Source organism: Saccopteryx bilineata, chromosome 2, assembly GCF_036850765.1.
Source record: "Saccopteryx bilineata isolate mSacBil1 chromosome 2, mSacBil1_pri_phased_curated, whole genome shotgun sequence".
In the NCBI taxonomy this organism is placed as follows: domain Eukaryota; kingdom Metazoa; phylum Chordata; class Mammalia; order Chiroptera; family Emballonuridae; genus Saccopteryx; species Saccopteryx bilineata.
In genome coordinates, this window is record NC_089491.1 from 243,848,951 (window position 1) to 243,911,290 (window position 62,340).

Below are 62,340 nucleotides of genomic sequence, written 5' to 3' on the forward strand. Positions count from 1 at the left end.
CCTTCCTCTTTTCTCTCTCTATCTCTTCTCTCTCCAAAGTCAATAAATAAGATCTTAAAAAAAAATTGTAGATGGACCTAGTTTTGTTTTTGTTTAGCTGGTGGGTTGATTTCCTCACTTGGAATTATTGGCATTAAACAGGAATATTTTAGTTTAGTATTTGCCCTCTACCTGAATACCAAATGAAATCCACAATAAGCACAGTACGAGTTGATAACAAGAGGGTATTGCCCAGATAGAACAGAAGGAAGAAAGTATGTCAAGAAAAGAAATGAGAAAGATGATGTTGATAAGGAAAAGAATGTGTGCGATTTAGGTAGTTACACCCACCAAACCAGCCCTGGAGATGACAGAATAAGACATAGGTGCCTGCTCACCCCTCTGGGTGAAGGGAAAGGTATAATTCAGTCATAGAAATGTCACTGCACCGCTGACTCTTGAATGTGAAATTTTGCCTAGGGCCAGCCTCTGTTAAGAGTCGGGAACTCGTTTAGACAAAATGGCATCAAACCAAAAAACATCTTCATCCCACACTTGAAGAGTTGGCATATCTTCTCCTAGTTCTTAGTGATCTCAGGCATTGTGAAGAATCTACAGTTAAAAACTTAATGTGCATCAAGCATGGAGACAAGCAAAACCCCTTCTAGATTTTGCTCAAGTGCTGTCTTCTCAGGGAGGACCACTCCGAGAACTCTACTTTAAACTGCCCACTGGCACCCTCCTTCTGTGCTTCCAGTTCCCCTGGCCCTGCTCTGTAAGTCCAAAGAACACTTAGCACCACAGTCTATTCTATGTAATTTTCTTATTGCAGTGACTGCTTATTGTCTGTTCTTCCCACTAGAACAGATGCCCTAGAAGAATAAGGACCTCATCTATGTTGTTTACCAACGAGTCCCAAGTGAATAGAACAGGGGACTAACACATAATATACCCTCAGCACACGTTTGCTCAGTGAATGAAGAGCTGCTCCTTAATCTCCACGCCCCTGATCCTTTCAGAATCCAGGTGCACTGTGACTTTAAAAGTGGTCAATTAGGGAGAAATATGCCAGATCAGACAGCATCAGGAAACACTTCCTGGGTATAAATAAAAATTAGAAATAAATGTTTTTAGCAAATGTTTATTTATATCAAAATACAAAACATTTCTGAAGCAAACTAATGTTACATGAGGAGCAATTAAATACTAAACTTCTTTTCATCAGTTTAACTTGCAACACCTCCCAAGACACCCTTCCGGGGCTGCACATCTTGTCATGTGATGTGCCTTTTCCCCCCTCTTTTTGTTTGCTTATGTACGTGTTTGCTTGATTCATTTTTAACTCACTATACGAACATGCAGTGTTACTGGCAATGTGTTGGTTAGTGGCCGGCAAGCCTGGAAATACCAGCGAGTGAAGCCTGGCACGGCGACCTGAGCCGGGTGGGCTGCGGCCTCATCCTCTCCCTCACGGAGCTGGAGGTGTCACTCGGTTTTTAACTGGCAAGAGTCAAAGGCCAAAGGCGTTACTGTCCTTGGTAGGCGGGGAAGGCATTATTGCTTAGGGCCACGGGGCAGGCGTGGCTCAAGGGTGACTTCCAGTCTGGTCTTCCTTGTTGATTGGGAAGAGGGGGAGGACCACCTGGAGAGGCAGCAGCTAGAACAGGCCCAGAATGGGAGGTCAAGGGCCACTGTAGGAGGAACCCCCTTTCCCAAGAAAGCCAACAAGAGCTGAGACAGATGCCTCCCCGTCTCGACAGTCTGTGATTTGGTGTTTGGGGTGCCTGTCTCTTGGACGGGCCCTTTATAAATGCTTAGAGTTTGTAGACTTTGAGGAAAAAGCACCTAGTGGAGAGTGTAGCTGTGTCCATACACCTCCAGTTCTTGACAGCGAAGGGAGGGAAGGAGACAAGAAACGGGGAGTGCGCATGCTCCCCGTTCATTACCATGACCGCCCACTCCCAGTCAACCTGGGTCTCCCTCCCAGGCCCCAGTGAGTACGTTCACTTTGGCATTGCGCACCTATAAGCACACCCACGCACCTATGCACGCCCACCTGCCAGCCCTCACACAGGCCCACACATGCACACGTACACACAAATGCCTGGTCTCCTTTTAGAGAAAGGAGAAGAATGGTGTCCCATCTTCACCATCATCCTCTGTTCCAAGGGGTCCCCTCAGCCGTAGGTGCCCCAGCCCCTGCCCCAGGCTTGGCACCCACTGGCATCCCCAGGCTTTAGGGAAGAAGGTGCCGCGCAGGGAGCGCACCAGATTCGGGTTATACAGCGTAAGGCTTTGGTACAGCACCGATGAAATGTTCTTAAGAGTTTTGATTTCTAAGTTGTCTTTTAGAAGAAATAAAAAGCTTACTGAAAAAATAGTGTTTTTATTTACTTTTTCAGTTACATACCTGAAGTTCAAATAGTAAGCTTCTAGTTGCCATTCAAGTTCACACTGAAAGGTGGTCTGTGTGCAGCTGTACAATGTGTCGGTTTGTCTTTAATAGTTAACCGAAGTCAGCCAACCAATGCCGTGAAGTTAGCTGCCCGTGATAACTGACTTGAACCAGTCCATACATACAGAAAAGAGAGAGAGAGAACACAAAAGCCACCCCAAAGTCTCCCACCCCGAACCCCTAGGGAAAACAAATCAAATAATAGACAAAATACAGCGAATTTTAAGGAACCGGTGGGACAAAGGAGGTTCAGTCCAGCTGGCCTCTTCAAGAACAGCACCATAAAGCACCCTAGCGCAGTTATGTTGTAATACTTGACATTCAAGAAATGGAAACGAGTGTGAACGGTCTTCAACAGACCTGGCGTGGATGGAGGGTCACCCCCAAAGAAAGTCAAAGCAGGAAATCGAGTTCGGCCTGAGAGCAAGAACTCCCGTGACAAAGCTGATAAGTCGTATCCAGACTCATTGGATAAGAAGTAATGCAAGAGGCTACTGAGCATCTAGAGGTATGGACTTTTTAAGAGGTCTTAGGGAGGCGGCAGCAGAAGCCCCTCCCCACCCATGCTGCCTAGTCCCCCACTCTCAATGTCTACAGACCCCTGGGCGAAACAGAGTCAAGCAATTCACACAAAGTTGCCTCCATGTGCGTAATGGAAGAATTCTATCCAGGATGGTTGAGTCCTCCCGGGAGAAGACGAAAAGTGGAAGGGAAAAGGAACCAGACGTCCCTGCCATGAAGCAGGACGTGGTCCCTTCAAGTCGGTGGCCATGGAAAGGAAGGAGCACCTGTTGGAAGCACATGCCATCCGTGCCCTCAATCTCTGGCCCCACAGATGGCAGTTAGGAAATTAACTCCGCCTGAGACAGTACGATTTTCGATTTTTGAAGATTGATGCAGACGACGTGGTGAATGGAGCTTTAAACTGCTTTTCTCTACTAAACCAACCATCCCCCTTGTTCACACTTCGTCTCAAGTTCCAGCAATCAAGATCATCCAGTAACGCATCCCCTCCCGGGCCCTGGGCACTGCACAACCCTGGCCAGTTTCTACGGACAGGAAGTGTAGGATCTCCTCTTTCCCCTCACCCTACTGTTATACCATCCACAGTGGCTCAACCTGAACATCTACAGCAAACAGGAGTGAAAGGGCCTAGCAAGAAGTCAAAGAGCAGGGCACAAACCCCTCTTCCCCAAGCTTCTAGGTAGTGTAAACGGGAACGGACAGGGCCCACACCGATCCTTGGGGGAGCAGCTCCCAGTGGATCCGTCTGCTCTAAACACTCGTTCACATAGCACAGAGGCAGCAAATTAAAACAATCCCACTATACAGGGACGAGGGATGATGGCGCAGGCGTATGGAACAGCTCATGTTCCTGGAAGTGGCCGTAGATTCGCAGGTTTCATCAGAGCACCCCTCCCAACAACCTGTCCATTAACTGAGAGGTTGAAAGACACAGAACTTTGCTTGCTCCATGGACAATCGGGTCCCAGCTGGTCCGTGCCTTTGTGAAGGACTGGCTCTTCAGAGAAGTGGACATCTTTGCTGCGCTGTCTACCCTGTCCTCACCAACGCCCACCCTTTCACCAGCTTTCTTAGGGCTCATGGCCAGGATTATGGAAGGGGCAGAGGTAAGAACTACGGCCCCTCCAACCTCCATAAGCTCAAGGTAGGGATTATGTCTGTTGTCTTCACTTTCCCTCATGTGACTGAGGAGCCCAACTGGAGGCTGAAGGATGGGATGGGAACATGCAGGCCAGTGACTCTTGATCCCACAATCCTTGATGCTGCTGAGGGTTCTAAGGATCGAGCCTTGGGTTTAATGTGGACAGAAGTAGAGTTTAAAATAACCCGAGTCCTACTGCAGGTACCAACCCTCAGAGCGGCCTGTATTGCTGACATAGTTTATCCTGCCGGCTACAGATGTGGGACAGGATGCTTACAGAAAGAGGAGGATCGCTCTAAGAGCCCAAAGAACAGTTGGTGTGGCGTCTTTGGTAGGTGGGAAGGGGTTACAAGCCAGGAAGGGGGACAGAATGTGCTGCTTTTTCTCTTGTTCAACCTCCCTAAAAATCTTACAGGAAACAGTGGTCTATAACCTCCTTTGATCTCCAAGAAGACTACAGAAAACATTCATCGCCTCTGAGGACAGACACACAGCCACTTCGACCCAGCACTGCATGAACAAAGCCCATGTCTCCTTCAGTGCCCTTAAAAAATAGGAAGTGTTTTGAGCAGATGATTCCAGGAACGCGAGGACAGTGCCTGAGTGACAGACAGTGACCCACAAGGTATACACTGCAGGCAGAAGGGCCAGGAGTCAAGCTCAAGCTCCACTTCACCCTACACTTTCCACAATACCCTAAAAATGTTAAAAGAGCCCTTCTCTTCATGAGGCATCTGGGCCCCTCCAATGATCAAACACCTCGAGACAAAAGCTCGTGGACAGGATGACACTGTGGTTGGGGAGGAGGGGTTAGAATGGCCCTTTTTTAGTTGACATGCAGGACGAGAGCAGACAGACTGTGCTCACGAGCTTCCCCGGGCTGCCTGCACCATCTGGCCCTACAACAGCTTCAAACACATCACTCTCAGCTCTCGGTGAGTCAGAAGAAAGAGCCGGCACCCAGGGGACCATTGCAGAAGCTGCAAGGTATGTGGCTCTGACAGCATATGTGAAGTCCTGAATTCTCAGAGAGCTATTCTTCAGGGCATACACAGTCTCCTGTTCAAATAGAAGTGAGCTCCTACTCCCCAGAATCTCCAGTTCTGGGTCAAATACTTCCGCTGTATTGTTTGGTTCTCTAAGTCCCGGGCCAGGTGCCAGAAGGAGTTTCCACCTGGCCCCACCCTCCCCGCTGGGCCCAGAGTTCTTCTCTCCAGAATTAGCCTCCATTTAGAGTCCCAGGATTAAACCACTCCATTTCCACTGCCACCTTATTCCAAATAAAATACTAACTGGAAAGAAAAAAGCATATATGCTATATTTATACTAGATATTCAATTCATACAGATTCTAAGAAACTGCAGCAAGAATGAGCAGGGTATTCCTTTCCAAGACCAAGTCCAGGTGGTCAGCCTCACGGAGCTATCTCGCGATGCTATCTGTCACCGCTCCACACCCTGGGGGCACTGGGGTCAGGACAGGTACTATAAGCCTCTAAGTAATCTGACTCTCCCTTCTAGTGCTGAGGAGCCGGACTCCTCCAGAGGCACCGCGTACCAACCCACAGCAACAAGGGGATGAACTCAACTCTCCATCCTCACTGTACTGAGCACCTACGCCAAAGCTGTCAAGCCATAGTGTCCCTTCTCCGTGACCAGAAATACTATGGAACCTGGTTAAAGGGGCTATCAGACCCATAGCTCCCCACAGCCTTCAGCTCACTTGTCCTTTCTGCAAGCTGATGGTTTTGTTGTTTTGAAGTTGTTCATATGTACATATTTCATCAGAAATACCCAAGCAACTCAGAACAGAGCGTCTCAAGCGAAGAAGCACAGAGGAGGGCGGGGAAGGAGGGGCGTCAAGGCGTGAGCGAGTGTCCCGGTCCGCCTGGGAAGGCGGTCCTGCTCCAGACATCTCTAAGCACAGGTACAAAAATAAAGCAAACTATGACTTTATATAGATATATAGATAAGCTAGCTAGCTAGACTTTATATAGGTCTTCTCTCTATGTATACAGATATGCAGAGGGTGCCAGGCTGGGCCAGGCGGCTCGGGTCTCCTGCCCCCCCTTCCCACTCCCCCGATGGCCACGTGCCTGAAGCCGCCCCCAGGACTATTGCATCTGATCCTGCACCCACCCCTTTACATAAGGTCCCCTTCTCCTTAAAATAGAACAAACTTTATATATTTATATAATTTTATATACAATCTCCATAAAAAATACACTAAAGGTGGTATATTACTAACCTCACCTTCCTACCAAAACAGAAGTTGCCTACAGAGAAAGAGTCAGCCAAAAAGAAGCCCCTGATCCTCAGGTGAATAGCGTGTCCCTACAAATCTCTTCACACACACCCCACACACACACATGCCATACTACACACACACCCCACACACCACAGTGCACACACACTCTACATGCCACCAACACACACATACACATACCAAACACATACACCACACACACAAGACACACACCCCACAAACACATCACCACACACACACATACACACACCATACACATACACATACCAAACGCATACACCACACACACACCACAGATACACACACACACATACATACACACATACTCTTACTTCCTGAGCCTGGGAAAGGAACACAGACTAGACAGCAGGCCAGATGTTGGAGACCAGGTTGAGAACCTGGTAAAAGCAGAGGTCCAGGTGAGACAACCCCACTTCTCTGACCCAGCCAGGACACTGTCCACTCATGACAGACCTCCGAGTGTTCACAGTAGGCAATATAAATATTTGTCAGTAGAGTGATTGACAACTTTCCTTCCAAGGACTGCAACATGACCATGAGGAGGTCTACTCCTCCGGGACATCCTAACCTAAAGGAAGCTAAAGGGTCCTAATCCTTCATGGCCAACTTAGGAGAGCTGGCATTTGCCCCTTCCACATACATATGTGAAAACCCCACACATGGTCCAAAAGCATGCTTGGATATTCCTAAGGCTGAAAATGCAAATCTCCCCTCCCCAGCCCAACCTTTCTCCCCTCCCAGATTCCCTTCCCCACCCAGCCATCTCCCCATCGTAAACCATGCACAAGTTCAAGATCCCGAGAGCCACAAACAAGTGGGGTGAGGAAGGAAAGGGAACCTAACTGGTGTGTACATGAGTGAAAGGGAAGAGCTCGCCCTAGTTCCTAAAATAAATCTGGGAAACCCAGTGCCAGGGAGAGGTGGGACACATTTCTTCAAGAACTGGACAGCCTTGCATGCCACCAGCTAGGCAGGGATAGGAAAGGCAGAGAGCCAAAGGACCAAGGACAAGAACCGAGAATTTGTACTGCTCAAATCCCCCAATCTAGATCTCCCAGCCAGGGGCACAAAGCTGACAGTTATGTCAGTGGTTCCCTTCAAAAACCCTTATTCCCACTACAGACCCACCACAGAAGAGAAAACCCACATGACTTCAACTGCTGGTTGCTGCTCTAGCAGAGCATTTAGCCGGCAAGGTTCTCTGACTCTTCCTTCTCCCATCGATGGCCAGCCATTCATGATATTTGCATGATGTCTTCATTGTTCCTTATCCTACGCAGAAACCCTTGGGGTATAGGGCTGTCTTTGGATCAAACTCATCTATTGGAAATTATTCTATGAGCTTAAAATAAGGTCATGAAAACACTTCTACCCTCTCAGTAACCTAACACACAAAACATCTGGTAGAGATCACTTATTTGCTCATGAAAGACTTATTTGAAAGTATAGATGGGGGCCCAGAAGTAACACAATGGACTGGCGTGGCCTCACTAACCATCAGAGGAAGGGGTGGTAATGGGTGCCCCTAACCAAACAAGTTGCCAGGAGTACTGGGCTTTGATTCTTGGTTTATTGGCATCTTCTAAAGAAAAGATTGCTAATTCTGCCTCTTGATCAGAAAGGAGGCAGAGTTGGAGACATCAAAGAGAACAGAGGCATGTCTGGTCAGATCTGACAGTCAATCTCTTTCCCCTCCTATGTCAACCAGACTGGCGGCCTTAACCTATCCAAGGAAGAGAAGCTGAGAAAAAACCAGCAGGTATAAAGCCGAGGTGTCCCTTCATGGCTGGAAGGCATCTCTGTACCTCAGGAAGAAAGGGGAGTGAACGCCAAAGCCAAGCACCAATCCCTCCTCTTCATCACCAGCAGCGGTTTCTCAGGAACAGTTTTAGATCACAGGAGAGGAGGAAACGGCCACCTGCCACATCTGCCTGTGAGAACCAACACATGACACTCATAGAATGAGCCTTCCTTCTCCACTGCCACAGCTGGTGAAAGTCTGGGGGGGGTCTCAAGACACGTGTCCTACTTGGGGGGCCGGAGGAGCCCCCAACAACAAATAGGTAAAGTTGAAAGACATCACAAAAAATATGTCCTTGTTTGTTTTGGGCACTTATGTGTTATAGGCTAATTCTAAAAGAAGCTGAGAAGCCAGACCTCTTCCAAGATCCAGGGTGGGCCTATAAGACCCCAACCCCACGGCCTTTTGGCAAGAACAGTGTCACTCTCCCACAACTGTCCCCAAGGTGATCGTCCCTGCCACCCCTTCCCAACCTGCCCTCGCCCCAGGGTAATCACTCCTCTTCTTCTTCTTAGGATGACCTCCGACCTGTATGCTGCACCCTTGGCAGCAGCTAAATTATCGTGTGCCCCGGAGAGAAAAGTAAGCCTCAGTGTCCCCTGGCTTTGGTCTTACTGTCTAACCCCGGAACCCCCACTTCCTACTCCAGGACTGACCAAACTCTCTATTCCCCTTCCAGCCTCACAGGCACCTGGCAAAGACTCTGACCCCCTCCCTGAGCTCCAGGTCTCAGGCTCCCCTTCCTGAAATCCCCACCCCACCAATGACCTTATTCTTTCTCCATCTGGACATTAGCACACCTCCTGGACCCCGTCCCCAAAGCGGCAGGTGCGGTCCCGGACGCTCCGAGCTCCAGCTGCTGCACCTGCTTCCCTTTACTCTGGAGAAGGTAGAAAGGCAGAGGGGGCCAAGGAGGTCCAGGGTGAATACACTCTCCTCAGAGTGAGCCGCGCTCTACACCTCTGGACGCCTTCCCAGTGCCCCACGGCAACCCCTGCGACACCTCGCCAAGCTCCTTTACATGCCAGCAAAGCACATCCGAGGTGAACCACGAGCTTTTCTTTTATGTTTCTCTATAATCATAAAATGTACTTTATGTACAAGCCTTCCCCAACCAGCCCAAGCCCCTGAAAGGCTTTTTTCTAACATCACCCACAACCCCACCCCGGATTCTAATCCTGGGGAGGGGCAAGGTCTCCCTGATGCTCTGGGAAGTCTGTTTCTTCCCTGAAGCTACTGTTTGGTCAACCTTGGGGAAAAAAGAAGAAAAGAAAAAAAACATAGTCAGAAGGTCCACATCTTAACCCTATCCAGTCTCCGCTGCATTGAAAGGGGCACGGGTCAACAACTGAAATCAGTTCTATCCCAAATATTTTAGATCCCAAATAAAACAGAACATTTAAAATTATTAATAATTGCTCACCTCAGTCCACCCTGGCTTGAGACTCTCTCCCTTACCCCCGCCAAGATACAGGCCCCTCAAACCCCCTATCTCTCAAGGAAAGCTAGTAAGGAGACAGGCTGGGAGATACGGTGGCAAAGCTCCCCAGCACCAGCTGAGAGGGGGCCACAAACAGCAATCCACACACACGGCCCCTCTCCTGCTCGAGACCCGCTCAATGTTGTCAAGACACAGACTCTCCTTCTCCTTATTGCTCATTTTCTTTCCTCAAAAAATTGCAGCCTCAAATCCCCCTAAGTGCTCAAGCACCTTCTCGAAACATTTTACCCTTTCCCTGGTCTACAAAGTTACCTAAGCCTGAAAAAGCCAAAGTTTCCATTTAAGATGCAGAACGGAGAAGCAGACAGAAGACTGAGACTTAGGAATAGATTTTTATCTGAGTTACTTCGCCTGCGAGGCTACCAGACCATAGAAGGGGAAGTTTGGAAGACACCTGATCTCCCACAGTGGAGCATGAAAGTCCTAGGAAGCTTACTAGTGCTCGTTGCAATTATTCAGGGGCAGAGCACAAAGGACATTTGGTCCGCAGAGCTGGCTACACCCCCACCACACATACATTCAGAACCACACCCTCACACACATACACACAACCCAGCATTTAAACATGTGCCGGTGACATCTTTGCCCTCCATCATGTGGACAGAGAGGACTGTGTTCTGCCAATTTCCATCACAGTCCTTAAAGGAAGTACTGGAATAGCTTCCAGGAGTGTAGGAAGGCTTCTGGCCTTCAAAGACACTGTCATAAGAAGGAAGACCTCTTGGGAGGAGAAATGAGTCCCAGGCCCTCAGAGAGGCTGGCCATGTGTCCTTCCCTGTCCTGGGCATGCCCAGCACAGCTGCCACCTAGTGGCCAGCAAAAAGCACTGCTCCAACCATTTGGTCTGATGTGCTTGAGGTAAGGGGCACAGCCAGAGGAAGAAGGAGTCAGTACCTTTGTTAGTACTAGTGACAGCTCACTAGAGGGTCCCCCAGGAAAGCACAGCCCTAGTCTGAGGCACCTCAGCCCAGAGTCTGGCTCTCAGCCCTGCATGACATCCTAAAAAAGCAAAGCCTTCCACCTCATTTTTTCCTTTTGTAACCCAAAGGGCCTAGAATTCCAAGCACCTCGTTCATCCCGAAGACCAGCATCCCTGACGTCTCGCATTCACATTCCAGCGTGGATCCGGCCCCGCGTGAGAAATGGCATGGTGTGAAAGCAGACAGAGACTGCCAACGACCCGGCGCAAGGCCCCCACACCCTAGGAGAGGTATCAGTGATCTCTGGTCAGGGCTCGGCAGCGGAGGGAGTGCCGCCTCAGGAAAGGAGACAGTCACCCGACCTCGGCTCTTCCCCGGTTTGGAAGCCCAGAGAAGTGCAGCAGTCAGAAGTCCCGGGTCCCCCGCCCCCAAGGGTACAGGCCCAGCCCCAGTGAGATGAGGCCGCCAACAAGAGGCCTTCCTACCTCTCTCCCGACTCATCGCACTCGGACATGAACAGCGGCTGCTGCATGGCTTGTGTGGCAGAGCCCCATCGGTGGAATTGGTCCCTGCGCACCGGGCAAGAGAAGGGCGTGCCGGGGTCCTCACGGCAGAGAAGAGCGAGAAGAGCGCAGCCTCCCACTCTCACAGCCCCCCACCGCCCGGCCCTGGTCACTGGGCCCAGCCACACTCACGGATGCCTCAGCGCTTTGACTTGGCCAGTGTCTAAGCAGGTAACTGAGGAGAGGTAGATGTCCCCACACCCACCAAGACAGCAGCACTGAGAAGGAAATACTTCAAGGAACCTGACAGCCACCTTCACCCCTGGAAGCTGGAAGCGCAGGCTCCCGCACGGGAAGGGGGGCAAGAAACCGGAGGTGCTCCCACCCCCGCAGAGCCTTCTGCCCTGTGCTGGGCCGCACCACTGTCTCACTGGGAGAGAGATTCACCTTTGGTTATTTTAAGATGACCTCCCAGAAGCTTCTGGGTGCTCTGGTTTGAACTAGGACAAGATTTTGGCCGAGAAAGGCTCAGGGCCCCAGGCTGGTACCTACCACCCGTTCCAGATGCATTCCCATGCCCTGTCAGCCAGTTCCAGAACCCGGACACCTGAGGCCTCCTAGCTTCGTCTGACCCCACGCTGCTGGAGCCGGGGTCCCCAGGGCGGGGAAGGCCCAGAGCAGATAAGAGTTTGCAGGCAGCACAGGGAGAGTGGAGACAGGAGCCGCCAGCGGGCTTCCCGCAAGTGGCAATTAATCAATCTGGGAAATTAGCTCCCACAAAAGGAAAGGAAGAACCCAGTCAGCAGCTTTGGAATGGCGCCCCAGAGGGGTGCCGAGCCAGAGGCAGGGTATAAATAGAGCACAGGTGGCCTGGTGCTCAGCGCCCCCGGCTCTGGAATGCGAGGCCCCGTGGCCCCCAAGGAGCCTGGCCCTGGCTGGACCGAAGGGACTGATGGGGGCGCTCGGGCCTGTGTGGCAGGGCCTGCTTCTCTGCCCACTGAGCCGTGGGAGGAAGGTGCCAGTCTGGCCTGTGCCCTGCCTGCCTTGCTTCACCCAGGAACCAAGAAATAAAGGCTTGTGTTTAGTTCGGTGGTAATGCATCGCTGAACCCCCAAAGCCGGCAGCTGGAAAGCACGACAAGCCCCCGTCTCTGCTCTGGATGGAAGAAGGGAGAGCATCAAATGGTGACCTCAGCTGAGAAGGCGTGAGTCCCGTCTCAGGAAGAAGAGCCCCTGAGACAGACGTCAGGGCGCCAGCCAGCTGTCCGCCAGTCCTCAGCACAACACCACACGACTGCCACCCTCTTCCTGCCTCTGCCGTTGACCACAGAAATAAACAGCACTCGGCTTCATGTACATATATATACACATAGAGAAACCCACAAACTACATACCTATGCATCTGCACCTATATCTATATATATGTAGAGTTTGGAAGGTGGGGTGGAAGGCCAGCCCTCTCCCAGGACTTAAAAATCAGCAGTGGAAGCAGGGAGCAGTGAGAGACTTCACCTTTCCCCTCACCTCCCAAGATCTTTGAGGAGGTGAGAAAAATCAACCTAGTCAAGAGAGGAACAGTAGGGTGAGGCTGATACTTCCCCACCCCCAGGTCACCACTGATCTCCACTCACAGCCGAGAGGTCCGCCCCAGTCCCACGTCCCGAAGGCGAGGCCAGCTGGCCGGGTTTGGAGGAGCCCCTGGCTCTGCCCGGAGAAGGAACAGGCAGAATAAAGGTCTGAGCAGCCCTCAGAGCTCCCGGCCAGGCCAGGCCTCCACTGCCAGGAAGACGAGCCCCAGCCCCCACGCCACGCACCCCTCGCCCTCAGCCCAGCACTCCCGCTCTGGGAGCACTCAGAGTCGTATGGTCACAGCAGGGTGGCGTGGCCGGGGTCATCGTGATCTACGCTGCTGAGAATGGCCTTCTGGTCTTCCGGGAGCTGGCGGTGGTACAGGTCTGAGAGGCGGGCAAAGGGGTCCGGCCGGGAATGTCTCTTCTTCTTCCGGAGGCAGACAGCTTCGTCGGGCCACAGAACCTGAGAGTTTGGAAGCTGCTGAGCCTGGGAGGCAGGACCGTCTAGGGAGGTGAGACACACGCACAAAACAGATGAGAAGAAAAGGAAGTGGGTGACGAGGAAGACCACGACTCTGCACTCCCCTCGGGCCCCTGCCCGGGCACCTGCGCAGGTTCTCATTAAACAAAGGGCCACCTGAGCTTATGAGAGACCTGAACCAAGTTCTTGATCATGAAGGCCCCAAGACTCCCTGTCTACTCCCCAGTTCTCACGAGAGTCAAAAAAAGCAGGGTGGATCTAATCAATCAATTTTTATATTTTAGTTTTCATTTAATAATAAATATTTATTTAACATATTTTATATCATTTTTTTCTTTTTATTAAAGAAATATTAGGCCCTGGCTGGTTGGTTCAGCAATAAAGCTTCAGCCTGGCATGTGGAAGTCCCAGGTTTGGTTCCCAGTCAGGGCATACAGGGGAAGCAATCATCTGCTTCTCCACCCTCGCCCTCCTCCTTCTCTCTCTCTTTCTCTCTCTCTCTTCTTCTCCCTCAGCCATGGCTTGAATGGGTTCAAGCAAGTTGACCCCCAAGTGTTGAGGATAGCTCCACAGCCTCGCCTCAGGCACTAAAGTAGTTCAGTTGCAGAGCAATGCAGCAGAGGCCCCAGATGGGCACAGCTTTGCCAGGTAGGGGGCTTGCCAGGTGGATCCTGGTCGGGCGCATGCGGGAAAGGGAGGGGAGGGGAGGGGAGGGGAGGGGAGGGGGGAGAAGAGGTGAGGGGAGGGGAGGGGAGGGGAGGGGAGGGGAGGGGAGGGGAGGGGAGGGGAGGGGAGGGGAGGGGAGGGGAGGGGAGGGGAGGGGAGGGGAGGGGAGGGGAGGGGAGGGGAGGGGAGGGGAGGGGAGGGGAGGGGAGGGGAGGGGAGGGGAGGGGAGGGGAGGGGAGGGGAGGGGAGGGGAGGGGAGGGGAGGGGAGAGGAGAGGAGAGGAGAGGAGAGGAGAGGAGAGGAGAGGAGAGGAGAGGAGAGGAGAGGAGAGGAGAGGAGAGGAGAGGAGAGGAGAGGAGAGGAGAGGAGAGGAGAGGAGAGGAGAGGAGAGGAGAGGAGAGGAGAGGAGAGGAGAGGAGAGGAGAGGAGAGGAGAGGAGAGGAGAGGAGAGGAGAGGAGAGGAGAGGAGAGGAGAGGAGAGAGGAAAAAATGAAATATTAGTATGTCTCCTTTAGTATCTCCTGAGTAGCAGATTCATTCCAGGTGCTGGGCTTGGGTTGAATACATTTATTTTCATCCTTCACCACGTCTCTTCCCTTCAAGCAATGCTGGATTTTATAGAGGATCCCAGTCATATGCAACAGAGTTAGGCCTGGCCCTTCCTGGACATCCAGGGTCACTCCTCGGCCTAATGGCCCTTCTGAGGATGCAGAGACAAAGTCCATGCTTTCTGGAAGATCATACTTTAAGGCAAAGGTAAGAAGGACAAGACAAACTTTAAAGACTTAAAAACTACAGAAATAAAAGTTTCAGATACTGCAAGTGCTACCAAAAAAAAAGATAAAATAGGGTCATGAGGTAGCAAATGGCTGAGACCCCGCTATCTCTGAAAGACTAACACATCATTTGAGTCTTGAATTATTAGCCTTCCACAGATCGGAAGGCAAAGCATTCCCAATGGAAAGAATGTCAAGTGCAAAAGCCCTGAGTTGAGAGCAAATGTGACACATTCCAGAGACAGAAGGAGGGCTGTTGCAGCTAAGGCAGAGTGAGCAGAGAGTATGAGGCAGGAGAGACAGATAGGCTATCACAAAAAAATTCGAAATCTGTTCGGGTTTCTGTGGGAAGTTTCTGGAAGGTTTTAGTCAGAAGCATGCGTGAACGTGTGTTTGTGTGTATGTGTACATGTGTGTTTGTGGGTGTGTATTCACCTGTCCATGACCAAAGGAAACAGTATGTTATTCCATTCTCTAAACATCATTCTAGTTGCTGTGTGTACAATACACATACACAGGATTCGGGATGGAGGCAGGAAGACCAGTTAGGAGGCTATTGTTATAGTCAAGATGAGAGATGAGCGTGAGTCAGAATTTAGTTTTAGCAGCTGAGACAGAAAAAAAGTGGTCAGGATATGTTTTAAAAGCTGAGCCATCAGACCTTACCAAACAGAATGGATGTAAAATGTAAGAGCAAGAGAAGAGTCAAGGTTGAGTACCTGAGCAACTGGGCTGGCAACAGTGCTATTTATGAAACCAGGGAAGGACTGAGAAGTAGATGTGAAGAAGGGAATCAATAACTCTATTTTGGGCATTATAAAGGCTTATAAAACATCCAAATGCATGTTTAGCGGACAACTAGAAATATGAGACTTGAGCTTATGGAAGAAATCTGGGCTAAAGACATATTTGGGAGATGTTAGCATATACAGGAACAGGGTCATTCTAAGAGAACAAAAGGGAGTATGGGCATCTGATGCACCTTTTTTGGCAAAAAAAAGAAAATATAGATGATAGGATATATGATGATAGATAGATAGATAGATAGATAGATAGATAGATAGATAGATATAGGTCTTATTTAGGTTGAAATGTTGAAATGAGCTTACATAAGTTGAAAATCAACTTTGAGCTCCAATTTCCACCCAAGCTCCAAAAACTTCATTTTCTTTTTCTCTGCCTCAGTATCCCATCTATAAACTGAGAGGATAATAGCACCACCCAAAGGCTAAGGGAGAAACCAGTGCTCACATTCTCCCCAAGAGTCAAGGGGCCCCCGTACGAGACTTTTCCACAACCCAGTCTCTAAAGAAAGTTACTCTGCAGTTAGCTACCAAAGATCTGCAAACACTGGTTGGCAGTCTTTTCTGACAGCCTGCCACATTCCCAAAACCATCAGTAAAAACAGACTGTGAGAAAAATATTAAGGAATTTTCTACATCGGAAAAAGGGCTGAATTGTTTCTACCCTATCTTAGAAGCTACCTATTACCGCTGGATAAACATCAGACGTAATTCAAAAGAGGTGTCTTTTTTAGAAAATGAGACTTCATTCTCTCATTGAGAAAAACGTGCTAGGTCCATGCCCCATAAGCACTGAGTAGAACCCCATAATTCCCATGTCCAGCTAAAAAGACTGAAATGATAGGGAGAAAACATATAAAGAGATTAGAGTATTTCCAAGGCACACTGCAGAACGGAAAAAACTAAGATACTATTTATGTTGTTTTAAAAACATATTAAAATAATACAATATTTCTTTTCTAAAAGTGTATGCACAGGAAGGTTCTTGAAACCAGACATACCGCTAAGAGGAATGGTTCTCAGGTGGGAGGAAACATAATATGAAGGACAGAGATTTTTAACCTTCTCTTTTCTTATTTTTTACATGAATGTCATATTCATGTATTCACTGAAAATTAGCACTAAAGAGAAACAAAGAATGAGATAGCTGGTGGACTGAATTCTGAAGAAAACCCAGGTTGAGATCCTGGAGCAAACAATCCCACAATAACGGCGGGCAAAGTGGAAAGAGAGGAGCAAGGAGCTTCCTGCCATTTACCGGATCGTTTCTTGGACTTCGAAGAGCCCTTAGATGACTTTTTGGGCTTCTTTATCCGTTGGTATTTCAGAGCCTCCAGCCTCTCAGGTGCAGCAGCGTTCCCGGGTGCAGGTGGATGTGTTCTGGAAAGGGACAATTAGAGAGGCACGGATCAGCTCCCGGGACAGGGAGCTTTTAAAGTGGGGCTGGAAGAAAGCCAAGTAGCTGGCCCATAGGAGAACAGAGGACAGTTCTGTGGAGTCCCAGGTGTCCACAAGGGTCCCGTGACACCTGTCTATTGCTCCTGGAAGGAAGAAAACCCAGTGGAAAGCTCCATCAGCTGGAGGTCTACCTCACATAGAAATGAACCTGTAGGCCAATCGGAAGACCTAGGAGAGGGAGAGAGAGACTTTAATAGGAAGCCCCATCACCTGGGACACAACAGGGAGGAGCAAGGTCAGAGAAGAAAGCAGCTTCGGTATCTGATGTTCTTAGAAACCATCACAATCAACACCTTTAAAGGAAAAGTCAAAGGGCAGATTAAAGTAAGACATGAGCAACCCCAGTCCCAATCAACAGTCCTCTTCCAGAGAAAACAAGGCCAGGGCCAAACAAGAAACCCGGCCCCACAGGCCTCCTTTCTCTCAATCGACAAGATTCAGGCAGAACCCAGCAGCTAATAGCAACAAAGTCTTGTCATCTACCCACATTTTCACAGGGCTGTCTCCCTGACCCTGCAGATTGGGCTCAGATTTCTTCAATCATGTAAGAGAATAAAAGAAGGGTTTAAGTAGATTACAATGGTTAGAGTCCAAATCTGGCAGCCCTACAAAGCCCATGACATCTGTAGCATGAATCTCAGTATTTTGAGATTCAGCAGAGAAAACGAGGTTGTCCGGAGAGGAGACCATGTGGATTGGTCTCTCTCCCTCAGTCAAGTGGATATTGCCATTTGCCTGATGGATCAAACGCATGGTTAGAAAAAAGTCAACAATTTAAGTCAAGTCTGTGCAGCCCAGGTGACAGAGGAGACCAAAGAGAGCTGAGAGGACGGGCTGTCTGTGACTGTCTGTGCATACTGGAGAGAACTTGTCAAGAGTTATAAAAGAAGAAAATCTAGAAGATATGTTATCAATGGCATTTCTTCTCAAAGTAAGCCAAACTTGGAGCCTGGAGAATAAAGGGGAAAGAGAGAGACAGGTCACGCCTCCCCAAGCATGCTGGTATCAGAACACATTCTACGGCCATGGAGAAGGACAATCTGCTTCAATCCCCACATCTCCCACTTCCATCTCCATTGCAATGGGTTTGGGGTAAATCCTGATTAAAAGGAGTAGGACAGAGACACCCTGTGAGGGGAAAAGAAGCCCCCACTGGCGAGCAAGCAGTCCGAGGTATTTGAAAATATTACAGAGGGATGGGAAGGTTGCAGCTGCATTGCTCCAACACTGGATATCTTGGTGGAAATGAGGAAGAAGAAACTTACAGAAGAATTGTAGGTAAGCCTCTGGTCTCTGGGGTTTCCTGCATTAACTGGCAATGAAGCAACCTTCATCTTCTTTGATGGATGTCATCATTTCATAGCCCTTCAGTAAATAAAGTATCAAGAAGCTCCTCCAAGTTCAGGTCAGAGACAACTTCTTGATTTTCCATAGCCCCCTGAGAGCACGGAGCTAAGAAGCCCCAACCTACACATGCACAAAGGCACACACAGTCCAGCAGAGACATCGTGCAACTCACCATTAGAAGTCAGGTCTTCCACCCCCAAAGACCCAATCTGTCAATTCCCCATTCCTTCCTCTTTCTCAAACTCCACAGTCTACCCACAGAGATCCTATATGGCAGCAGCAGCGGCAGCGGCAGCGGCAGCGGCGGCTGGAAGGACTTTGGAAGGCAGGCAAAGGATGAAGATGGCTAGGGCATGAGGGGACATGACCTTCCAATGCTGGCGGACTGTCCTCACCCCCTTCTCATCCTTGACTAAGGTTTCTTCATGCTGCCGAGAAGGAAAATCACAAAGATAAATCTGCTGTTCAGTTTACCTGTCTTGTCTCCGGGTCCCAGGCAGCCTCCTCAGAAGGACCACACAGGTGAGTGAGGTGTGGTCCGAGGAGGAATACAACTATCAAGTGGACCCAGGAAACAGTGCTTAAAAAACATAACCCACTAGCGTATGAGAGAAGTGGGTACAGGGTGACCCTAAAAGCTCTATGGATTCTCCAAGCCAGGTATAGTTTCCAGGGATGTATTATTACAATCAACAAATTGTTACTATTACCGTTTTTATCATATAGCATCTCTATACCACTTACCACAGCAGGAGCTGTATGTTCTCTACCTAATTTTCTTTAATCTTTACAACAACCTCAAGAGGTAAATACTACAGTGACCCCGAGTTTCAAATGGAGAAACTGAAATGAGGCCAGGTAGCTTGTCCAATTATCTAGGTATAGATAGAGCCAAGACTCTCAACACCGGGCTAACCTGTTTCCCAACGTCTTCCTACTAAAGCAGGTATAGAAGTTCCATCACAGGACACTGCCTCCACACGTCATCTGAGAAATCAATCTGCCCGAATGATCTAGAGGCAAGTCACTGCCATCCTCAGCCATGGTGACAACCCAGGTGAGACATATCAGGGATGGCTACGTTAGGCAAAAATCCCCACACAAACATCACCTACTGAGGCAGATAAGCCAGTGTTCTGTCATGAAAGAGCCAAGCTCCAGCCCTTCCAGGACACCTGCTGTTCACCTGTTCTCACTTCTGACTCAGCACTCAAACACAGAAACATGGCAGAAGAAGGCTCCTGAAATCATCAAGACACTGTCCCAGTGCAGAAGAAAACACAAACATCTGGAAGGACAGGAGAGAGGGAGAAGGGAGGAGGGCAAAATGGGGCTTTATTTTTAGCAAAGTATATGGAAAAGACACACAAAATGTGGTCCAACAGGCTTCACCCGCAGCACACTAGGCCCTTTGGACTCCGAGGAAGGGTGTCCCCTCCCTATCAAGCAGAGCTCACCTGGGGGACTTCCAGGTAATGGGAGCTTTGGCGCCCGTGCCTCTCAGACAGGAGGAAGCTTGGGTCAAGGACCCCCATCTGTCCCTGGAATGAAGCTGGCGAGCAGCCCTAAGGCTGACTTGGAGGTGGCCCTCTCGGAACAGAAGCCAGCCCTGGGCTCCGCAGGAAGTTGCGGTACCAGTTCTCACTCTAATCAGCCTCAATTCTCCTCAAACACACAGGAATTCTGCAAACACTGGGGGCTCCTTCTCCCAAGAAGTAAGAGTATCACTGACAGGTGAGCACCTCAAAACTTAGGGGTCTTTCTGGACCGCAATTCTCTACTGCAGTGGTATTTCTTCGCAGCTCAAAACTACCAAAAAACTGCCTGGTATTTACGTTAACACTCTTCTCTTCTCTTCTCTTCTCTTCTCTTCTCTTCTCTTCTCTTCTCTCTCTCTCTCTCTCTCTCTCTCTCTCTCTCTCTCTCTCTCATTCTCTCCCTCTCCATAAAACCCAAATCGTGACCATTTAGCTAAGCTTACCTTAGCTGCTTAGCTCTATGCTGACCCAGAACACTGGAGGAAAGATAGTCTTATTCCTGATTCAAAATGCAGGCAAACCACAGGACAGGAAAGTCAAAATCCAAAATCCATTAAGGACATTTCCTGCCCTTAATGCCCAAACAGCTGACCATTCTGACACAATTTGCAGCAACCCCCAGTCCACATGCAGAAGCAGCGATTTAAAGAGCATGTTCCTCCTTTTCTGAACTGGCCAAGAGCAGACTGTGCTCCCACTCCGCAGTCGGCGGGCCGAGGAGACCCACACATGCACAAGGTGCAGCCAGGAAAAAGGCAGATCTATGCCCCATATACAAAATAGAGAGCCAGGCGTCTGGATGGCAGCTGCTACTCCACTTTGACCACAGATGGTACCTTTCTAGTAGCTCAGTGCACACACCAAGTGCTTGGCCTCAGAAGTCAGGAGAAGCTTGTTCCAAACAAGAGCTCCTTCCTGTGGTTCATTAGTCAGAGGCAGCCCCGCCCAGGCTCCCAGACCCACCTGCACAATGGAGGCCGAAGTCGGTATTGACCGGGAAGGGATCAGAGGGAGATATGGGGGGGGGGGGTGCCACTGGTGTCAGACAGTGAGCTGAGAACACCGCTCAGCCTCCCCACCACTCACAAAGGACAGGTCCACGCATTACAACTCCCTGTTTTGAGAAGGGAGCTGGGAAGAGGAGAAAAGCGGAGAGAAGGGGAGGAGAGACAGGGAAACAACTACAGGTGTGGGAAGGGACAGGAAAGAAACTGACAGGAACAGAGCGAGAACGGACGTAGACGTGTCACATCTCCAAGCAAGACCGCGTGGAGACACAGGCATAGGCACAGCATGAAGACAGCAGCTGACAAGGAGCCTGCCGCCTCCCAATGGCCCGCAGCTATGGCACCCAGGACTGCCCCCAGGACTGCCCGCAGCCAGCAGCAGGGCGAGGGCTGGCTCCCGCTGTGAGGGCTTACTCTGAGGCTGTGGGAGGATCTTACTCTCCTAGGCTGGGGACGCCGGCCAGACCCAGAGGAAGCCGTGCTCTCATTGTGGCCCCTGGTTTCTGGGTTTGCCACAGCAGTGACAGTCTGATAGCTCAGCTCTCTCGGACCTGATGCCAGTAGGCACAAAGGGGAGAGAGGGATCCGCAGGTGGGTGAGGGGCAGTGGAAGGAGCAAATGAGAATGGGGTCCAGGCATTTTCCAGAGGTGGAATGAGAGCTAGTCCTGGAGCTGTCACACCTCTGGGGGGTGACAGAGGGGTCATAACTGGGTGGCAGGGAAGGAGAGTAAGGGGGTGGAGACAGTGCAGTCACTGTCACTCTAGAGCACCCACCCAGCAGGCCACAGGAGGCCCCTAGTGCAGGTGAGCTCACAGACTTCCTGACCTTCCTCATTCTCCCAGTGCTGCCGGCGGAGGTGGGCCTCCCGCCAGCCTCACACCATCCCATGGCCTCTTGGCTGCTGACATCTTTATTTATTTATTTTTTTAAACATTTTAACATAGCTGCAGATTATAAAGAAATGATATGACACTCTCAATATGGGATGTCTTTCTTATGAATGCACAAGATCTACAGCCCTGAGTGAGACTGATCAGCCTCCTGGACCTCTCCAGGTGACAGAGGAGGCAGCCTCTTCTCACTTACGGAAGCCAGAGCACGGGAAGGAGGCCCTCCCACTCCCGTCTGAGTGCCGGTGACCTACACATGCCCAGAAGCACAGCTATAACGTCCATGGCACAAAGAATTTTCTTAGTTTACCATGGGAGTGAGTGAGCCCCGCCTCACTCTAAAAGCCTTTTTAAGAGACTTGATACCTCTCCAAATGCCCAGTTCCTGAGACCCGTTCCCACAAGAAGGTGAGAAAGGTGTCACCACAGCGGACGGCAGAGGAAGCAGTCTGTGTGACATCCCTGGGCACATCTGGCTCTCACCAGCTCAACTTCCTTCTGCCTAGGACACCTGTCCTCTCCTCTTCGGAGCTTCTCCAAAGACTCTCCCTACAGCTACGACCCAAGGGGGTCGGGACCTTGACAGCATTTTGAACCTAAGGGCCAGGTCCACCTCTCAGTCTTGTAACAGCCAAGGACAGGCTGCACAATGCAAGGCGCCCGGGCAGTGGTGGCATTGCCTGTCCCTTGCTCCCAGGGGACCCCAAGGGAGCCATTGGTCCAGGAAAGGAGCTAGGCTGCACTGTGTCGCCTGAGAGGATGAACTCTTATTAAGATCCTGAGAGAACAGTGTGGGACTAACCACCAGGGAAAGTCTGAGTCTTGGGGGGAGAGGAAGGGGTTGCTGGGAAACAGGGCAGAGAGGGGGCAGGCCATTCCTGGGTACCAGTAAGGCCCCAGATATATTTTTCAAGGGTTTGGAGATGCAAAGCAGAACTTAGGCATTCTGGGTCCCTCGGGGAGCATGCAGGGTCCCAAGGGGCATCTGTGGCAGCTCTGAGTGTGTTGGCAGCAGAATGGCGAGGTGTTTGAGTAAGGAAAACTGCGGGGAAGCTGTGGGAGAGAGCTTAACATGGGGGGGGAGGGCGGCGAGAAGCTGCAGCTAGGCAGTGCCCGAGCGTGGCTTGTGGGGCTGTTGGAGCGGCATGATGTGGGGAACCCAGAAGCCTTGGGAATCAAGGAGCAGAGGCTGCCCCCCTATAGAGGGGGTGAAGGGAGGTAGTCTGGATTCCCCTGTAAAGGAAGCGATGGCCCTGCCAAAGCCCCGTCCGCCTGTCCACCCCCCGCCCCGCCCCAGCCGTGGAGCTCCCTTACCTATTGAGCTGAGGAGAGGCTTGTCTCGACAACACTGCCCAGATAGCTGAGATCAATCAGAAACAAAGCAGTTATCAACACAGGCCGTGGGGGGACCACCCACGCACACCCAGAGGGAGGGGAGGAGCACAGGGACCAGAGAACCGACAAGCGACAAGCCAGAGAATGGGGCGAGGGGAAGGAGAGGAGAGAGACAGAGAACCAGACGCAACGATGGGACAAAGCAAATGAGAGCACTGCAAAGCAGACGACAGGGCTGCGCCCACAGCATCTCCTGCACAGACACAGCACGTCCGCCACGCTAGCTCCGGCTCTCCTCCTCCTCCCGAGGCCCGCTCCCTCCGCCCCCCACCAGGAGCAGGGTGGGAGTGGGAAGTGAGGCTTGCACTTCCAGGTACCAGACAAGGTGGGAATGATGGGGCAGGGGAAGGGCGCCGGGCTCCCTCCTCCTTAACCGCTGCCCATCCTGCCTACCACCGGGCCAGCCTCCTCTGGAACCCGCGGCTTCCCTGCACAGGCGGCCACATCAAGAAGAGAGACCAAAGGACTGAACCAGAAAGGGGGTGGGGGGGGTGGACAGGAAGGCCTGGGGGGGCACGACCCAGACGTCGCAGGCTCTTCTGAGCAAGTTGGCCCATCCCAAAGAAGATGGAGGAGGAAAGGCAGACAGAAAGACAGACTTGAGGAGGAAGGAAAGAGAGGAGGAGAGAAGAGGAGGGCAGGAGAAGAGAGACAAGAGAAAAAAGAGGCACAGACAGGCGTCCAGGCTGACTGGTACCTGGAATACCAGCTGCTACTGTTTAGAGTGTGCTCTCTCGGGCAGGCTGACCGCAGGAGCTTGTCTGTCTGTCTGTCTGTCTGCAGCTCCCTGCGAGGCACACAGGTTGGGGTGGGGTATGTGGTTCCAGGCACATGATTCACAGCCTGAGATGTGGCTCCCAGCCTCCAGGATGTGCCCCCCGGAGAGGCTGTGGGAGGGGACCCGCGCTCGCTAGGCTGTTAAGGGCAGGGTTGGGGAAGAGGAGCAAGCCCCTGGCCTGCTGGTCCAGGGAAGTCAGGCTTCAGGGTCCTGCTAAGCAAGGAAGAGGGGCTGGGGAAGAAAAGGAGACTGGATACGAGGCCTCTGGGCAAACCTTGGAACCACCCCCAAGCCAGGATCACAGGGATGTGGTGAGCTCTCCACTCCGAGGAACTGGGGAAACCACTCACTGGGACAGGCCATGCCCCTCCCCTTACCCATCGTGCCCACTCCCTGGCACCCTGGGGGCCTCCTGAGAGCTTTGGGCCGACTGGAGAAGATCCCTCACGCTCCTGGCAGGGTACCTGGGCAGGTAAGCCCCATCCCCACCCCAATGACCACACCCTGCTGATGCCAAAACCAGAACTCCTTTCCCGAAGGGATGCTGCAGTATGTCCAGACAAGCCCTGTCAATCTGGTTGATGGAAGGGTGGAGGGCAGGGCAAGGGATGGGGGCAGGAAGATGACTAGGTGAAGGTGGGCAGGAGAAACCAGCTCACACTCACCCTGAAGTAGGTAACTGTGGTGGGGGGGGCTCTGGTCGGAGCAGCTCCTCCCCCATCCTTCGAGGGGAAGGCGTCTGTCCAAACACATCCAAGTTGTCCGCAGGCCCTGCGGGGCCTGGTGGAGGGGAGGGATAGCCCGTGGCCAGAGTGGTGAAGCCCACGGTGGGCCGGTAGCTGGGGCTCCCGCTGCGGCTGCTCTGGGATGGGGAGCCTGTGGATGGCGTGGACTTGCAAGAGAAGCTGACGGCGGCCGGTGGCTGGAGGGTGATCTCTGACATCTCGGCCTGCTGCAGGAGGCCAGGACGAGGCCGGGCCCGGGCAGCGAGCTCAGGGGAACCAGTACGGGAGCTGAGGGGGCTTTGGGTCAGAGGTGAGAGCCGGGAGGGCTGTAGCACCACTTGATGTAAACTGGGCTCGGCGCGCCTGGCCTGCCGGGGGCTGGGCCGGGGCCGGGGCTGGGGCTCGTACCACCGGGTGTCCAGGCCAAATGTGCTGGGGCCACCGTGTCCCCCCGGCTCGGCCGGCTCAGGGTAAGGCAACACGGGTATGCCCATACCTTGGCTGGTATGTCTTAGCTGCCCTTGGCTCACCAGAGGTTGCACAGGTCTGTCCTGCCACTTGGTGGCGGTGGGCACTGGGACAGGGCCTCTGCCCGGTGACTTGCCTGCCCAACCCTTTGGCGCCTCCAGCGACAGGATGCCCGGGTAGGCAGAGGGCACCTGGAGGGAGGTGGGGGGCAGTCCTCGGGGGAGGCAGGCCTTGGGCTGCAGACTCTCGGCTACATCACAGGGGTGCAGCTGGTGGGGGAACATCATGGCTGGAGTTTCCAGACCCCCAAAGGGGAATTCTGGCCGGCCCCAGGGCTCAGGGGAGCGCCCGCCAGTGGGAGTCTGAGTCAAGGGCAGCGTGCTGTTGGAAGCATTCTCTCCGTTCTCCTCCGGGATGGTGGGGTGGCCGAAAGGCCCCTCGGTATGCAGGGGTGGGGAGGACATGACGGAGCTCAAGGGGCTGCCCACTTCTGGCATGTAGAAAGGTGGCGGCTCCACTTCCCCGGGGCTGCTGCTGCTGAGGTACCCATAATACTGGCCGTGGTGGAAGGGCCGGGGCGCGGGGGGCCTGGCTTGGCCCGTGGCCTGGAGCCGACCTTCCAGGCCGCTGGGGCCCTCCAACCCGCGGGGCTGGAACCGAGGGCTGTATGCTGGTGGTGGCAGGTAGGACTCCTGGCTGGATGACAGAGGGGTGAGCTGGGACTTCAGGGCAGCCACAGACGTGGGCACAAGCGGGTCTTCATTCTCCTCGTCAGACTGGCGGAACTCGGGGTACATGTCCGTCTCCTCTGCAAAGGGAAAGCCCTCGATGCGTCTGCCCTTCACCGAGGGCTCCACCTCGGAGGGACCCATCACAAAGCGGCCGTCGGGGCCTCGGCTGATCAGCTCAATGGGTGTTGTGGCCTCGGCCTCGGCCTCGGCCTTGGCCACACTGTACTTCTTGCTGCTGATGGCCCTCTTGGTCTTCTTATACAAGGACAGCTCCTTCTCCCGGGTGGGACTCAGCATTCTTTTGGCTGCTGGCTGGCCCTGGTCGTCAGAGGACTCTGACGGGGCCCGGAGTGTCCGGATGCTCTCTGGGCTCACCTTGCCGGAGGACAGGCTGTGGGAACAGGAGAAACAGCAGGAGGGATGAGGCGGGGGCACACTGGTCCACTGCTTATTTTCACTGTCTTAACAAACCCCTCGGAAGATGGGATGAAGAAAGAGGACCCCAGATGGACTGCAGAGTTTGGCATGAAGCTCTTGGGCCAACGCTCAAATATCGAGATGTGTTTTCTGAGTGAACACCCACATTTCTGCTTTTACTCCGCCCCACCCCTCGTCTGCCCTGCTCTGTCTAGTCACACCTGCAACTTCACATCCAGGTTGCTCACAAAAACTAATTTTAATGTTAACTTTACGCAAAACATACTAAGAAGGGAAACCTGTTAGGATGACCACCCAAAATCAGAGAAGCACATTCCAAAGCTAAAGAGAAATGGCTGGTCCATGAACTGGGATTGTCCAGTGTTTTTCAACGGCCAGACTGGTCCACCAGAAATGTCATGCCAGTCTGTAAAAGAGTTGGCCACCCTGATGTTGTGTGAAGGTTATAGACCCAATGATCTTGGTCGAATTTGCTTATGCGCAGGGTGATTTCTGCCTGAGCAGTCTCTGAAATAATTCTCCTATTGTCCCAATCCCCTAGTGTAAAAAAGGTTGAAAACCACTGGTCCATACCACAGCTCCTTCTGTGGACAACTTAAAATTGCCATTCAGATCAGCTAAGGGTGAACTGCTTAGAATCGCGATGATGGGGCGGAGCGAGGCAGACCCCGCCTTCCACCCCCACACCACAGACAGCCATGCTCGGTTCTGCAGGGCTCAGGGGCACTTACGGAGACTCCAGGCTCTTCCTGCAGTGAGTGATGGAGAGCGGGGGATCTAGACAGGACGAAGGGGAGAGAGCGTCTGCTGAGGCCCGAGACAGAAAAACACACCCCGGCTGTAATAGTGTGCAAAGCAGAGCCCAAGAGGGAGGCAGTTCCTTTCGACACAGGGCATCTCTGGCTCTAGTTGTGCGTCCTGTCCCACCATTGGGCCCTGCCTTCACCCTCGGTCTGGTCCATCTGACTCTCCCCACCATGCCTGCTTCCTTTACCCATCTTTTAGATCAAGTCCCACTGGCAGCTCTGCCCACAATATCCCAGGATCCCGCTTTTCAAGGGGCACCATGCTAAAAACAGGCCATCTATCCCAACAGGGCGCTTTGGAAGCTGGGCCAGGGAGATGGGGGGGGGGGACAACACCCACCTTTTTTGCGCTTGAGCTTCCGCTTGCGCTGCTTGTTGACAAAGCAGGCGGCCAGGGTGCTGAAGAGGATGGCAGCTGCCAAGAAGCAGATGGTGGCTACGATTCCAGCCAACACAGGCCGAGCCAACCCGTCATCGGTCAGGTCCGGCTGTGGGAAGATGTCTGCGGGGGGACAGGGGCAGGAAGTATTCATGAGCCCCTTTCTGTCCCCAAGGCCCCCACCCTGCTGACACCCAGCCCCAGACATTTCCCCTGCCTCTGTAGCACAGACAATTTAACACTGAGGCTCCATGCTCAACTCCTGCCCTGAAGAGGTCTGTATGGAACAGGAGGAGGGAGGAGGGAGAAGAAGGGCTAGATGATACTAGGCAAGTGGTCACCACATAGCTAGGAAAGCGGTAATAGCATCTGTCTTACCCCTATGGCGATAACGATTTCAATATCCTATAACCATTTCAATATAATTATTTTTTGCAAAACATTTTTATGCATACTATCCACTATTCTCACGTTACCCCCATGAGGTAGACAGCGCATGTGATATTGTTCTCGTTCTCCAGTTGAAAAATCCATGCATGGCTGAGTTTGCACAACTTTATTCCCAAAACTATACACAGTTACTCTGACTTCCAGTTGGGTGCTTTCTGGCTTCCACCAACCATGCTGTCGCTACCAAACGAGGGCCTGGATATGCAGGTTCTTTGAGGGTAAAATGCTACAGCCAGCCAGGAGACGGGTTGTTACTACACAATTCAATTCCATCCATTTTTTTTTTAATTTTATTTATTCATTTTTAGAGAGGAGAGAGAGAGGGAGTGAGAGAAACAGAGAGAGAGAAGGGGAGGAGCTGGAAGCATCAACTCCCATATGTGCCTTGACCAGGCAAGCCCAGGGTTTCGAACCAGCGACCTCAGCATTTCCAGGTCAACGCTTTATCCACTGCACCACCACAGGTCAGGCCAATTCCATCTATTTTTAACTCCTTAGACCACAGGCAAGCAACTTCTACAGGAACAATTCGCATATCCTGGTCATCTCAGGCACAGAATGCTGGGGTTGTCAGGGAAATGGGTAAGGGATCCAGCTTCTTCCGTTTGCAGGTAAAGAACTGAAGCTCCCTTTGTGCCCAAACCTGCCAAGCTAGTTAGGGACAGAGCCAAGACTGTACCTCAGTCATTGCACTATGGTGTTATTAGCAAGTGCCATTTCTCAGATCATCAGAGGGGAAATCTACATATTCCGATATATCCGGCCAAAATCCACTGCTGTGTCAATAATAACAATGGGGAGAAAATGTCCAAATTGGGCCGACTGGTTGAGTAGAAAAATAAATGCTACCCTCTTTGGAAACAGGGGCTTTAAATACAGGGGATGCTGAGGTCCCTGTATCCTCATTCAGCCATGAGGAATCGTCCAACTGTGTATGTTTCCTTTTGAGAGACAAACACAAAGCTACTGAATAAAGAACGGTGCACTGAGATGAGCCCGCAAAACCCACAAGTCCCCTGTGCTGGCCTTGGCTGCAAGCTCTACTCCCCGCTCCTCCATTGCTCCGAGTCGCTTACCTGGAGGGAAGCCAAGACAGAAGTATACTGGGTTCTACTGCCTGAACGAGGTACCTTTGTATATATATTTCTATTTTTTTAAAAGCCCCATGGTGTACAGAAGTCACACTCCACTCCCCTCCAAATGTTCTTCTGCCATTTCTGTCCTACCCTGCCCTCTCCCCAATCTGCCCACCCCACGCTCGGCCAAGCTCCTTGCCAACTGGTCCCAGGGGCCCAGTGTCCATGGAAATGGTGCCTTTGCTTTGTCACTAAGCAGGTGCCTCTTCCCACACCGAGGGAGCCACTCCACGGGGAGACAGAGGGACCCTGCTATATTTCAGAAACTGTATCAGAAGGAAGATGTATAGAAATGGGATCAGGGCCAAGAAGAGGAAAGAGAAATTGAGAAAATGCTAAGGAGTTGGCTTTATTGAACCTGAAAAAAAATCTAGGGAAAGGAAGGAGTGAAGGGAAACAACACCAAATGGTCATGTTCCAAATAAAACAGCCATCATTATAAGTCAGCCTTACAACAGGCACTCAGTGGGTACGTGTTGACCTGTTGTCTCTTTGGTCTGACGGATCCATCGCCCCACCCCATTACAGAGACCCACACTGGAGGAAACAATTATTTATAAAAAAATAGCTTAAACCAAGTTCTTCTCGACTATGATAATGAGAAGATTAGCTGACTTTCCTGCTGTGGATATCTTACAGAAATTGTCACTAACACAGCTCTTGAGTTGGAGAAATCTCATCATCATAGAAGCAGACACATGGATTTGACAGGGTTAAAAAAGGCTACAACTCACACAATTTCAACTAGAGCTCTCCACTGTTTCTAACTCAAGCTCTCTTCCCACATTAGCTACTTCAGAAGGGACTCCCAGTCAGCTCTGGGGCATATATACCTACGGCTATAAAAGAACCCCCACCCCCCAAGTACCTGTGCTGGAGACGCCGGCGATATTGCTGGGCTCGCTGATCAGATCCTGCATGACGGCCAAAACCCGGAACTCGTACCAGGTGTCCTACAGCCCCAGGGACAAAACCCTGTTAGCCAGGGACCAGAGACGGCCAGGAACCCGTCACTGACGCCGCCACCACTGACCCTGCAGTAATGTGTCACAGGTCATGGCACCCAAAGCAGTGGGTACTGGAAATGTTTTAACGACCAGCCCTCAAGTTAAAAAAAAAAAAAAAAGTCCTGAGTTTTAGCATTTGCCAATTGTCATGTTGTAAATACTCTGACCATAGCTGATATCTGTGAGGTCACTGTGCACACAGGGGCTCTCAGGAGCCACCACGAGCCAATTCCAGCACTAAATGAGTATCCAGGGAAGAAAGACAGAAATATAGGTAAAAAGGAAACATACGTAAGACTATCTATATCCATGAAATACACTGCTTCCTCTCTCCAGCTACAGAGACATCAAAGTTTAGAGGGAGTCAGCTGGAAAAAAAAATAAGGTATTCCCTAGGGCTCTAAATTGTTCAAGGGTGAAGCTAAAAGACAATCCCTCTGGGAACTCCTTTATCCATCACAGTTAGGCTCCTAGCAAGGAGCTGAGGTCAGTGACTGGTTACCCACCCTGCCCTGCCTCCCTGCTTCCTTTGCCCTAGCTGTGCCAGTGCCTGGAGAAACCCCTCAAGGCACTACAACCCCGCACTGCTGCAGAGCTGGCTCTGAACTTGTGGATCCTCACGCGCGTGAGCTGAGGATTCCAAACCTTTGGTAGCAGATCTAGGAGAACGCACAAACAGCGGTGTGATGTACCAGTACATGGCCAGACCTCACACATCCAAGTCCGGTCATTCCATTCATTCCATGCTTCCAGGGACTCTAGAAAGAGTCCGGTCACTTCCAGAAGTTGGGAAGAAGAAGCAAGGGACAGCTAGAACCTCACCTGTGACAGATCCTTGGCAAAGAATTCTCCTTCGGTGCCTGGGATGGCATCATCCAACATCTCCCAGCGTTCTCCGACGCGGAACTCCATGACGTAGCGGTCAATGGGAAAGCTGTGGTTGGCAGGTGGGAGCCAGGACAGGAGCACACCCTGCTGGGTCCGATTGGCTGTGAGGCACCGCGGTGGGGTAACCAGCACCAGGGGTTCTGGAGTTGTGACGGGGAATGCTGCAGCAGTGGGAGAGAGAGAAGGGAGACCGCAGGAGCGCTGAGGTCGCACAGACTTGTCCGCCCACACTGTCTCCTGGCTCAGCACTGTCCCTGGGGCACTGGGGCCCCAAGGTGATGGTCACTGCCATATGCCAATGCATGCATCACTTCAGGGGCCTAAGGGTCACAGAAAGGACCCTCCTGACCCAAAGGAAGGAGGCATGGCACGGGGCCCAGAGCTGTGTGCTCCTGTTCTCAGAGTACTTCTAAAATCTCCTACGAAAGAACCGAGCTCTTTAAAAGGAGGGGGAGAAAAGGGAATTACAGGGGAAAAGAATTAAATGTAATTATCTTTTTAATGTGGTAATATCTTTACAAAAATACTGCAAAAGGTATCTTTCATTCTCTTCCCCGGAAGTAGGAACAGCCTCCTGCATACACTGTTTACTCTTTCAACTCCCTTCTTGGCTCAGATGGAAAATCAAGGGCCAGCAAGGGGTGCTTCCAAGCAGGGTACACACTCTTATCTATCGCTGTCGCCCCCCCCTTGGTGGCAAGAAAGCAAGCTGGAGTGGTGCCCCATGTTCCCAGCTGCCTTGTCTGGCCCCAGGTGGGACAGAGTGAGCTGCAGGGTCCAGAAAGGAAGAGTGGGCCTCAGGCTTGCCACGGAATGAGGATAGGGGCCAGAGGGAAATGCCAGCAGAAGTACAGGAGGAATAAGGATTCCCAACACCACCACCCCTCACCCGTGAAGCCACAGGAAGATGCAAACATGGGGCCTGACCAGGACGCATTAAGCTCAAAGCCTCATCTGTCCATCTTAAGGACTCAACAAGAACCTAGCCAAAAATGTTCCGACATGGGACGAGGCACTCTGATCCAGAAAAATCCCAAAGAACGGTCTGACAAATCTGTATTGGGAGATCAAATGACAGGCCTGCAGGAGGCTCACAGCAAGATGCCTCACATGCAGCAGGCATGTAAATGTGAGCTTCCAGGACCATCAGGGCTATCACCATCTTTATCTACCCCGAGCCTCTGGGAAACACCCTCAAGACATCTGGGCACCGGTCCTCACCTAAAGTGTTCACAGTGACCACCTCACTGAAGGCGCTCGTTCCCAGCTTGTTCTGGGCCAGGACACTGAACTGGTAGGCCGTCTCAGGCTCCAGGGCATCCACTAAAAACCAGCTGGGTCCCGGCGGCACCGGCAAGGACAGCCAGTCATGGGGTCCAAACTGTGCCCGCTTCATCCTGGCCGAAAGAAAAAGAGAAGATCGAAGACAAGGGGGTGCGGTGGGTTACACTGGAGACACAGAGAGCCTGCAAGGTCCTGGAGGAGGCGGCCGTCAGTGGACCTGGCCTCCCTGGGTTCACGGAGGGTTGACCTGCCCCACTGAGGATGTGCCAGACGTCACAAAGCCAAGTCATCAGCCACTGCTGGCACCTCCTTTTCTAAATGGGACACTTAGGTGTACATAAGTAATGTTCAAAATGCTGGTCAAATCAGCCATTGTATTTTTGGGTAATCTCACCCTGGTAACAACCCTGAGTGGCTCTGTGGTGGGAGAGCGAGGACACTGGAAACAAGGTAGGAATTATCATACAAAAGTGAAGGTGAGCGATGTGGCAACAGCAGGACTAAAGAAGGAACCCAGGTGACCCAGGCCACCCACCCTCCCAGGGACAGCCAAGAGTAGGCCTAGAGTAACCCAGAGGGTTCCCTCGGTCCAACCAGGTGTGTGTGAGTCAGATGAGGAGGTCCAGTGTCTATGCTAAAGATGACCTGGGGTTTCTCCACCATGGGGACCAGAACCCCTAAGGGCTAAGGGTTATAAGTCACAATGACGGGGGGAAGTCACACTGTGTGCAGAGAACACTGGCATTTGTTCTATGCGGCCCACCTAACTCCCTCTGCAGTGAAGCTGGCCGTCTACAAGTGCAGTACCCAGCATCACCACTGGGAGGAGTCATTGTCCTGGACTGAGACACTAAGCAGCCCTCTCTGTCCAGAGCTACAATTCAGTAGATGAGCACCAGGTTCCCCTTTAGGTTAAAACCCAATACCATGTATATGCCCAGGAGTTGAAGCTGAGGCAGTGGAAAGCACAGCAAAAAAAAAAAAAAAAAAAAAGCTAGTGCCAAATGTCTCAGTCAGTACACAGAGAGAGAGAACGGAGGGAAGGAGCCCTCTGAACCTTTTCCACCCACCCGTCCCCACCCAGGCACCAAAGCAAGTAAGCAAAGTGTGAAAAGCAATACAGGTGAGCAGCAGCATGGAGCAGAGCCACAAGCAGCCAGGGAAGCCCCTCCCTATGCTCCCCCTGAAGGTGGCCATGCCAACCGCAGCCCTAGCCAGAGAGCTGCCCAGCAGGGTCAGAACTCCACAGTGGTCACCCAGCAGGGCTGTGAGGAGCTCCACCCCTGCCCGACCCTGCCTGGGGAGACTAGAGATGAGGGTTGGAGGACATTCTGGTTACAAATAGAATGCCCCAAGCTCAGCATCGAGGTCCAGGTTGCCACTCCAGAACTCAAAATGACGAGGACATTCAGAGTCTGGGAAATGTCCACCAAGCCACCGGGATAGGAAAGAGAGCAGGCTCCCTCTCAACCTCCTTTGCTGTTGAGAAGTGTATCACGGCTCTCCCTGAACCCCCAGGCATTTTCCTCCGCATAGGAGGCCTCCTCCTCCCCAGGCCCCGGCAGGGAATCCCCCCCCCCCCATGAGATAGGTCTCTTCCTTCTCAAGGAAGAAGTGAGGGCGCTCATGCTCCGCACCCAGGGATGGACCCATGATGCGCGTGGCCAGCTCTTGGCTCAGGACAGGGATGTGGGGAGAGGGGAGTCTGAAGGCGATGGAAGGGGGTTCACCTGCTGTGAACTGTGACTTCTCTCCCCCTTTTCTATACCTCCAGTCCTCAGGCTGATTCATGAAACTGTGAGCTCTCTACCTCTAAATACCAGAATTTTAATCACAATAAAGTCACAGGGCCCTAGAGAGCGAGTGCAGGTGCTGAAGACTCAGCTAGGAAGGTGAGGCCCCTTCACACTGGTTTCTGGAACCACCGGGCAAGGGACAGAATAAAAGCGAGTTTCTACCCTTCTGGCTAGGCTGCTGCACAATGCCCTTGAAGATGAGGAGTCTCTTCCAGACTCCAGAGGGCAGGGGAACCTAAAGGAATAATGAACCAAGGACACAACAAGGAGGCAGGGAGATAAGCTGGGAAGAAAGCAGCAGAGGGTGATGGACAGCTCAGGCACCAGTCCAGTCGGCTTCCCGAACCTTCCGGGCCGGGGACATAGGAGAGCCCAGAGGCCCTTAGACATGCCCCTCCCCCGCAAGAACTCAGTCACTGTGTCAACACCCTTATCACCTAGAGGTCTGGTGAAGAACCATATCCTTCTGATAACCTCCACCCACCCCCCAGGGGTGGACTGCAGTGAGGGCTGGGGAGGGAGAAGCAGAGAGCAAAGCATGCGGGGCTGACTCACAGAGGTCCGTACCAAACTGAGAATGTCTGCTCGAATCCTCCATCATAGCCTGGCTCCCAGGACACGTTGGCAGTTGTCATGGAGACCTGGACCCGGATACTGCCTGGGGCATGGGGGCTGGTGCCTGGAGACCAAGTGGAGACCGCTCAGACTGAAAAGAACTGAGCCCACCAAGCTGGGAACCCGTAACCTCGCTGCAGAGTAGCAAAAGGCAGTGCCCATGTGGAGTACCAGGGATGGGGCATGCTCCGAGGGGCTGGCACCTGGCCTGTTGGATAGGAAGACAGGAGAAGGAAACCCCGCCCACCGTGCAGTTTAATCCATCCAGCAGGAGAGGGCACAGGCCCTAGGAACGTGGGCCAAAAGGAAACCACGCCCCTCCGTTGCCCTAGGACAAAGTCCTGTGCTCCTCCACCAAGCACAGAAACATTCTCTCTTAAGGTCACAGGCAAAGCCAAAAAGCCCCTCTCCTGTAAAGTTCTCCAGCCTCAGGACACAGCCATCGCTACCCAGACACAGACACGAGGGGCAGCACAGCATAGCAGGTAAGAACTTCAACTTGGGCTTGAGGCCTGGGCCCAGCACTCCTCAGGGCCGTGGCGCTGGGCAAGGTGCTCACTCTCAATGAACGCCCGCTGGGGCGACAGCGCTCCTGCCGCACAGGTTGCAAATGACGAGGAACAGAGCCTAGAACTGGTGGCACGTGTTCCGAGAGGGGTGGCTGTTGCTACATCTGTCACTGCCTGTTACCAGAGGTGCAGGCAAAATGGTGCACACTGAAGTCTTGGGGCCACACACCTCAGGCAGATAAGTGGGGGCAGAATGCCCATTGGGGCTCCCAGGAAATGTGAGCACTGGTCACCTCCTCTGTGCTAGGCCCAGCCAGTGGGTCTCAGCTCCATCACCCACCCAGGCCCCTTCATTCCAGGCCTTCCAGCTTCTCCACTAGATCCTAGACTCAGAGCTCTGGGCAGTTGCTACCACCCAGGCAGGTGCCTCATTTCTGTGTCGGGGGTTGTTGGGTACATTTGACCTGTCCCCACTAGAAAAAGACCCATGCCAGCTCTCTTATCCAGAATCCACAGAGGGCTAGGGCTACCCATGGGAGGCTCCCAGTTCAGGGTGGACTGACTGCCCACAGTCCCAGCACCCGGCCCACCGCCCGCCCGCCTGCCTGTGGCCCCATACCGATGACGGTCAGATGGGTGCTGGCAGTGATGCTGGTGACCACGTTGGTGGCGATGCACTCCCACTCCCCGTGGTCCTCTTTACTCAGGGCTCGAAACTGCAGGCTTCCGCTGGGCAGGGCATTGTGCTTGCTTCTGCTGGGCTTCCCTACCTTGGCCAAACAAGGGGGCAAGGAGGAGGGCAGGGGGAGGGCGGGAGCAGGGTAGCAGAGGAGGAGCCAGGTCGGGCAGGGGAGGAGAGAAGCCACCAACACCTCAGGGGTCGGAGCAGGAGACGGAGAGGACAGTGCCTGAGCACAAGGCCCGCACCCCTCCACGCCCCTCTTCCGAGCCACCCATCAGAAGTTGCCCCGGCTCTATGGCACCAGGACCATCAGAACAGAGCCGCTACTGGGTCCTTCCCCTCCACCACATTTCCCGGGAGCTCCAGAACCCAGAGGTACCTTTCTCCAAGTGATGACAGGGAAGGGGTCCCCTGCAGCAGCACAGGGGATGAGTAGCTCCCGGCCCGCCTCCTGCCTGTACTCCCAGCCTGGTAGCACCGTGAAATACGGGGGGTCCTAGGGAGAGCACAGCAAGACCGTGAAGGCGGGCATTTCAGGCACCTGCCCGCTTAGAGGACTCCTGCAGTCCTGGGCCTCACCTTCAGGACGAGCCGTGCAGGAGCAGACTGGCCCATGGTCCCCAAAGTGTTGTAAGGCACACAGGTATAAGTGCCAAGAGCCTCTTCTGTGGCCTCCTCAATTCTAATGGAGCCATCCTCCATCAAGGTCCAACCTAGATTCTGCCGGAGCAGACAGCAGAGCGGGGAGCCACAGTCAGGGGGTGCATACTCTGTCCCGGCCTCACCAGGGCCAGATCTGGGCTGGACGGTTCCACTAGCCACCCTGTGGGCAGCACCAGGTATAGCACCAGCTCTCCTGGGGGTGGGGTTGTCTCTGTGCCCTGTGGACTGCAGACCCCTGGGGAAACAGCTCTTTGCTTTCCCAGAGTTTTAGGTGGGGAGGGGAAGGTTCCTGGCAGGGAACCAGATCCCCAGGCCCTCCAGACCTCCAGTAGCTTAGTGTCACGAGGGTGCATCTCATTGGGACCCCACATGCGTCTCTCTAGCACCTTCTCGACCTGCAGGGGGCGGCCGTCCTTGTTCCACTTGACCACAGTGGCCGGCGGCTCGGCGTCCACAGGGCAGCGGATATAGCCATGAATTCCCACGGGCACGTAGATTACGGGGGGCATGTTGAGGACACGGGCTGGGTCTGCAGAGGGGTAGTGTGGGGCCAAAGAGAAGAAAAACACAAGGGAAGTCAAGAGGAGAGAACTCCAGGCAGGGGTCAGGCTACCACACAGGCACCCCCAAAGTACAGCCTTGCATACCCTGTACCCGTTCAATAAACACTTCATGTCCTCATTGCTCAACACAGTACTATGTGCTGGGCCCACATGGGTAACAAGATGAACAAACCCTAGCCTTCCTGGGCTTCCAGCCTAGAGGCCACACTGAGCCACCCCACTGCAGGCTGCAGACTTCTTTTGTCTCTCCAGACTACAGTATTTTTATTTATAGACCGACTGATTGGTTTTAGAGAGAGAGGAAGGGAAAGAGAGAGGGAGAAACATCCTTTTCTTGTTCTACTTATTTATGCATTCATTATTTGATTCTTGTATGTTTCCTGGCCAGGGATCGAACCTGCAACCCTGGCATATCAGGACGATGCTCTACCAACTGAGCTACCGGGCCAGGGCCAGCCTGCCGTATCCATAAGCACTCCTGTTCTGAATGCTCAGGCACTCAGAGGCACATGCTGGCCTGCCCCAGTCTGCAGCCCTCCTCAAATGCCTCTGCTCATGAACATTACTGCCAGGGAGAGGCTCTCATGTCCACTTCAGCCCCTCCCTAGACTCCCAACCTCCAAGTCAACAGTGGACCACACCTTCCGCCACCTGCTCCTTATCCCAAATTCTTCCCACCGCGCCAGTCCCTCTGCCTCCACCCTCTAAGCCAAAAGCAGAAAAGCAGGCCCATGCATCGGGTGAGCAAAGGCATAACCCCAGGTGGTTCTTCTCCTGTCCGCTCTGCTGGTTGCCCAGCCTCCCAGCCTCAGTTTCCCGTCTGTGCAGCTGCAATGCAGACTCGGCCTTGGCCCCGGAACAGACGACAGGTTCCTGGGACAGCAGCAAGAGCCGCACATCCTGCATCTGAGTGAGTCATCACCTTTCGATTCTCCCCCAATTTCCCCGAGGGCTACCGCGGAGAAAGATCCAGAACTTCCAGGGAGGCTGGGAGGATGAATGAGCTGGTATCTTTTAAGCATTTGGAGCACTTCAGAGAACAGCATTACATAAATACCAGGCCGAGTTATATATTTAGACATAGCTTCCTACTTTTGTATGGTGGAGGTTTTTTTTTTTCCTCCAAGGTTTTCAAAGCGTTTATGAATGGGAAATACTCTGAACGCTGCTTTTTAGCAGAAATAAAGATCCTTGTCTCACCCACCTGAAAATCTCACCCTCTGGATTTTCTTTGAAGGCAGGAAGGAGGTAAAAAGGGACAAGTGGGAGTGGGTGATGGCGCTGGAGAGACAGGGAAACCACACCCGCCTCAGCAGAAAAAATGGCCCACAGCTCCAAGGATGGGGCCCCAGTCCCCAAAGACGACCCCCTGCTGGCTCGCCCCCTCCGCCACCATCGTCACCATCACGCACAGCTGACACAAGCCAGCCAGGACACTGCTCCAAGAGGAACCCTCGCTCTGTTCGCTCTTCCACACCTAGCACAGCTTGGGGCATATAGCATGTCACTTATAAATAGTGTCTTGACTTGCTTTTTCCTGCTACCAGTCTGGGTGGGACAGAACTGATGTCCTGGGTCACACAGCTCTTCTTGGACCTCACAGGTCTTAAACACTTGGGATTCATAACAGATAGAGCCTGCTGAAAGTCATCGCAGTTTAATGACAGCAGAGGTAGAGAAATAGGTGCCTTTGCCCCAGGCAGTGAAATCGTTGCATAGAGAAGAAAACAGTGAGAATGTGAGATCAGGGAGTTCCAAGGGGCTCCCGGGTCCAGCCTGGCTCTACCTCCTTGCCCACTCCACGGCAGACAGTGCAAACACCCTGCTCTGCGAGGCTGTGTCAGAGATGAGTCCGCTTTTTGGAGTCACCAATTGTTCTACTCGTCTCCAGTTCAAATGCTGACTCTAACTGTCTCTAGACTATTGCACTTCTCACCCTGCCACTCCATGCCTTTGGGGGCACACGGTTCTCCCACACCAGCCTTCAAGTGATGGAGAGAGAGCCTGTCACCTACAGCAGAAACATGGGGCCTTTGTTGCCTGAGTGACGGGGCCATCAGCAAATCAAAAGGAAGAAATTAATCATCATTACTCATCCTTCTCTCTCTCACAATGATCAGCCTGTCAGGGGGTAGGGAAACCGTGAATACTGAAGCAGAGAAGATTGAGCAAACCGAATTTTGTGCGGACGCAAAGGCCCTCCAGCGTTCTGGCACGAGGAGCGGCTCATTCATTTGGAACCCTGGCAGCTCAGAGAAAAGGAAGTTGGAAGCCAAGAGGGACCCAGGTGTTGGTGGGACTGGATCAAGTCACCCCAGAAGAGGGTTCTGCTCCCCTTACCCGCACACCATCCAGGGTAGGGAAAGACGGAGAGCGGGCTGGAAATCTAACTCTACACAGGTCACACTCCCTCAGACACCCAAGGAACAAAGCACCAGAGAGCATCTCATTCAAGGCACAGAGAGAGGTGCTGGCTAGCATCCAGCACAAGCGCAGTTGTTTGGAAAATCTGCCCAGCATTGAATCCCACCTCGGCCGGGCCGGTGGCTCACTTAGCTAGCACATGGCCCACAGAAGACACAACAAGGCCTCGTTTCAGCACAACTGACCGGCCCAGGCATGGGCCTCTTCCTGGACTCTCCCTGCTTCCCGTCTCAGCCATCCCTCCACCCGTATTCCCTGAAATGAGGCTGCCCTCCAGCCTCCAGTCTGGCTAACATGGTCTGAACCTTCTGGAACCCCCGGCAACCGAGGCTCCCCCTCGCCCCTACTCACACTGCACAGTCAGGTAGGCCGAGGCCGAGGGCGAGCGCCCCAGACTGTTGCTAGGGACGCAGGTGTACTTCCCTGCATCCTCAGGCTTCACCCGGAAGATGATCAGGGTCCCGTCGATCAGGATCCTCACCCTCAGCTTCAGGTCACTGCAGAGGGGACAAGGAGACATGGAGGGGCGGGCGTTGGCAGGGGAGGGAAGAGGATCTCCCATGAAACACCACAGCTGGGTAGCACTGCATCCCCTCACCCCATGCATGGGGAAAGAGACCCAGCGTGCCCTCGCATCCCGGGTCCCTCTCAGGGCCCCTCTGTGCAGACACAGACCCTCGCAAGTGGGACACGTGGCCTGACCAACCCTTCTCCAAGTTCCCAGAGCCCGAGGGTAGCCTGCAGCAGCCCTGGCTCAGAGGCTTTGCCCTTGGGCACCTGGATGACCCCCCCACCTCTCATGACAGATCAGGGCAGGGTGCTCACTTCTGAAAGTAGACATTCACATCCTGCCAGTACCAGGTGTAAGTGAGGTTGCCGGGATACGCCTCTGCCCGGCAGGTAAGCAGAGCATCCTGGGATATGTTGACAGTGATGTTCTCAGGAGGGGACACTATGAAGGGAGGCCCTGGGGACACAGGAAACAAATATGACCTCACCTGGTGGGGCAGGGGAGAACAAGAGCACCAAGGCCTCCCAGGACGCTCTGAGAGGCCCAGGAAGGGTGCTCTGACCCTGGGAGGGAGAGCTGGGGGCAGCACCAGCCCGGGAGTTGGCAGCACAACTCCAGGCAGTTGTCATGGACACGTTTCTAGCTGCTGTCAGCGCTCAGGGTCTCACTCCCCCTACAGGTGCCAGAGATGCCAGGGGTGTTGGATGTGGCCACAGTGTGCCAACCTCCGGTGCGAGTTGTAAACACCTTGGTACATACCTGCCCCTGCCCCATGCATAACCCCTCCATAAACACTAGCTCCCAAGCCAGCCATCTAACACCCTCCACACACACACACACACACACACACACACACACAGTGCTTCCTGCCCAGACTTCTCCCAGCAGAGCCCTGAGCAGGAGGCATCCAGGAGGGTGAAAAGCCACCTTTCAATCTAAAGCAAGAAATAATATTGCCCCTAGAGGAATAGAGGCTTGTGCCTCTCACCAGGCAGAGGTTAAGTGGGTGGCTCAGGGGAGAGGGGGCAGGGGGAGCAGAGTGAATAGGGGAGCATTCCAGCTGTCCCTGGTGCCAGCTTTCTGGACCCGCTAAAGGTGCCACCTGGCTGGCTTTCTCCTGAGAGAGGTTGGCTCTGCTCCGAACTGGAGGGTCTGGTGCTGCCCTCAGAACCCCAAGTCAGAAGATGGATAGAAGAGCACATGCCTTCCCCAGCCCCTCCAGCAGGCAGTAGGTGGGAAGCGGGGCCGGTGAATGGCCTCAGCACAGAGAAAGGCCCAGACACCTCCCCTTCTCATATCTCCAGGCTGACCATGCAGACCCCAGCTCTGCCAAATGCCCCAGTGCCCTCAGTGTTGTTTAAATGCTGCCTGGACAGCTACAGAACCAGAAACGCACCCAGCATGGGGCCTCATGGCAGCCACAGCAGGCCACCGTGGGAGGAGCTCTGCCCAGCCCCTCATGGGGCTGCCCACTTCCACCTGCCCCAGCTGTGCCAACCATGCTCCTAGAAAACCCTCCTCAGCTCTGTTGCGCTGAAGTCCCTGAAAAGGCCCGGGACACAAAGAAGCAGAGATAGGACTGTTACCTTGGACGAGCAGGTGGGTAGTGTGGACAGCCTCCCCCTGGATACTGTATGCACGACAGGTGTAGGCACCTCTGTCCTCCCGACTCACTGATGTCACTGTCAGGCTCCCATCACTCACCTGGGGCCAAGGAGAGATGGCACTCAGCACCCACTCTTGGGCGCTGCCAATGACATCCTCGGGCAGAGGTGGCCTCAGGGCTCATGCACCCAGGAGACACGGAGGTGCCTTATTTTTCATCCCCCTCCAACAACAGGCACCAGCCAGTCTGCCAGCTGTTTCCATCTCCCCTCTGTGCCTCGCACAGTGTCACTGGTCACGTGAAGTGGGAGAGAGCCTTAGAGATGGAGAGAGGGGCCACGGAAGGGAGAAGGGAGCACACAGAGGCCCCAATGAAGAACCACACTTACCCGGTATTTCCCACTAGCACCTAGGAGTGTCCCCTCCTTGAGCCAGGTGACAATAGGCTTCGGGTTTCCAAAAGCTGTGCAGGTCATGGTAACACTGCCTCCCTCCTTGGCCTCAATGTACTGGGGCGGTGTTTCTGTAAAGGTGGGGGGAGCTGCAGAGAGAACACAAAGGCTCAGGGTGGGATCAGCGGGTTGCGGCTCTGCTACCCAAATGCCCCGCACACATTGCAGGAACCTCTGATGCGTTAATGGGAGGCTCTCAGAGGAGTCTCTCCGCTCCAGACAGCCCTGCCCCAAGAACTAGTCGGAGCACTTTAGCATTTGGTGCTCCCCACTCTTCTGCAACATCATCTACCATACTTTCTCCTTCACTGCGCTCTAACCACACTGTCTTCTTTGCCTTCCTCAAACGTGTCAAGAACATCAGGGCCTTTGAATTTGCTGTCCTCTCTGCTTGGAGCTCTACATAAAGATCTCCCTCCTTCAGTTCATGAAGTCTTTGCCAAAATGCCATCTCTGCCTTGCCCAGTCAGCCAATCTCAGATGGTACTTCTAGAATTCTCTGTCCCCTTAGATTGTTTTACTTTTTTGAGAGAGAGAGAGAGAAAGAAGAAGAGAGGGAGGGAGAAAGTTTAACTTGTTGCTCCTACTTAGTTGTACATTGACTGCTTCTCGTACATGCCTTGACTGGGGATCAGACCAACAACCTTGAGCTCAAGCTGTTGACCAGCCACCCCATGTTCAAGCCGGTGACCTCAGGCTCAAGCCAACAACCTCATGCTCAAGCGGAAGACCCCACACTCCAGCCAGCAACCTCAGGTTGCAAACTGGCAACCTCAGCATTCCGGATCGATGCTCTCTCCAGTGTGCCACCACCACTCAGTGCTTTCTTTAAAGCACTTACCTCTCAGTCTCCTTGAGAGCAGAGATCTCTTCCATAAATCCCACTGCATGCCCAGCTCTTAGCATAGTTCCCTGACATGTAATAGAGCGCTCCACAATCATTGTTGAACGGATCAATGAATGAATGAGTAAATGAATGTACACACACACACACACACACACCTACAGAACAACACAAATGCAAACACATAAAACTCCTTCAGAGCATGCGTAAGGCAAGACCACTTTCTTCCACAACCTTCCAAGCCCTGAGCTCAGTGTGGTACACGGGGATAATGGGAGAGTGAGCACCGAATGAAGGAAGAAGCACACCCCCATATCATACAAGCACACTCCCATAATACACAAAACACACACACAACTGACATCTCAAAGACACTCACTTCTCATCCAATGTCTAATCCACCAAAAATAATGCTAAAATCCACCCAAATCCACCCAAAGGGATCCTGTAGTGCTGACTTCCCGGCCTCTCCTCCTGTCCTGAAATGTGCGCTCAGCTCCAACAGAGCCTCCTCTCACCAAGCGGCCCCTTGAAACACAGTTAACACAGACAGACACAGCCTCTATTACCTCTGGTATCAAGCTTAAAAGGAAAGATAATAAATTACATTATGTCCTGAAGTGACAAATTAATTACTAATTACATAATTACTTTGTTATGTAGGTGCTAATCGGGAAAGTACTTTGACCAATCTCAAGTTTTCAGGAAAATAATGGTTTGACTCTGGATTATTTACTGAAATAGGTGTTAGCTTGCTAGCTACATTTCCAGGCTTAATTCTTTTTTATTTTTTTAAGGCCCTATAATTCATAGAGCAGGTTAGAAACAGGCAGGCCTCTCCTCCAAGGAATTCACCAACCTACAGTGAGGCTTGGCTTGGGCTGTGCAGGTATTTTTATGCATAATAAAGAAATGATTTGGTTTGTTTTCACACAACCCATCTTCAAGAAAACACCAAAGGAGAGTGCAACAATTTGTAATTCTAATTTTTCACTGGCCTTTCATTTTCCAAAGGTGATCCCAGTCAAAAATGCCTGACATTAAACATTCTCATTTGGAAGCAATGGAATATTGGTGCCCTAGACTCTTGCTTTCAGTAACGAAAATATTTATGCTAGAAGGAACCTCAGGACTTGGAATGAAGGAACAGGAGAATAAAGGGAGGGAGATCTCCCTTTTGCCTTGGGAGGTGTCTGTGTTGTTCTACCTGTTTGGGAGGTAGGCTCATTGATAAGGGCAAAGTAGTCTATGAGGAGCACTGGTTCTAAAGCCTGAAGCAGATAGTGCGTATTCTTAGCTTTTCTGCCTAACACTTGTATATCAGCAACCTGCCTGCGTTCCCTGAACGTACCAGCTCCCCTTCCTCTGGGCTTCCGGGCATGCTGTTCCCTCTGCCTGGAATACGCTTCCCCATCTCCCAACCCTGCCCCTAACTAATTCCTCACCCCTGGTCAGGTCTCTGCACAGAATCATTTCCCCAGAGAGGCTCTCCCTCTCCTGTGCTCCCCAAGCCCATATTGCAACTGTCTCTGGATTTGACTGCCTACCCTGGGCCCCCAGAGCTGGCCCAGACTGGACACTCATGAATGTGTTTTTGAATGGATAATTATGGGTGGATTTGCAAGAAATTTCTTGTGTGTGTGTGTGTGTGTGTGTGTGTGTGTGTGTGTGTGTGTATTTTTCTGGTTGGAAACGGGGAGGCAGTCAGACAGACTCCCGCATGCGCCCGACCAGGATCCACCCGACATGCCCACCAGGGGGTGATGCTCTGCCCATCTGGGGCATTGCTTTGTTGCAACCAGAGCCATTCTAGTGCCTGAGGCAGAGGCCATAGAGCCATCCTCAGTGCCTGGGGCTATCTTTTGCTCCAATGGAGCCTTGGCTGCGGGAGAGGAAGAGAGAGACAGAGAGGAAGGAGAGGGGGAGGGGTGGAGAAGCAGATGGGCGCTCCTCCTGTGTGCCCTGGCTGGGAATCGAACCCGGGACTCCTGCACACCAGGCTGACGCTCTACCACTGAGCCAACCGGCCAGGGCCTGCAAGAACTTTCAAACGATGACCATCCTCTGCACCTTCCAGCCTGAAGTACCTTCCTGTGTTGCCTCATCCCTGCAGATACATCTATGATTTCACCTGCTTTTTCTCTTGAGAAGAAGAATGGCCAACATGTCGCACATAACTACCCTCATGTAATTAACATTTCAGACACTGGGCAAGACACTTTCTCATACAGTGCATCACTCAATCCTCACAACAGCTTTGCAAATGGGCGTATTTTTGGTAACTGAGGAGACTGAAGCCCAGAGAGGTGACCGAAGCTGCCCAGGATCCTACATACATGACAGGCAATGGATTCATGAAGCCAACTGAATTTTTCCAGGATTTTCTCCCATGCCCACTCCACTCTGAGCAATTAGGAATCCCCAAAGAAGCAACTCCCACCCATGCCAACCAAGGCAGAGACGTGACGGAACGCACAATTCTACACTACGTTCTCCTTCCTGTCGTGTGAACATCTGTGGAAGGCCTGGTGCCTCAAACTGCTGAAGCAAACACTGGCAGGAAGATGTGACAGGAAGAGGAGACAGCGAGATTTCCGCTCGGTTTAGGAAAGGGCACGAGAGAGAGCACTCGCAACGCGGGGGCCTCTGGCTCAGTGTTCCTTCCGCGAGGCTTGTTGCAGCAGCTCTACCTTCCTAATTACATTGTACTTGGGCTAATATTACGAGGAGTTTTCATTCCCAGCACACACAACAGCTGGCATCAAAAGGAGGTGACTCAAAAGCTTGCCAGTCGGTGGGAACGGTCCACCCAAGATTTACAACCAGCCTCCAATCAGTCTCTTGGGACCGGTTAACGAGAGCTGACTGCATCTCCTGGGTCAAGCATTCTGGACCAACACCGGCCTGGGGCCGCCATGCCTAAGTGTGCTTTTCCCAGAGGTCAGGGCTCTGGCTAAAACGCTCCACGCCTTCAAAGCCCTGGACAGGTTCTCACGCCAGAAGGCGCACAGCCTGAGCCAAGCCCTGGGATGCGTGACCCAGCCCCGCAAGGGAGGGCAGACAGAGCTGTCCTTCCGGGCAGAGCGATACCGAGAGAAGCTGCCAAGCCAGGAACAACACCAGTTTCTCTCTCCCAACCACGGCAGCTACAGTCGCAAAGCATCCAAACCGCAGGGACCCAAGCTGCGTGCGCACATCCAAAGCACGCACCCTGTTGAAGCCTCGGCACTACTAGCTCAGTTCTTCAACACAGAGCTAACTCAATACATTTCTCATACACTGAATATAGAAAGATAAGGGTGCAGCCAGAAAAACAAACCAGAGAAACCTGCTCCCACCCTTCCTTTTCTCCACAGTTCCTTTCAGCTTCTCCTGGCTCCTCAGAAGGCTCCCTTGCAAGTCAGGACTCCCAGTGACACAAGAGGGACCCTCCACCGAGGGAGGCCCAGGACCCCAGCCCAGGCCAGCACCAGGAACCAGCCTCCTCCCCTAGGGCCTCCACGTGGGGCTTCCTTGCCCTAACGCTTGAAAAGCATCATGCACAGCACAATTCATTTAACCTGAGCTATAAATAACAGATAGCCATTAAAACTGTGACTCTTCCCAGGCTGCTCCCATTCCCAGTGGTCGGCAAACTCATTAGTCAACAGAGCCAAATATCAACAGTACCACGATTGAAATTTCTTTTGAGAGCCAAATTTTTAAACTTAAACTATATAGATAGGTACACTGTTATTAACTTAATTAGGGTACCCCTAAGCTGGCCTTTGCGCCCGCACTCAAGGGGCCAAAGAGCAGCATGTGGCTCGCGAGCCGCGGTTTGCCGACCACTGCCTTAGACAAAAAGGCCAGTTCCGGCAGGGACGGAGTCTGGGTCTGCCCACCCTGCCTTCCCGTCATCGGGTGCGGGGCTTGGCACACAGGAGACCCGCGGTGCGTGTTAAGCAAATGAACACACTTCACAAGGAACCAACATGTCACCCTGAGAAAGAAGACTGCAATGATGGGGCTCTGGGAACCCCACTAATGAGAGGGGAGGCCTTTCCCGGGCTAGCAGGGTCTTTCCAGGGCTGGGGAACACTGCACTTTCAGCCTTGGCCTCCGCAAAGCCTGAACCCTCCTGGCTTCAAGAACCAGATTCCTACCTCCCAATGAGGGACTCCAAGACCATCAGTCACAGCAAACCCCTGCCTCATGCTCAGGGAGCTGCTCCTCCCAGGCACCACACTGATCTCAGAGGCTCTGGGGACAGCTAGGGGCGCGAGGGGTGGAGCCCCACGTGCTGAGGCTCCTCTCTGCAGGAGGGGCTTGGAGTAGGGATGAGATGCTGTCCAAAGAGAGGCTCTCCCTGAAACAGGCCCTCAGAGAACAGGCTCCCTGGGCTGCCCAGCCCGGTACTCACCGTTGATGGTGAGGTGGACCCAGCTGCCATTGTGGAAGGTGTCATACTGCTGGTCAAGCATGAGCACTTTGCACTCGTACCAGCCCTGGTCCTCAGAGCGAACTTGCTCCAACCGCAGCGATGCTTTGTCATGAAGACTCGCTCGGCCTGGGGGACAGAATGAACAAAGCACCAGGGGTGAGGCCCACAGTGCCACACCCCCAGCTAAAGGCAGAGGCCCAGTGTTGCCTGCAGACAACAGCTGGCACCAACCTCTGGCCACAGGTGGCCAAGGAGATGGCACAGAGCCTTGGCCTTGGAGCCACCACCCCGCCCCAGCCCTCCAGCCGCAGCTGGCCCAGCCCAGCTGTGAGTGCAGCTCCGTGCTTGGCACTGAGAAGAGCCTCCGCTCCCTAGAATGCTACCCTTCTTTTGGAGATCTCTCGGGACAAAGGAAAGAGTGGAGGGACACAGAGCTGAGGGGAGAGAAGGAGGGAGAGCAGGAGGGGAGGGAGGGAAAGAGAAAGGGGAAGGGGAAGAAGGGAGCAGGATTGGAAGCGAGTGTAGGCTCCGAAACACTTCCATTCTGGGGGAGTAACCTCTCCCAGCTGTCCCCCACGGCCACACACCCCCCTCTGTCCAGTAGAGGATGGCAGGTTAAAGACCAGGGCACTAGATGCCTTCCCAGTTCCGATACCAGTTCCAGAGCCACTACTCACATAGCCAGAGCCCAGGAGCTGAGGCCACAGGGTCTATTTGCCTCAGAATGAGGACAGGGCTGGCGCCAGCAGGGCAAACAGTCCCTAGCTAGCCTCCTTAACTCCATCCTCTTCCCCTGAGGTCGTCTTGGGCTCACAGACATGTTTGTCTCACAGCACTGAGATGGGAAGATTCGCAGCAGGAGCCTCACAGAATGAGGAGCAGCGACCCATCCTCCGTGGCGAGGGAGGGTACCCGGGCACCCACCGGTCCTCCCTCCCCTCCCCCACCACCTCAGCACACCCCTCCATCCAGTATCACTACCTCCTCTGCCTCCCTCCTTGTCTCTACACTGGCAATCTGCCTCAGACCAGACTATCAGAACCTTGCAAGCAGGCCAAAAAAGAGAAAAAGAGACATAGGCACAGGAGTAGGGAGGGGGTGGTGGAAGTTTTCTGAGAAATACAACGCGGACCTCAGTAGCCAGTTGTAAAGACAAAAGTAGCATCCTGCCAGCTTCCTCTCTTCCTTTAAACCTCAGCACAGAGACACACACACACACACTCACAGGTGCACACACTCCTCCCACATGTGCACGTGCCCCACGCCCCCTCCGGGGCAGGCTGGCGGGCAGGCACTGGAAGTGACTCACAGCGCGGCAGCTGCTGGCAGGAGCCACCGGGGCAGAGGAGGCAGAGAGCAGGCGCCAGCCAGAGGCAGACACACACTTGGGGAGCCAGAGGGAGGTGTGGGGACAGGCAGACAGAGCAAACCCCATAGCCGCCGCCACCATACAACAAGTCGGGGCGGCTGACTCAGCTTCCTCCGGCACAGACCAGCCCTTGGCCCAGCCCGGCTCTCCCACGTGGGCAGCTGTCTAGGCTGCCCTGGCTCCGCCTCCTGCCTCTGCCCCTGCAAACCATGGGCGGGGTGGCTTAGGAGGGCTTCGTGTCTATACCACCTCCTCTTCCCTCTTCTTCCACCATTGAATGGAAACCTACCAAAGTCCAAAGGATGGGAAGACAGAGGCAGAGACTGTAGAGAACAGAGGTAACAGACCAGTCAGAAAAACAGAGGAGACAATAGAGATAAAGGCCGGAGGAAACTTAACCGCTGAGAGCTGGGGCTCCACAGAACATGGCAGCCCTGCAGAGCCAAGGGCAGGAGGCAGAGAGGCCCAGCCCTTACCTGCATACTCAGGGTCCACATGGGGCGGGTAGTAGCCAAACTTGATGAAGATCGGAATGGGCACCCCGAACTTGAACCACTCCACGACATAGGGCGGGGGCTGTCCTGTCACGGGGTGGATCACGTCGCATCGCAGAACCACGCTCTCGCCAGCTCGCGCTGTCACAAACTCGGGCTCCTCTCGCAGGCCGTGGGCAGCTGACGGGACAGCAAAGTTGGAATTTAGAAAAGGAGGTGACAAGGAGATCCTTCCCTGGGGGCCCCAGAGGCAGCCTTCTAGTCATGTCTGAGGACCTCTGCCGCCCTCCCCAAGGCCAGATACCCTCAGACCCCCTCCTAAGGAGGGTCCCCAGGGCACCCTGCACCTCTCTCCTCCAGCCCCCAGCCTCGAGCCCACAGGGGAGGGGAGTGGCCCTCTGCAGTTTTGCGGGCCAGCCCTCCCCTCCCCAATCCCAAAGCGCAGAGCCATGGCCACGCCCTTCCTTGTGACACCCCCCAACACAAGAATTCGAAGGGCACTGAGAAAATGGAGTGACCTCAGCAGGCCTGCCACCAAGGCTGCTGTGGCCGAGGATAAACTCAGATGAGCTTCCTACACCAGAAGCTTCCCACCAGAGCCTGGTAGGAGCTCCCTGCCTCCTCCTGCCCTCCTCCTACTCCCTACCCCCACGCAGTCTGATGTTGGCAGCACAAAACAAGAGTGTTCCATGAAGGAGCAGGGAATCCCTCCCAAGCCCAGTGGAGGCTGCTAGGGGCACACTGGAGAGAAAATCCCTGTCAGGCCCCTCCTCCCACCCCCTACTGGGCCTGCAGCTACCAGAGAGATCAGCCCTCCAGTTTCCAAGCCCCTAGCCTACTAGGCTGTGAAGCCCTGGATATCCCCATCGGAAGAGCAGGATGCTAGGGGCAGAGGAGGCGGCCCTGGGGCCCGCTAACCTCAGCCAGCTAAGGAGAAATCATTCCTTGGGCAGAGGACAAACCATACAGCTGGACAGAATGCACCCATCCTCCTGGCAGGGGAGGGGGACAAGGTGAGAAGGCCCACCCCGAGCTGGAGGTTAACTCAGACACTGCTCCACACTACCCAACAGCATGCTCCTGGACCCCTAAACACTAGAACCCCTACCCGAGGGGCACAGCCCCACCTCCAGCCTGACACTCCTAACTCCCACACCAGGCCTCCGTGCCCACAAAGTCACCTTGTCCCGCTTACTTCCCAATCAAAGGGACGGCTGAGGAAGTCTCCCCCTGCTGCCTTCCCTCACACTACCCAGCACAACCCAGGCTTTCTCCGTCCCCACCCGCTTCCCCTCCAGAACCCTGCAGGCAGCACCATGGACAGCAGCCGCTCATTGAGGCTGACAACCACAGCGCCCCTGGCCCGCCCACCACTGCAGGGAGGATGCCTAGAAGAGCAATGTCTGTCTGTCTGTCTGTCTGTCTGTCTGTCTGTCTGTCGGCTGCTTCTGGGTCTGATTCTCTGACCCCTGTGTGCTCCTGCCTGTCTCCTTCTCTCATCTTTGTCTCTCCTTCATGTCTCTGTCTCCATCTCTGTTTTTTTCTCCTGGTCTCTCTGCTGTATCTGTCTGCTCTTTCTTGCTCCTTCTCCGCATTTCTGTGTCTCTGTCTTTGTGTCTCTGTCTCCATCTCTCTCTAGAGATGAGACATCTCTAGACATCTCCCACTCTATTCGGGTGATTCTGTCTACTTTCCTGTCTCCCTCTCCCTGTTTCTATGCCTGTATGAGAGAGAGAGAGAGAGAGAGAGAGAGAGAGAGAGTGTGTGTGTGTGTGTGTGTGTGTCAGGGGGTATGTGGATTTCTGTTTGACTGTGCAAAGGGAAGGAGTTTTTACCTGCTTTTTCTCTGTGTGGACCTCTGTCTCTGTGTGCCTGTGTGTCTCTGTGTTTCGACTCTCTGTGTGTCTGTATGTTGTCTGTCTGTTTCTGTGTATCTCTCCTTCTCTTTCTCCCTCTCCCCTTCCCCCTCTCTGGCTTCTCCCCTGCAAGTTGCAGAAGGAGGAGGAGGCAAGACCTTCCAGAAGCTGATTGGCTACCAGTGACATCACTGTTTTCTAGAGAAAGAGCTAAGATCACAGAGTATTTTTGGAGCAGAGTGTTGCACTCACCTGCCTGAGGCCCCAGCAGGTTCCCAGTCCCCCCCCTCCCAGCCGTGCTTCACACTAAATTTGAATTCCAGCCCCTCAGGGAAAGCATGGCGAGGGCCCTGCTACAGCAGGTGCCTCCCCCACCACCCCAGGGGCACCCACAGAGGGGCAGAACCTGCCTTCCAGCACCTGAGAGCACAAAGGCTGATCCTGGACCCGGGAGAAATGTACAAAGAGTGGTATATGAGTGAGCAGGGGAGGAATATGCATGTGCACGTGTGTGCACGTGTGTGCATGTGTGTGTCTGTGTACAGCTCTTGGCAAAAGGACATTGTGAGTGTGTGTATGTACATATGTGTGTGCAGCACAGACTTTCAAGGAGATAAAAAGAGAAAACAGAGGAGCAGAAGAAGGAGCTATTCCCAGGGGCTGGGTTCCCTGGTTGGAAACACAGAGGCTGTCCATACAAGAAGGGCTCCTTCCCAAGACTTGAGCGCTATGGCCCAGGGCAGCAGAAAGAAAGGCCAAACTGCTGGCTGGGTGGCTGCCCACCTCTACCAGTGAAGCAGGGCTCTGGAGCTCTCTGGCTGCTGGGGCTGAGGACCCTGTGGGGCAAGCCTAGGAGGTGGTGGGCTCTGGGCTCTGACACAGGTGCCCACAGTGCCAGCTGCTCATTTGCACCTCCAGTTGCCTCATTCTCACCGCATGGCAATGAAGCAGCCTGGTTCACACCTCCCCCAGTGCAGGAGGAGGCTCCAGGTTTCCACCCCACCCACAGCCAGCCCCTGGGCTCACAGGCTGAGCATCCACTCGAGGCTCCCCCCCTTAACCAGGCAGCTGCATCCCATGTCTTCTCAAGGACCCTGTCCACTAGGGACCAGTAGCTGAAAGAGGACACAGTGAGATAAGCATCCCAAAGATAAAAAGCCAAAAGAGACGGAATTCCCCAAGAAGAAAGCCTGGCCCCCGAACTCAGTCTGCCTCCTTGGTTTTCTGAATCTTCACCACACCACACACACACGTTCTATCCATCACACACACACACACACACATGTTCTATCCATCACACACACACACACACACGTTCTCTCCATCACACACACACACACATTCTCTCCATCTCTCTCACACACACACGTTCTCTCTATCACACACACACACATGTTTTATCCATCACACACACACATGTTCTATCCCTCACACACACGCATGTTCTATCCATCACACACACATGTTCTATCCATCACACACACACACGTTCTCTCCATCTCTCACACACACATACACACACGTTCTCTCCACCACACACACACACACACACACACGTTCTATCCATCACACACACACACACACACTTTCTCTCCATTCTCTCTCTCTCTCTCTCTCTCTCTCTCACACACACACACACACACACACACACATTCTCTCCATCACCCACAAGCACTTTTCCCTAAGCTTGATCTTTTCTGGACCAAACTATGTCTAATAAAACACTTTCTAAAGAAAAACTCACTAAAAATAAATAAGTAAACGGCTATCAGTGAAGAAGGACGAAGGGTGGGATGGAGGAGAGACGGAGGAACTCAAACCCAGGAGGACACCAAACGCAAACCAAGGAGGGAAAGAGATTCAGGAAGCAAGAAAGGAGAGACACAGAGATGAGTATAATGCAAACCAGACACAGGCAGCACCCAGCCCAAGATGAGAGAGAATGGGAGGGAGAGGGAGAGAGAGAGGGAGGAAGGAAGAGAGGGGAAGAGGGAGAGAGAGAGAGAACTCACTGGCACATAGGAATCAGCTGCTGGGACACAGACACGGGCCTTCAAGGGACCCAGAACTGGGAGGGGACAGAGCTGAGGCTGTTCCTTCAAGGAGCAGGTGGGTTTCTCTCCAGCAGAGCTGGCTGGAGTAACTGCCCAGTGGTTCTGAAGGGAGCATGAAGGAAGGGGGGAGGTGAGAAGGAGAGAGGGAGGGAGGGAAGGAGGGGAAGAGTGATTGACCTGAGATGAGAAGCTGCTAGAGGGGTCGAGGCCCCCAGATGCCCTTCCCCATCACAGAAGCCTGAGCAATGAGCAGCCCAGGGATGGCCGCAGCCTCCTGGGGGAGCTGCTCTCTGCAGGGGTGAGGACAGTAGGACACTGTGAGGTGTCCCGGATTTCCCATCCCCAGTTTAGAGAAGGCAGGACACAGTAGTGCCCTGAGCCTAGCTAATCTGTACCTTGGGACTCCACAAGCCAGCATACTTCGGAGCCATTTTACCCCAGTAGGGAAGAGAGAGGGGGAGGGCAGAGGAGAACGAGGTGGGACCTGCGGTCTGGCTGACCTTTGGAAAGCTCACAGGGTACAAATCTCCTGCTCTCTGGGCCAGGTGGTGCACAGCGAGAAAGCAAGTCCAGGGCTGCCATTGGATCCCCTGTGAGCACAGAGCCATGAGGCGTCCAGGGCCTGTCCCGGCCCCGTGCCTGACATTCACAACCTGGAGCTCTTCCACCAGGGCAGGGCTGCAAGAGGAAGAGCGGCCGAAAATGGGAGTCACTCCATCGGGAGAGCAGGTCCAAGTGCCAGGGCAGGGAGAGCATCCACTTCCTCCACACACTCACCACATGCCAGGCTCTGCACCGGGCATGCAGCACGGAGCTCATTTCATGCCCACAGTGACCACCTGACAGAGCGCTACCACCTCCGTTTCACAAAGGAGCCAGCAAGGAGGCACCGTGGCTCAGCCGGTCACCAGGGTAGCAGGTGGGGCGGCCGCATGTCCGCTTTGCCTGAGCTCATTCATTCACACCACCTACTGACCAAAGGCCAAGCACCAAGGCCTCTCCCCTACTGCACCCAAGAAATAGCACCCTCCCTGGCCACCCCCTCCCCCCAGCATTCTCTGCCCAGGTTCCAACAACCGGACTCCTGCAGCCCAGGACCCAACGAGGACGACAAGGCGGGCTTTTCAGAAGGCAGTTGGCTGACTTTGGCTGGTTCTGAGCTAAGTGTCACTGTACCTGAGACCCAGGAGCCTCAGGCTGGGTCTGGTGGCCGCTGAGGTAAGGAGAGACCACGAGTGAGCACCAGCCTCCATAGCTCATGAGTACTGGTCCTGACCGGAGCCTCTTCTTCTTCCTGCTCCTTCGGCCCCTCCCCCTCCCCCTCTGGGCACCAGACTCCCCAACCACTGGCCTGTTGTCTAAAAATACAAGCGACAGCCACTGCCACCTCCATCTGCCAAACTAAAAATAATCTCTGCTGAGTCCAAAAAAGGTACAGCCCCTGACAGTCCCCCAATCATTCTTTTATGACAAGCCAAGAGGCTCCAGGAGATTCCAAGGAGCCTGCGACTCCAGCTCCCAGGGAGGCATACACCCAGCAGGTGTCACAAGAGAGGCAGAAGACAGACTCCCTACCATCTAAAGCAAAGCTCGGAACATCTAAAAGTGTGAGATGGAGAAGACGCCTGTGTTCAAACCATCAGAGCATCCGCCTGTTCTCCTTTCCAGCAGGCACGTGGGCTGGGGTCACCTAGGTACCGTTCTGTCTCCGGTGGGGACTCCCACACCCATGTTGACAGGTCCTCAGAGAAGTCCCATTCCTGTGTCTCCCCATCAGTGTTCTCGCAGCCCTTCTGACCCATTTCCCTTTACACCTCTCCGGGTCGGAAGTCAGAGGTCAGGCGAGCCCAGGCCTCACCAGGGAATTTTCCACCCTCTGAACCGCAAGGTCCAGGGGAGGAGGGGCAGAAACTGCAGGCCCCCTTCTCCTGTGGGTACCCTCCTCCCTGTCCCTCTCAGGTGGGCTGCCCTAGCAGCCCACAAGGCAGTAACACTATTAGCAACCTTAATTTGCTCTCTGCTACTAGATTATCTTTCCTAGAGCCCTTTCCCCAGGAGCCCCTGACAGGAAGCAGCCAGTAATTCAACCTCCGCTCTGCTCCTTTAATGGCTCCTCAGCAGAAAGGCAAAGCCACACCCGATCTCAAGCCCTTCCCCCATCTCCCCAACCCGGGGGAAGGGGGGGAGGCCTGCACCTACACACTCACGGGTGGCCAAGTGCATCCGTGTGTTCCAGGACCAGCAGGCAGGCCTGGTCAGGTGAGGACACAGGGGCTGTGTCTGCCACAGGGTCACAATCCTCAGGGAAGGCACCAGGGTAGACATAATAAGTGAAAGACCAAGGCCCGTATTTACTCAAGTAGAAGCATCAGCACTCCCCACTCTGAAGCTGGAAAAAGAAGACAGTGGCTCACCTCACACCGCTTGTGAAGATGAGTATTGGTGCAAGCTGTCTGCCACAGACTGTCTTGGTGAGTGCCTGTGATCAGGAAGGAGGTAATGGGGATGGGGGGCAGGGGACAGAAGGACAGGCCAAGAGGGAACTATTTCAGTCCCATCTTCTCAGGACAGCTAGGATGGCTGGGGCCTCCCTCAAAACCCTGGTCCCATGGGATTTTTCTCTAAACCCTAATGGAAGCCCTGTCTCTGCTCACCAGTCTGCTACTTATTCACGCAAGAAAAAACAGGAAAGCGGGAGATTCCTAAGAAAAATAGGTCAACTGCCTAGGGCAGACTGAACTGGCACCCGTGGGCAGCATGCCTGAGGGCCAGGCTGCAGGCTGCCTCTCCAACCCAGCACCTCTCCCATCTTCCCTGGGACCCAGCCCTCTACTCTGGCCTATGATGAACAACGGGCAGCAAGTGTCAGAGCCGCAAGAGTAGGACAGGCCTGCTGTCAGCATCCCGGGAGCTCTGCCTGGGTTTCTCTCCCCTACTCAGGCTCTCCCACAGGGACCACAGGCATCCTTAAATCAAGAACCTGGGCTGGGCTTCCAACTTTGGAAACTTCTGGGCTGCCTAAACTCTGGTGCAGAGAGGAGAGATGAGGAAAGCAAGGCATCTCCTCTGAGTCTAGTCACACTGCCGCCCACAGCACTTGGAGAGGAGTGATTCCCCACCCCATGCATGCAGACAGACTGCCCCCTCTGCTGCTGCATTCCACACGTACACACGTGTACACATGGGTGCATACAAACACACATGTACACACATAGACACACACATGCACATATACATGCAGACATGCACACACATCTAGACGGCTTACACCAATTAAAGCTCTTTCCACAATTCAGAACCTCTCTTCACACAAGCTGCTTAACCCATCCCTAGGAGCAGACAGAAGAAAAGCGCTCCACAGAGACCCGAGGCCCCAGCCTGAGGAGGCCACGGAGTGGGGGAGGGGGAGAGGCGCTCGTGGAGAAGTGTGGTAATCTCCAGCCTAGCCCCCTTTAGGGTTATCACCCTGCCCTCAGTCGCTGGGCAAGGCACACAGGAAGGTACCCAGCATGCCAGAGAAAGAATGGGCCAAGAGACAAGAGAAAGCAGCTGAGAGCCACGCCCTGGCTGGGCGGGTTGGGGGGGGGGGGGATGCAGGCGCTGGGAGAAAGCAGAGCCAGAAGCCAGGAGCCAGGGAAGAGGGTGGGGCCGGGAGATGCTGGGTTTTAGCATCTCCCCAGCTAGGTAGCCTCTGTTCCTCCGGTAACCAGATCCCAGCTTTCTATCTCAGGGCTAAAACATGAAACCTCCCAGCTCTGGGACCTGACAACTCCAAGTCTAGCACATGTTGGGCCTCAGGCCAGTCACTGAAAGCTGATTCTTCCCACCGCCCCCTACTATGCCCCTTCAAACACATCCCCCAGTCAGCCTCCCCCAGGGTACATGCTGCCCTATGCAACTCTGCCTCCAACTCCAACAACACAACTCTGTCTCTGCCTCTAACGTATGGGCTAGGGATGCACATATACACACCACTTGGCCACTTCCTGAGCCAAGCCCTTCCTAGCTGATAGGCTGGCTGTCCATGAGGTCTTGCTGGCAGCCTCCAGGTCTAACTTCCTCCTCTTCATCTTCATTACCAAAAGAAGAATGAAGGGTCAAGGCCAGGCAGAGAATAGAGGGCACTGGTTCAGCTACCAGCAGGATTGGAGTCAGAACTCCACTTTTGGGGGAGACACTGTAGTCTGGGATAATCCAGCCACAGATTCTGTGGGAGACAAGAGGAGGGAGCCCTGGGAATCCAGGCCGAGAGTCAGCTAAGCATGGCCCAGGGTCCTCCCCGAAGCTTGCTCAGCAAATGTCTGGGATGCTGAGACTCCAATCATCATCTTACAGACTACAGAAACTTCTCTAGTCTCCTCCTTCTTCAAACCTTCCCCAACCTCTTCACCCACTTCAATCTTCTCCTGACACAGACCCCTGTGCTACAGCAGCCGATGCTTCAGGCAAACCCTAAGCATGGCATCCCCAAGTCCCTCCCCCTCAGGAATCTCCCCGGAAGTCACCTCTGCCAGTCAGAGCACAGCTGAGCTCTCTCACACAGAGCCAGCATTTGAACACTGCTGGCTGTTTCTCATGTGAGCAGGCGCCTGCCATACAGGCCCCCCTTCTCCCTTCCTGCAGAGGCTATGAGGCTATGACCTGCTGCGTCCTTCCCACAAGCCTCCGGCCACTGATGAAATTCCAGTTTTGCAGATCTTTCAAAGGCTTTGCAAGCAGCCCAGAGGCCTGCATGCCCTCCACACATCTCCCTGGGCTGCAAAGGGGTAAGAGGTTCTCCCAGACAAGGTCAGTCTGTGAAAGGTATTTGGTTCCTGACAGGGGCAGCCTTCTGAACTTCCTCCAAGACACTCCTGTTCCCAAAGGCCTGAATGGCCCAAGGGAAAGAAACTGAGAAGAAGCCTAGAACCCCAGAGATAATGAAACAATAGTAATAACAATAACATTCATTGAGCACTTACTATACAACAAGTAGTCACTCATTTCTTTATAGCCCTAATGTTCACACACACACACACACACACACACACACACACAAACCCTACAATCTCATCCTGTTAACCCCATTTCCCATTGAGGCAAGCTTAAACAACTTGTCCAAGGTCACAAAGCCAGCAAGTGGCAGTCAGGATTTGAGTCTAGGTCACCTGACTCTAGTCCTAGGTCCTCAACCACTAAACGTAGATCTTCTTTAGGCTGAAAGACCACAAGATCATTAAGGGGTGGCAGGCAGGGGTGCATGTCAAGCCATCCCAAACAGAAGGCCCTCCCTACACCCAGAAAGAAAGTATAACCTTCATGCCCAACAGCATGTAACATTGGAAAGTCCTTCTTTTTGTCTGGCCATTTTGTGTGTTGCTGCAATATAAACCCATTTTCCTTCATTCTGTGCTTAAACTTGCAAAAAGTCCATTCTCCTCACCCCTCAGCTTTGGAGACTATTTCAGATCCTTTTATCAGTGCCCCCCCTCCATTTTTTCCCAAGATCCTAGCATATCCTTTTCTGCTTTCAGTGACAGTTCCAAAGCAGGAACATACCAAAAACTGGAGGGGAGGATGAGGGCATTGGAAGACTGCAATAGGGGAAGGAGACTGAGGACAGATCCAGATTCTCAAGCACAACCTGACCCACCTCAGCCCCAACCCCGTTCTATAGATTCCTGGAGGCTCCCTGGCCTGTTTTCACAACTGATAAATGAAGTTTTAAAACAATCCTGGTCAACACACTATTTAACAAAATCACCTTTCCCCTTAGCCTTCCTCCGGTTCTGTTCTCAGACCCTCCCCAAATAGCATGGGAGACATTCCATTCCAGAAACTTTTTCAAATCACTTCCCTCTCCCCGTACACAGCCCCAGACAAGGTGAGGAGGGTGGTGCCTCCTGACCACTCCTTCCGCCCTAGCGCCGATGAGAGTTCCCTCTTCGGCAGGTCTTCCCTGCCGACTTCCATCCAAAGACCGGCTCTCTCCCGCAGCCATGTCCTCCAGGCTTTATGAACTTGTACGCTGCTGGGTCGTGTCGGCGCGCTGAGAACCATGAGCTCAGAGTCCTGGCACCCTTCAGGCTGCGCTCCTACTTCCATACAAGGGCCGAGAGCTGGGGGTGCCACCCAGCGGCTTGTAGGTCGCTTTGCCCGTCTCCAGAGCAAAAGCCCGCGCGTTCACGCGCGCATCACCCAACTCGCCAGCATCCCTCTAGTCTCTTCCGGGTGGGGGGAGAGAAAGAAAGACGCCTCCCTGAGCTCAGAGATGCAGCAGTGGGAACCCTCTCCCCCGCTGCCCTTGCCCCCAGCCAGCTCTGCCTCGCAGCCTGGGAGGGAGGCCTGGAGTCCGCGCGGGTAGAGTGCGCTTTCAGGGAACTTTTACCTGGCCGGGCCCAGGTGCGGCTCAGGCAGGCGCGGGCGCATGGCCGGGCTAGCCAAAAGTGGACACTCCTTGGATCCCGCCGAGGGACCCTCGCTCTTCTCCTCTCTCGGGTCTCCGTGCGCTTCCCGCACTGAGAGGAGGATCCACCTATGGCTGCCAAGATCTGTGGTCAGGAGGGGCGCGAGCTGGAGCGGTGGGTACCCTCAGGGCCGATAATGCTGTCCCTTAGCCATGGGTGCCGAGAGTCCCAAGGCTCTGGGTTGCGCCTCCCTGCAAGGGCCAGTCTGCGAAGCGAGGGCGCGACAATGCTGCAGCCTGTCCGAACACCCGCAAACTCCCCGGCACCCAGAGTTAGGAAAGCCTCCCGACTCCCCAACGCTCGGGAAGACCGCTGCTCCTGCTAAGGGCATCGGGCTCGGCACGCGGGTGTGAAGACCTAGGGTGGCAGGTGAGTGAAGTCAACCCCGAGCCCAACGTGTCTGTCCCGAGAGCCGGGCAGCCCATGGACTGGGACCGCTTTCCACCTGACCCTACAGCCCGCGGCCCCCGGCCCTCCCAGGCAGTGTCTCGGAGCGCGCCTGGCCGGAGCCCGAGCCTCGCCCGCGGAAAGGCGCGGCTCTCGGAGGGGCCGGGAAACCTGAGGCCGGGAGGAAGGGGCTGAAAAGCCACAGGAGGAGCAAAGCAGGAACGCTGCACTTCAACTCACCTTGAGCCGCAAGACCTCGGGTGCTGATCACACTTGCTATCAAAGTGGCCACATACCAAATCATAGTACTACCGCGCGCCAGCCAAGAGCCTCATCCTATCGCAAAGTGCTCCTGCGCCTTACACTTCTCGCCCGAGCGCTTGCTCACGCCTGCTCGACCCGCCTACGCCCCGCGCCCGTGCTCCTGCAGCCTGGGCGGCCCGCTCCCCATCCCACCGCGGCTCCGCTCGTCTCGGCGCGCAGGCTCCCAGGGCCCGGCGCAGCGGCACCTGCACTACCAGCTCAGGCAGAGCGCAGCCAGAGCCACGGTGAAGCCTAGCGGGCCGGGCCTCCGGCACCACCCTCACTTCCCGCCCATTGGTCACTGCCCACAAGCCTCAGATATGATTGGCTTGCAGGTATGTCCGTCATGGCTCGGAGGCGAGCCCATTTCAAGGTGCGTTGAAGTGTAGCCAGCACAGAGCCGCAGAATCATGCGCATTGCCAGAGAGAAGGCGTTGTAGCGACTCTGCTCTGTTCTCTTCTCTGTTCACACTGCATGGCAAGTTTTTGATAAAGGAAATGGTAGATTTTCTGGCTTGATAATGGGACCTTGGGAGTCTCAATTACCCATGACAGTTCTGGAGGAGACGTCGCCCCCGCCCACCCAGGGAACCCAACATCCGGTTTCCATCCAGCTAGAAGCAATTCCCTGGAGGATGATGCTGATTCAGTAATGGGGAAGCCCAGGAACGGGCAGCTTGGGAAAGCTCGGGAATGTCCTTCGCTGGAGATCTTTTCCAAGAGGTCACGCGCAACCTCCCCCGCCCCCACTCCCTTCCACACACGGACACGCTTCCCTCGGTGAGGCACCCCTCCTACCCAAACGTGATGTTAAGCTCCATCCCGCCTGAAGGCAAGGGAATGACTAAAATGACCTCTGAAAGTCGCTAAGATTGAGAATGAGTCATTGGTTCAGCTGCAGGAGTGTCACAGACCCGCCTCTAGAACACCCGTACACACACCCTGCCACCCCCAGTGCAGGTCAGCATTGTTCATCATTACTAAATCTCAACTTGGAGCAATAAAAGTTTTTGGGTTTTTTTTCCTTCTTCTAAAAAAGGCTGCCTCTTCATGCACATGTTTCCTCCCCTCCCCACCCAACTGGGGCCTAGCCCCATCTGAGCAACATGAAGCCACGATGGATTTGGGGAGCAGTTTAGGGGTCCCCCAAAACTGAGAGCTACAGAGAAAGGGGGAGGTGGGCTTCTTATTCCCACAGAAGAAGACATGTACAGGGAAGTTCTTGCTTCCCAGTCTCTTAGTGTAACCACTCCACAACCCCTCCCCCAATATAGTTGTAGTTGCAGAAGGAATAAATGAGTGTCATGGAAACATCTACTACAAACAATCGCCAGCATTCTGAGGCTGCAGTGAAGATGTTTGTTCTTTCAAGAGTGAAAGCAGCGGTAAGAGTGGCATAGCTCCCAAAGATGGGCTGTTGGCCAAGGAAGGAAGACAGAGGCGCAGCACAGGAGAACTTAGGAATTTCAACTTCTCAAAATACTCCTTAGCCACAAAGCACTGGCTGTAGGACATGAAGCTCCCAACAGAACAAGGAGATTGGCCTCTGTGAACACACACACACACACACACACACAACATACATGGAAAGTGGCCTTGAATACTGGACGAACAGCTTTCCCTGAAACCTGAAACTTTTTAGCTCACTGCCAGCCAAGAGATGGAAAGCTAGGATCCCCAGCAGAGCAGCAAACACACTGGTAAAGTTTTAGCATCTGGATGTAATCTAAAGAACCAGAACCCATGAGTAACCTCCTACTCTACCCACCCACTCCAGTCATGCAAACACACTCAGGAATAACTTTGGGTACATCTCTCACTGAGCCATTGCTTAGGTTCTTTTCCTCTGCAAAGATGACTTTCTTGGGGATATGATGTAAGTGAGTTGGAAGCTCTAAGCCCCCACTGATGATCTAATTCCCAACTAGCGTGACCAAGAATAACAAGTCCACCCTCACTATATATACACACACACACACCACACATATTCACATGTTTTCCTAGGGTCTCAACACTCTAAAGCCTACTAAGATCCATTTGCAGAGCTGGTGGTACCAGGATTCTTCTCCTTCCAAAACCTCTAAGCAGCTCTGTCCTAGAGAGAAATGCTGGATTCTTTAAGGGCTAGCCCCAGTTCCTGGCCCTTTTTAGATATAAACAAGGCATGAGGAGCATATGTGCTCAGAGAAACATTCTGATGGCCTGCAGAA

General features: G+C 53.4%; 1 protein-coding gene across 1 annotated transcript; it reads right to left on the reverse strand.

Annotated features, from left to right (window-relative positions):
- Nucleotides 1-7,157: 7,157 nt before the first annotated feature.
- Nucleotides 7,158-60,290, reverse strand: IGSF9B (immunoglobulin superfamily member 9B). The gene is made up of 20 exons (XM_066259769.1): nt 60,068-60,290; nt 49,067-49,264; nt 47,201-47,347; nt 41,892-42,043; nt 41,484-41,601; nt 40,212-40,353; nt 39,738-39,883; nt 36,786-36,928; nt 36,316-36,456; nt 36,116-36,232; nt 35,674-35,824; nt 34,498-34,609; nt 32,072-32,247; nt 30,785-31,011; nt 29,824-29,908; nt 27,331-27,492; nt 26,916-26,961; nt 24,488-26,137; nt 16,666-16,787; nt 7,158-13,185 (listed from the first exon to the last, which is right to left on the reverse strand). The coding sequence occupies exons 1-20, from the start codon at nt 60,129-60,131 to the stop codon at nt 12,977-12,979; spliced, it is 4,308 nt and encodes a 1,435-aa protein (XP_066115866.1). The 5' UTR covers nt 60,132-60,290; the 3' UTR covers nt 7,158-12,976.
- Between the last annotated feature and the right edge of the window lie 2,050 nt (nt 60,291-62,340).

Excerpts from the sequence above, each read along its gene's own strand:
- IGSF9B (XM_066259769.1), bottom strand. The coding sequence starts at position 60,131 with ATGATTTGGTATGTGGCCACTTTGATAGCAAGTGTGATCAGCACCCGA. Across the intron at positions 49,265-60,067 it reads CCGAGGTCTTGCGGCTCAAG|CTGCCCACGGCCTGCGAGAG; the intron begins GTGAGTTGAAGT and ends CTGTCCCGTCAG. Across the intron at positions 29,909-30,784 it reads TTGCCAAGGATCTGTCACAG|GACACCTGGTACGAGTTCCG; the intron begins GTGAGGTTCTAG and ends CTGGGGCTGTAG.